Consider the following 70929-nt stretch of genomic DNA (forward strand, 5'->3'; position numbering starts at 1 on the left):
GCCTGATTTTAAGAGACAGGACCCAAGGGTGGGACAGGAGCATAGGGGCTTGCTGCTCCAGGGCTCTGGAGCAATGAGAGAAAAGAGCCCAAAGCTACGAGCATTTATCTAATGAATTGCAGTGGAAGGTGCGGGGGTGGGGGGGGTGGGGGGGGATGGGAGCTGGGCAAGAATGTTCAGATTTAGAGGATAGGAGGCTCTGGGGAAGGAAAGAAAGAAGAAGACAGGGGTTTTAGGAGTGGGCGGCTGGGTTTGAACCAGTTCCCTTTTGCAATGCTTTGAGATTCAAGGAAAGATCTGGAATTCCTTTCTCATTGCTTCCGGCTGCCAGACTGTTTCTTTTTCTTTCTTTTTTTTTTTTTTGGAGACTGTTTCTTTGAATGTAGTATCAAGGTAAGATAGGCCACAGGGGCAGAGGAATTCACTCAGATTGCTTAAGAAATGTTCCCCACCCCCCTTTCACATTTTGTTTCTGAAAATGGGCTTTGTGAGACTCTGACAGTCACATTGTTAGTAAATTAGTGATGGAATGGACAATTAAGAGTGTCAGAGAGAACATTCTAGTTAATGGCTTGGTGAAGGAGTAGAAATCCCTTTAAAATCAGGAGTCATGAAGGGAACTTGACTCAAGGGATGTTGCGTACTCCCTAGAGGAAATGTCCGGTCCTCAGGAAAGACCTGAATTAACAGCTAGAGATCCACCAGAGTCACTTCTGTAGGTCTTTCTTCCGCTGCCTGTCTTGGTATCTGTGTCCTGCTTCTCTCCTTTGCACACCGCCTTCTTTCGGGCCCTTCAGGTCTGGGGGTTAGGGGGAACAATGTCTAATGTCTCAGGGGGAGCTGGACACCTCCCTCAGCTCCTTTGGCTCTGGCAGGGTGATGTGCCCCCTCTTGATACATGAGGCTGATGGGGTGGAGGCTGCAGGATCAGGTTTCTGGAAGCTCATGAGGCTGGGGTGAGGGCAGCTGCAGCTTTGTGGCAGGCAGGTGGGGAAGAGCAATTCCCAGACATGGACGCCCGCACAGCAACCTGTGACGGCTCCTGGAGATGTTTCTCCTTTCCTGAGTGCTTAATTACTATGCCAATCCAAGAGTGACTATAAAACTCTGATTTTCCCTACATTTGAAGACAGAGCTAAGTCCTCTGGGTTGCATCTGTTTCTCCAAAGGGGACCCAGGAGGAAGACAGCACAGAGCCTCCTCTGCCCCAGCCCCAAGCCTCTCTCCTTTAGCTGGTGCCTGGCACAAGCCCTGCCGTCCTTCAGCCTAAGGGACTTAAACCCCAGCACACTTGGACCCTCCCCGAGCCCTCTTACCTTCATGCTTTGTTCTGGCAGACTTCTCTCTCTGACCCCCACTGGGCCCCACCGAGGAGCCTGCTGGCTTGGAGGACATCTGGGCAGGATGAGGCCCTGTCTCTCTGCACCCCCCTAGTGCCTGGGCACTCACCCCAGGGCACAGGGCCCAGCAGATGTGGCCCCCCTTCTCCCAGCTCCTCATACCCATGTCTCTGGCTGGTGCCAGGTGCTGGCTTCAGCAGGTCATGGTGGTGTTAATGCTGTCCAGGGAGGTGACAATAGTTCTCCCTGTAGTACTTGTCACAGATCGTTACTCCTGGCCGAATGGGCTGAGAGTACCGCCAAGGACAAAGCACTCACCTTCAACAAACTTGTCCAGAATGTCACCATCCGAATGCCTAGAAAGCAGATATTTTGATTTCGAAAAACATAATCATAATGACATTTATCAGATTTCCAGTCTTTGACAGGTTTTGTTCTAAGTACTTGCCGTATTAGTGTTATTTTTTATTTTTATTTTTGGTACCAGGGATTGAACTCTGGATCTTGCGCTTGCAAGGCAGGTGGTGGAACCACTGAGCTAAATCCCCAGCCCTGTTCTTTTGTGTTTTTGAGGCACGGTCTCCCTATGTAGTTCAGGCTGGCCTTGAACTCACTTCAACCCTCTTGCTTCTGCCTCTCAAGTGCTGGGATCACAGGTGTGGGCCACCATGACCAGCCTATGCTTAATTTATTATCCCCTTAACCCTCACCACCACCTGAAGCAGGGCTCTGATATTTTCACCTCCATTTGATTTTTTTTTGTTTTTTGTTTTTTTGGTATGTGGGATTGAACTCAGGACCTTGCACTTGCAAGGCAGGTACTGGAACCACTGAGCTAAATCCCTGGCCCCTCATCTCCATTTGAAAGATGAGGAAACCAAAGCACAGAGAGGTCCTGTGTCACGCCCACAGCAAGGATTTAAATCTAGGGAGCCTGAGCCCAGAGTCTACGACCCTACCTGCTACACTACCCACCACTATACGCTGCCTAAGTCCTGTGATGGGTATCATTTCAAAGTATTAAATCTTATTTTGAAATGTGTAGTGGGGGCATGTGTATCAGTCAGTGCTTACTAGGGAAACAGATTTAATGGAAGGTATACAAATATATAGGAAAGTTGACGCCATCAGTAAACTATCCCAGCACCTGACCTTGACCTTGCATGCTTTGAGCTGATTTATTAGTTTTGCTGGGAGGGGCCTATGGGTTGTACCTCTGGATCTCCCCATCCCCATCTGGAACTTTCCTATTCTGGCACAAGGGTGCAGCCAAGGCCCTGCTGCCTTCTGCCTGGGCCTGGCCTCTCCCAGGTCCTCCAGCCCTGTGGTGTCTTTCTGGCATGGTGCTGCCGGTTCAGACCCACAGAGACGGGTTCAGAGCCTGCCAAGGGATTGCAGGTGGCAGTGGACAGATGGGGCCTGATATAGCTGTGCCCTCCTCCCACCTCTGCCTTGCTGGAGAGACAGTAGCCTCTGGAATGGCAGGAGGACAGAGCCCTTTCACACCCTGTTTTCCTATTCCGTGCTGGCTCAGGCTCCCTCCCGACAGCCCCAGGCTGGTGGCAGATGGCTCAGCCTCTGATTGCAGAGCCTGCTCCTAGGAGGCCTGAACAAGCATCAAAAGCAGATTTGACTCTGGGCTTTCACAGGCTGAGGGGCAGGTGTGTGTAGGAGGGACGCATGTTTATTAAACACCTTGGAGCTAGCTGCTGGGGCGGGGCCTAGGTGGAAGGGAACCAAAAAGTCAGGAGAACTGGGTGGGTCTGACTGCCCCAGGGCCAGGGTCCATTTTGTGGCAGCCACCCTTGGCCCAACTCATCTGGGCAATGGGGGACAGCAGCCCCTGAGGAAGCAGGGTGGTGACAGCCATGCCCCATCATAACAATGGTGGTGATGAAGATGTTAATAACACCCAAGACTTACTGAATGCCTGCCTGCCACATTATTACATTAAGAGCTGTTTGTGTGTTGTCTATGTAGCCAGTACCAGCTGTGTCTGCACAATGTGAGGTGCTGTTTGAGGACTTGCGTAGTGCTACACTCAGAGTGCTTCCTAGATGCTGTACCACGTCAAGCACTTTATGTATACAGTGGCCTCCTCTGTGATCTCCACAGCTTCCGTTATACAAGGTCAAATACAGTCTGAAAATATTAAAGGGAAAATTTCGGAAAGAAAGAGTTTGTAAGGTTTAACTTGTGTGCAGTTCTCTCTGCTTCTTTTTTTTTGTACCGGGGATCGAACTCTGGTCCTTGTGCTTGCGCAGCAGGCAGCGAAACCACTGAGCTAAATTCCCGGCCCTCTCTGCTTCTTCTTGCATGGGATATGAATCATCCCTTTGTCCAGAGTTTCCATGCTGTATATGCTACCAGCCATTAGTCATTTAGCAATGGTCTCCACAATTGTGGTATCAAAGTGTTTGTGTTCAAGTAATTTTTATTTGTTTACTTGACAATGTCCCTGAAGAGCAAGAATAGTGATGCAAAGGAGGTGCCAAGGCACAAATATGGAAGGACACATTAACTCTAGTACTGCACGACAATGTTTCAGGGAATATAGGAAAAAATATAGTGCATATAGGGTTTGGTACTATTGTGGTTTCAGGCATTCACCAGGGATCTTGGAATATATCCCCGTCAGATAAGGACGGACTGGTATAATATGGTGTTTAATTCTTACAACAACTCTTAAGGTAGGTGCTATGATAATTCACATTTTACAGATGTTGAAAAGTGAGACCCAGAGAAGCTGAGTAATTTACCCAAGATCATATAGCTGGAATGGGGCAATATAAGGATTTGAACTCAGCACGTTTACCTCTATAGTTTTTGTTCTTAAACTTCTCACATTCAGATGTGAATAAAGCTGCCCTCAAAGATTTGATAGCTGTGTGGGAGGAGATATGTATTAAATAATTATATATATAGACAGATATAGATATATAGTATGCATATGTATACATACACTTGCATGCAAACACTCATATATATATCATATGTATATAATGTACAAAACACTTACATTTCCAGATTGCTGTAAATGCTAGAAAGGAAACAAATTAATATACTAGGATAGAGATTGACCTGGACAGAGATTGTTTCAGATAATGAGGTCACAACATTTGGTTTGCATAGCAGGGTGGTTTGCTAAACCATTTTCCAGAGGAGTATGCTGAGGCTTTGAGAGATTAACTAGGGAGCCAGAAGGGGCTGAGCAGGGACTCAGATTCAGAGGCCTCTTGTATCCATAGCTGTGGTCACTGCTGGGAGACTCCCTATACGGTGCTTTGGTCTGAGAAGATGGCTTTCTGCTAATTGCAGGGTTTGGAATGCATGGGGTCTCCCAGAGGCTTGCACCTGGCTTTTTGTTCTGAGGAAATTGCCTTTGTCTCTGTGCATGTGTGACATGTGTATTGTGTGGAGCATGTGCACGCATGTGGTGTGCACCGTGTGGGGAAGTGTGCATGTGCATTCCGGTGCTCATTCATGGGTGATTGTGTGTTTCTTCCCCCATCGGTTCACACAGAGCATCCTGATCTTTTATTAGGTCACTTCATAATTGATGGAAATGTCCCAGGTACCTTCTCTTAACTCTAGGATGATTATGACAATTATGATGATTATCAAGGGGGCAGAGAGAGAGAGAGAGAGAGAGAGAGAGAGAGAGAGAGAGGTGGGGTGGGGGGTGCTGGGAATTGCTGAGATGGAGGCAATGCTGTCATTAAGCGACATTGTGTGAGATTGTTCGCCTTCAAAAGGCAGCTGTGGAAAAGAGAGTGTCTTAAAAAAAAAAAAGGCCCATTATGCAGGCAGTGCAGGGCGCATGGTGCTGGCGGGAGGACCATGGGGTGTAATTAGGGCAGTGACAGCCAGAATTACAGTGTCTCGGCTATGGTGCCACCTCTCCTGTGGGGGGTGGGGTGGTGGAAGAGGGGACAGGTAATAGCTGGGAAGTTCTGGACCCTTGCCAGGAGCTGCAGGGTCCTTCGGAGAGCCAGGGTGACCTGGGAGTGAGCAGAAGGGGCAGGGAGTGCTGGGCTGCCAGAGCTATTTATCTCTACACTGGGGAGGTGGCTCTTATTTTTGGAAGCCTTTTATGATGGCTTGCCGTCCTTCCAGGCTTATCAAGCATTCCCACCCCAACCGAGAATTGGCAAAGGAAAGCCAATTGTGTGGAACAGAGGAGGCAGATAAATAATTTCCCAGCCTCCTTCACAAAGGGGGCCCTGGTTGGTGTACAGGAGTATCGGCCACAGCCTCCTGCTGGCCTGCCCAGTCCCTGTGGGGTGGGCCGGCGCTATCTGCAGGGCTGGCTCCAGTCTCACCAGTCCAAACTGCAGTGGGATTTAACAGTATTCTCAGAGGCAGGTGGCAATGCTGGATGCCCCAACCCTTCCTAGCCTCCAACAGAATGAGAAGGGGTCCATAAGTGACTCCGTTTTTCCTCTTTTCCAACACAAGGCTTTCCTCAGGAGCATGCTCAGCCTGTTTGCACAGTCTCCTGACCAGGGAACTTACACCTTCCTAGAGAGTCTTGGAGCCTGACTGCCTGGACTTAAATCCTGTCACCACTCTGAACTTGGTGCTGGCCTCTCTCTGCCTCAGTTTCCCACCTGTGACATAAGGATGGATAATAGTCCTGGTGAATCTGGGCAGCTGGGAGGATTAAAGAGAGACTAGGTGCAAAAGATTGAGCCCAATATCTGGTGCATGCAGTGAGGCACAGGTGAATTCTCTTTGAGGGCAGCCTGAGCTTGTTTTATCAGAAGAGTCCTTCATTGCAGGGAGCTAAAGTCAGGCAGTTCCTCCATAGATCCCAGCTCTGGTCCCAGGCCCAGGCAGTTGGCATTCGTTGATTTCTTCTTTCAGCTGATGGATATCAAGTGTTCACGGTGTGCCAGACCTTTCGCTGGGCATGACATGTCTGCAGAGCGCTGCAGATGGAATTCTTGGCCCTCGGAGCCCAGGCCTCTTTATTGCCTCATGCCTTCCTCTGCACAGATACTCGGGTCTGAGCATGCCTGACCCCTCCCAGGGAGGGGCTGCCTGGCCACAACCCCATGTTGGACCGGACCTAACAGCACATGGGGAAAAGAACGAGGGTTGGGTGTCTGGGTGGAAGAGGCAGTCAGGCCTGAGGCCTGGAGGCTCTGCTTTCTCTCCAAGAGCAGCCAGGAGAGGGAGTTATAGCACCCCACATCCCCAGGAACACTGGCCCCCAGAAGAGGCCAAATGTTCCTGCTCCTGGTGTCATCCTGGGACTTGGGACATTCCAGCTCAGAGCAAGCTTCAGCCAACGAACGGGCCAGGGGTCACTACTATCACTATCTACTACTATTCAGAGGGGACCTTTATGTTATTATTACTTTTGTTTTCTGACTCTAACAAGCAAAGTCAGAACCTCTGTTTCCTGGAACTCCTTGCACTGTTGTTTAGATAAGTTTAAATGAGCTGTGATTAAGCTAATTTTGAGGTAATTAACTTGGGGAAGGAATCCTTCACTTCTTAAAATTCTAAGTGACTGTTCATTATAAGAGGGAGCACTTGCAAAGCAGCCACACGGCTTTCAGGAGCCCTGCTTAATTAAAACATAAGGAACTCAGCCACAGAGCAAGAGTTTACCGTCATTAATGAAAAATGAATATTCTTTATCTAATTACATGGCATAATTAATTGGAGTCTCCAACCACAGAGATGGAGGGAGCAGGGGAAGCCACAGGCAGGCAGAGGCTCCTGTAGCTGTGAAGCTCAGGGAGGGTTCAAGCTTGCCTCTAGGATCCTTTGGGGTCCACCAGAGCTCAGGGTTCAGGGAGACCCCAGGCCAGGTGCAGAAGGGCCAGGCAGAGAGCAGGCTCTGTGTCTTTGACTTCTATAGCAGTGGGAGTGGCAACCTGCTAGTTCCCAGGTCTCTTTGGTGGCATTTTGAGCCTGTGTCAGGCATCCTGCATCCTTTCATTCATTTGTAGATTCTACAAATTCTACACTTTGAGAACCTACTATGTATTTGAATGAAACAAATCTAAGCCCTGCCTTCAGGAAGCACACACCTTTGAATCCTGGCTGTGTTGATTACTATGGTAGCTGCCACGCTGATTTTGGGTAAATTCCTTAATCTGTGCCTTGATTTTCTCATCTATAAAATGGATTAACAGTAGCTTTTGTCATAGGGCTGTAATGAGGTTAAATAAATGAATGAATATTCAGAAGGCACTTAGGACAGTGCCTAGCCTGGTAATCAGTGATTGCCACATAAATAAAACAAATCAGTATGATTTGAGTGCATCAAGAAAGAAATATACCCCCTTCTGTCTGTCTTAGACAGAAGCTATCTTTCTCTCAATAAATTTTTCCTAATCTTAACCTCAAAAAAAAAAAAAAAAAGGAGAAAGATAGAAGTATAGGATGTAACAAGATGGGGTTACTCAGGAGGACCTGTTTCGGACTTGGTGTTCAGAGCAGAGGCTGGAGAGGGGATGTGGCTTTCTGGTCCTTTGCTCTTCCACACTCCTCCAGTCTTGTCCTTGCCACCAGGTCCTCATTTGTGTTCTGGTGTCTCTGCCTTCCTCTCCACCTTCCTCCTGGGGACTTGCTAGGCTAGAACTTCCTTTGTTGGCCTTCTGAGAACCCTCAAAGCATTTTGCCCCGAGTAAGGAGCTTGGGCAAGATGCCAGATGTCTACAGGTGAGACCCAGTGTATGGCTGTATCTAAATGTCCCCTCAAAGCCTCATGCAGTCATAGGTGGGGCTTTTTGGAGGTGGCTGGATCTAGGGTATGTGATGCTGGGATCAAGGATGCAATGCTAGGATTAAGGATATGAGTGCTACTTGCCCTAAGGATGAGTAGCATGGATAAGGTATAAGGGACAGAAAGAGGGTCATTGCTTGTAACTTGCAGCTTGCTGCCTTCTGCCTGCCCTGCTTGGCCATAGACCATTTCTCTTCTGTGATGCCCCTCTGCCATGTCACCCTGCCTTGGATCCAGCCAACTATGAACTGAAATCTCTACAAACTGTGAGCTAAATAAAACTTTTCCCCTTTAACTTTGGGTGTTTGGTATTTTGTCTCAGCAACAAGAAAAGTAATTAAGACACCCAGGACAGTGTGCAAGTCTTAGGGTGTTTTGGCGATGTTCTTATCCCACTCATTTTACTGAGGAGGAGACTGAAGCCAGAAGAGATGGTAGGGTGGCTGGTGGGTGGCAGTGGAAGTTTGGGTACCTGACTTGCAGTCAAAGGCTCTGGCCTCCCTGGTCACCTAGCATCTTGCTTCTCAGTCTGGCTGGGCTGGCAATTCTTCCTGAGTCCAGATCGGCTTCAGGATCTCTCTGTGGTCCCCTGAGGAGTCCACATTGTCTCTGGATTTCATTTCTCATCTTTTTGGGGGCATTGGGTATTGAACCTAGGGCCTTGAGTGTCCTTGATTCAGGTTCTTGTCTGACTCAGGATTTCCTGAGAGGCCTTCTTCTCCTGACTTCCTCCTTCTCTTCACCTCTCCTTCTCATCTGCACAGAGTCAGGCATGAGGAAGCTACTGGGGCCCAAAGACAAAGGAGGACCCCCCCCAGCCCCTTTTCTGGGCAGGTGGAGCCAGTCTACTCACTCAGCCTTGTGCATGACCACCAGACCCCGCACCTGACTCCCCTTTGGCTAATCTAGCTTTGTGGGGAGAAAGGAAGCTGCATTTGCTTGTGTACTAGGCTACACTCACATCACAGGCCAATCAGGGGGTACTGTAACCAGGAAGTCACCTGTCATCTCCAGGCAAGATGACTTTCACATCTTCAAATCCCAAGTGATGCTGCTCCCTTGTGGGGAGGCCATCCCTGGGGCCTTGCCCCTTGTTCCCCCACCCTGTTGGGAAACCATTTTTGGTGTGGGAGCCATGATGGCAGGAGGAGGAGGAGGAGGCTTCTGGTTGAGCTGAGCCGATCATGCTCTAGATACAGTTTTCATTTACTCTCTAAAGTGCTTTGACACTGTCTTTGGGGAAGAGGGAGAAGTGGCCCTGGGGAGGGGTGAGGTGATGAGAGAATAGAGAGAATTTATATAGGCAGCTTCTTACTGGGATAAAGCAGATGACAGCTCTGGAAAAGAGGCCTGTGGGACTATGCTGCTGGCACTCTCCAGGAATCCACTGCTCCCAAAGGATAATTTGGAGTGCTCTTAGCATTTTGGAAAGCCTTTTGCTCCATCCTTTCTGGGGTGCCAGAGCCTCTCCAGGGGCCGATTCTCTGGGGCCAGGGGCTGGGAGTGCACCAGTGGCTACTGTGTAGAAACAGTGCTGCTTGGGAACATTTCCACAGGTTCTCCTGTTGTCCCTGCTGAAGCATCCTCCGGGGTCTGGGTCCCTTCCTTGTGCAGAGCCCGTTTCTTCTTCAGAGCCATGGCCACTTCATGCTTCAGTTGCTACAAGAAATGTAAGGATTTCTTTCTGCAAAATTAATCTGCAAAAACAGGCGTTAGATTGGCAGAAGAAACTTCCTATAAGGCAGAGGTGGGAGTCACTGTTCCTGGCCCTTGGAGACCCTGACTTCTGAATCTGCTGCAGCCAGAGGCTTAGGCTGAAACTGCCTGTTGGGTCCCCTGGCAGCCCCAGCTTCTCCTTAATTTGATGATTCTGGAGACAGTGGGAAGCTTTTCGATCCCTTCTAAGAAGGGCGGGTTTGAGGAAAACCAAATTGACTGCCAGCATCGTTTCAATCACCTGTGTGAAAGGCTTGATTTTAGTCTCTGGACAGTGCGATGGGCTTCAATCAATGTTCATCCCCAAAAGCACACTCTTCCTAAAAATTACTTTGCATGTTATTAGCGATAGCAACACTGCCCATCTCCCTGGGAGCCCTGGGTCACATTTTGAGAAGAGACACACACACATTGGGAAGTTGTGATTCACCTTGGCAATTTCAGATTCACTTAGCAGGTGGACAAGTGACATTTGACTTTCCCGAAGGCAGAAGGAGAAGCTACTGGTGGCAGGACTGGGGGAGGGTAGGATGCCTATCAACCCCAATGGTGTGAAGTACACCCTCTTCGCAAAAATATAACACTTTAATAAAACAAGTCCAATTAAAAAATAACCCCAAAAACCAAATTGCTCTGGACTGACCATGGGATATTGCCCTGGGGAGATGCAGCCCTGGCTTTGGAGTTGGTCACAGCTAGGTCTGAATTCGAGCTCTGCTGACTCTTGTCTGTGTAGCCTCAGCCAAGCCATTCTATCCACCGAGCTTCAGTTTGCCCAGTTGTCCAATGGGGGTGAATAACACCAACATAGTAGGATTGTTTTGAGGAGCAAATGGGACACTACATATAAGGAACTGGCTCACTGTAGCTGCTCAGCTAATCCAAGTTTCCTTTCTGGCATATTGCTGAAACATCTTTTTCATTTCTGTATATTGAATGCCTAGCACAGAGAGTCTTTATTAATTTGAATAAATAAAATGGTTATAAAAAAGAAATTTGTTTAGCTCTGAACTGGTACTTCCTTTAGCTCGAGATGTGAATTGTGAGCTTAAAACTGTGTGTTGTGACATGCATACTTTAGCTTAGGCCAGGGGCCAGCAAACAACAGCCCACAAACCAAATCTGTTTGTTTTTATAAGAACTGTTTGTATTGGAACCCAGACTTACCCATCCATTTGCATATTTACATATTGTCTGCAGATGCTTTCCCTTACAACTGCAGAACTGAGTGGTGGCAACAGGAGCTTGTCCTTTACAGAAAAGTTTTCTGATTTCTAGCTTAGGTCAGTGGCTTTCAAACTTTAGCCTGCATCAGAATCATCTAAGGAGTGTGATAGACAGAGAGGGCTGGACCTCATCCCCAGAGCCTCAAGAACAGGGTCTAAGATTGTGCATTTTTAACAAGTTCCCAGGTAATGCTAATGCTGTTGTTCCTTGGACCACACATTGAGAATCACTGGTGTGGATTGTTTCTTTTGATTTTTAGAACCCAAGACCTTTATGCTCTGCTACATTCCCAGCCTTTTAAAAATTAAAAAAAAAAAAATTGAAACAGGATCTTGCTAAGTTGCCCAGCCTGGGCTAGAACTTGTAATCCTCCTGCCTCAGTCACCTGGAATATAGGCTGTTTCTTATGCTTGAAAAGCTTTTTTTGTTTCTATCTGCCTTAGCTAAAAGGTGAATGGTGGTCCTCTTTTAAAAGTCAGCTCAAATGCAACCTTAATGAGATTATATGAGTTGAGCACCTACTACATTACATGCCAGATGTGAATGGCACTAGGAATACAATGTGGTGAACAAAACAGGCATTTTGTCTTTCCCTATGAGGCTCACAGTGGGGACATAAACAATGAACAGTTAAAAACCCAAATATGATGATCTACTGTGATGGGTTGAGGAAGGGCATCATGAAAAAGGTTACAGTGGATTGCGCTTTAGTTGGGGAGGTGGGTAGGCGAGGCCTCTCTAAGGAGTGACATTTAAGCTGAGAGCAGAAGGATGAGAGAAAGGCATCCTCAAAAGAATGCAGAAAAGATTCTTTTAGGCAGAGGCCCTGGCACGGGTCAGGGCTTGTTGGATTTGAGGGCATGAAGGAGGGTGCTGTGGTTGCAGCAAAGTAAGGGGATGGTGCAGTAGAGGTGAGCTGGAGGTGTAGGGTTGGATAGAGTAGAGATTGCATTGTTGCCCTGAATTCCTAGCCCCTCCCTGCATCCACATCCTTGCTAGGATGGGCAGAGTGTCTTCTTACCCCTTGTTTTTAGACGTGGTCATGTAATTTACTCTGGCCAATCATACGTGCTTAGAAATTTCAAGCCTAGGACTTAAGAAGATTCATATATTCTCACTTTCTGTTTTGCATCCTGCTGTCATCAAGATGAATGTGCTGAGGCTGACATGCTGGCCCAAAGACACAGGGAGCGGTCACCTTAGCCAAGTCAGCCTAAATCATCCAATTCAGCTGGCCTGATAGTGAATTATTGTTGTTGGCACACAGTGTTTTGGGAAGGTTTGTTATGCAGCATTAGCTGACTAAGACAGTCATATTGAAAAATCTGAGCTTTATTCCAAGTACAGCTGGGTGGCACTGAAAGTATTTGAAAGAAGAGTGACACAAGCAGTCTGATTTGTGATTGTCAATGATCTTTCCGGTTGCTGTAAGGAGGATGAGGAGGGTGGAGGAAGCAGGAGGCCCTCCTCAGCCATGTGCCTAGACTCTTAGCTGGCACAGTGCTTGGGAGAGAGGGGATGCCCAAGAACTGTGGCATAGCTTCCCACAGGCTGGAGTGAGTTTGCCCTTCCCATGCTCCCAAAATACTCTCTCTGGGCCCTTCTTCCCTGTGACTTGGCAGTAACCATGATCATCATACTCCTCCCACTAGCTGATGGGATTCCCAAGGCAGGGCAGAGCCTGGCCTGAACCTTCCTGCTAGCCATCCCCTGGACTCCTATACAACTATGTAGGCCCAGCTCTGTCAGAAGCCAATAACTACCCTGAAGTGGATTAACGTGGAAGTTTGTTCTATGACTACTAAGAGTTGGGTTTTCACTTCAGCAGTTTCCAACATATCCAGACATTTAAGTGACTTTTACCAGAGCACAAGGTGGCTTTCTTTACAGCTTCATCAGCAAACAAAGATCACTGAAGTGGTTCCCCCTTATCCCCAAGATGTGTGGAAGTAGATATTGTGGTGAGAGAGGGCTCAGAGGCAAGGAGCCCACATGAGAACCAGCTGGACGGGTTCAGTGGTAGAGAGCTTGCCTAGCATGTGCGGGGCCCCAGGTTCAGTTCCCAGCACTGCAAAAATAAAACAACAACAAAACGAAAGAAAAAAAACAAAACTAGCTGGAGTCTACTTAGAAAATTTTCAAACAAATTAAAAAATGAAAAACAAAAAACCATAAACTCATCCACTAGCATGAGGAACCCCAGTTCTGTGTGGATGTTTGCTAACACATTTTACCTTTAAGGTCTTGCGGGGGGGCGGGAAGAAGCCATCCATAAAATCCAATTTAAATAAGATAATCTGTTTATTTTGATTAATTTTGACCACCTTGCTTCTCAGAGTATTTACCCAAGAGGCTCAGAGTATATGACCAAAACATTTCATAACTAATAGTAGGATTGTATCCCAGAGGAGCAGGCCAAAAATGGGGATAGACTCCAGATTCTGTCCTCAAAATCTTACAGAAAGACAAAAGTGACATGATTCCCTAGATAGCCTCCTGTTACCAGCCTTTTTCTGAAAATGAACTCGAAACAATTCAATAGTTCAACTCGGTGCCTCAGAATTTGCTTAGCACCTTATATATACACACGGTTTCTGGTCTAGACAGCTAGTGTGTGTGGGAGGGCAAAGATTCCCAAATGCAGCACCTGCTTGAGAAGACTGATAAGATCACTTCTAGAGTGATTTTTTTTTTTGGTACTGGGGATCGAACTCAGGACCTTGCTCTTGGGAGGCAGCCAGCGGAACCACTGAGCTAAATCCCCAGCCCTTCTCGAGCGATGTTTTGATTCAAGTCAGTTTCTCTGACTAGATCAAGCAGGGCCTCATCTGTGTTTTCTACAGCACGGTATTACCAATGCCTGGCCATGGCTGGCAACACATAGTAGGTGCTCACTAACATTTACTTTATAATGAAGTGTGATCTACAAACAGTGAAGCACACAGACCTTACAGGTACATTCTGATGAGTTCGGACAAGTGTGTCCCTCTACATAACTAATACACTAATCAAGATCTACAGCTGTTTTGTTGGCTGCAAGAGGCAGGGGATCATGTCAGGACTGAGAGGTGGAGCAAAACTGCTCACATCACAAGTGAGGGAGCAAAGAGAGCCAGGTAGGGGCTGGCTCCCATTCCAGGGGCTGCCCTCCATCACTTAAAGACTTTGCATTAGACCTCCAGTTCTTAAAGATTCTACTACCTGCCAGGAACACCTCCCTGCAGAGCAAGCCTTTAATATATGTTCCAAACCTCAGCAATAATATATTTACTTAACCTCTTTTGTTCAAAATATTATCACTTCCATATGTAATCAATATAAAATGCATGAGTGAGATGTCTCACATTCTTTTGCTCATCTTGAGTCTTTGGAAACCAGGGTATATTTTATGCATGAAGTGCATTTCAATTCAGACTGGCCACCTTCCAAGTGCTGAGTAGTCAGTGTGGCTAGAGGCCACTGTGCTGGACAACAAGGAACCAGAACATTGTCATCATCCCTGATGATGACATCCCCTTTGGACTCAATCCTTTGTGCCCAGATACAATGGCTATTCTCATTTCTGTCCTCATAGATTAATTTTACCTGTTCTAGACCTTCATATAAAGGAAGCCAAATAGTACGTATTCTGGTGTTAGGTTTCCTTCACTCGACATGCTATTGATTTTTGAGTTTTTGGAGACAGGGTCTCAATACATACTGCAGGTTGGCCTCAAATTCACAGCAATCCTCCTGCCTCAACCTCCCAAGTGCCAGGATTATAGGAGTGCACCACCACACTCAGCTCAACATATTATTTTTGGAATTCAGGTTTGTGCATTTGGAATTTGTCCCTTTTTATCACTGAGTGGTATTCTATCATATGTCTATTTTTCTGTGATCAATGCATTTTTTTGTTTGTTTGTCTTTTCGTTTTTTGTTTTTTGGTACCGGGGATCAAACCTGGGACCTTGTGCTTGCAAGGCAGGTGGGAGAGCCACTGAGCTAAATCCCTGGCAATACATTTGTTTTTGAATGAATATCAGTGCAATATGGTAAGGTACACAAGGAGCCCCCTCTCCCAAGGACAAAGGGCAGCTAGATGACAAAGATTCAGGAGGATGGTATAGGATAGTGTCCTAAAAGAGGAGGCATTTGGGTTGGACAGAGTGGGATCCTTAGAGTACTGAGGGGAGCAGAGAGGCATTGCAAGTGGAGGAGGTGGTTGGAGCAAAGGCTAGGGGCTGGGGTTGGGGATGAAAGCCTAGGAAAGTTAGGGTATGCTGTGGCCAGACTTGAGGGGTCTTGAATGCCACTGTAAAGAACCTTCCCAAGAGGATGGTCAGTTGGTACTTTGGGAACAGGGGCACAGCCATAGTTCAGAGTGATCTTTCTGAGAGAGGACAGCCTGGGCCTGGGCCTGGAAGGCTGGTCTTTGCTACTGTCCCCAGCTCCCCTAAAATAGCCCCTTTGCCTTAGTTCAGCTGCTCTACTACCTTGGCCAGCTTTCGCCCTCCCGTGTCAAGCATCTTCCAGGAAGAAGATTCCCTGTCACTTGCCTGGCCCTCTAGCTTATGACATAGTTTCCTCTCAGTCAAGCACACAGTAATGCCTCTCCACCATGGCATGGTGTTAACTCGCAGCTGCTTTACCTTGACCACACGCCAGCCTGAGTCTGTCTCTGGGAGGTGTGCTGGTTGGCTGGGGCTGGTGGGGACGCTTCATCATGAACCTGCCCAGCTGCTGGAGTGCCCTGGGCTTGGGGAGCATTAGGCTAGAGATGACACCCCAGGGTCCCCTGCCCCTGGAGGGGAGGGAGCTACAGTCAGTAGGAGGGAGAGGCTGGAGGTCACACCATCAAACCTGGTTCAGGCACATCTTGCATCAGTCATGCTGATGCCGGATCTGGCTCTCTTTTACCTCCGTGTCAACCTGGTGGGGCCCAGAGCAGATGCTGCTTTCCAGGGATTAGGAAGGGGAACTCTAATGTGCTCAGGTGACTTATGCTGCAGGGAAGACAAAGCCAGGGCCTGAGTCCCAGGGCCCCTGATTCCAACCCCAGTGCTTGGCCCAACTAAGTGGCCTTGGAGAGTAGCCTCCCTGTTGGATGCTGTGTTCCTCTCCTTATACTGAAGTCCTTTAAATGCCCCCCTCCCTTTTCTTCCCCAGAAGGCTGCTTATTTCTTTAAGCTTGAGAAGAAGAAAAAGAAAAAGGGAAAAGGAGAATTAAATTTATTGCCATGTTAGAAACATTGGATTGAAGAATTGATCCCTATGGCTAAGTAAGTTCCCTCTTTTGTGCAAAATATAAATAAATCTGTATGGCTTATGCTGAGTGATGAGCCTGGGCCGCTGGGTGGGTTTCACGACATGAAAAGCCCTTCAGAGCCTCTGGCTTGACCCCATCAATGAGCTGATCTAAATAGTCCTGGTGTGCTCCCTGATGGGGGATTTTGGCAGCTCCCTTGTCCTGCCCGTGATGGCAAAGGGACACTCGCAGAGTCCTTCCTGATGGCAGCTGGACCCTGGCAGGTGTGCCCTGGATCTGCTGATTTTCAGAACCATAAATAGAGCAGCTTAATTATTATTGTTATTTTTTTTCTCTAGGCTGAAGGGGAGGGGGTGGAAGTGAGTGTGGGTATCCCAAGTGTGTGATTACGCAACACAGAGTGCTCCTCTCCCTAAAGGTTTCAGCTAATTTCTGGGAAGAAATGGCCAGCCTGGCGTGTCCTCAATTAATCGCAAGGGGAAGCTTTAGTCCTCCCGCTCTCATTGTGGTTTAATTTTAGCGCGTTTCTCTGGGGTAGCCCTCTTCCTGGTCTCTGCTTGGGGTGGTAAGGACCTGGGAAGAAAGGGAAGGAGAGAATGTTGTCTGACAGATGCTGCTTTCTCCCTGGCTCACACAGAGATGGGGACAGAGATGGAGATGGAGATGGAGATGGAGACAGATAGACTGGGTCGTGCTTCCCTACTGTCCAAGGAGCCTCTGTGCTTGCAGCTCAGGAAAGGATTTATAAGATGCAGGAATTTTCCAGAAGAAGAGATGACCTGGCCTTGCTGGTGGATTCCATCTCTGAAGTGACAAGAGTGTAGACAGACTCTGGGGTTAGAAACCCAGAGCCTGAGGAAGGGGATGAAGTCTCCTTCAGGGTGGAGCGGTGTGTTTGGTCTCCAGCAGTGCCAGTGTGGATCATGGGCAAAGAAGCTTGTGGGGCATGTCAGGTGTAGGCGGGGACCCGCGTCTGTCCTTCTTGCCTGTTTATGCTTTGAGACAAAGTTTCTGGAACTTTGTCTTCAGTCTTTGAAAGGCCTTGAGGGCAGGGAAGCAGCTCAACCTGTTACATAGATTCTGTCCTTGGGTTTGACCTTTTGCCTCCACTGAAAGTAAACATTGGGCTTAAACATGGGGGTTCCACCCAGTGGGACCTATACGTCCTTGCTCTTTGCTGATAGCAAGAGTATGTGAGGATGTTGGGTTGTACCCTATTACCACTGGGCTTGAGTTGGTTGCTTCTAAAGGCCCTGGAAACTGGGTTATGTGAAAGCACCTGCAGTGAGTGTATTCTCTCTCTCTCTCCCTCTCTCTCCTTGGTGCTAGGAACCCAGTCCTAATGCTAAACATGCAATCTACCACTGAGCTCCACCCCCACTGTACTTGTTGGTATTTTATCATCAAACCATCTCCCATGGCTAAGAGTTCTGCTAGCTTGAGACGTGGTGGGATCCGGTTGGCCTCAGCTGAGAATCTGAAGACACACTCCCACTTTCCTTACCATCAGGGCATAGGCATCGACTCTGGTTTTGCCAGTCAGATGCTCCCATCCTGCACTTTGAGTGGGGAGCAGAGAGGCAGGGACCCACAGAATGTGTTCCAGGGAGGGGGCAGCCACAGAGGCAAGCTGCATTTGATTTCTAGAGGCAGTGAGGTGGGGTGGCGTCCACGGCTTCAGGGGGATCTGAGAATCAGGCCCCGGGCTGGCGATCCATTCTGCTGCAGCAGAATTCCTAAGGTGGTAACTCTAGCAACGGTGCCCACCCTGTCCAGGAGGCCCACACCTGGCTGTGTGCCCTGGAGGAAGAGTGAAGTAGTGGGTTCCTGCTCTGACTTTAAGCAAAAGACAGCAGGGAAGATGTGAGCTCTAGACCCAGTTTTCTGCAGGATGAGGCAAAAAAAAAGTAGAACTCACACAATTCTGCTAAAGAAAGCCTTTTCTGCCAGCTGCTGGCTCCCAAGATCCCTAAAGTCCAGGTCCAAAAGTCAGTGCAGACGCCTCAGCCGCAGCTCCAGCCACACTCTCCAGTGGGGTTTGTTCCTGTGGTCAAGGCCCAGGGGAGCCTGCCTCCTGCTCCTTGTCTCCTTGGCAGCTCCTCTAGTGCAGGGTCCCTGCTGGGTACAGAAGAGCTGTCCCTTCAGAGTGTGTGTGTGTGTGTGTGTATCTGGGTGTGTGTATGGGGTCTGGGTCTTATCCCACTGTGAATCCCTGGCCAATAGGCACATGCAGGTTAGGGCTTTCCATTGCTCTTGGGATAACTCCAAACTCTCTATGAGCCACACAGTCTTGCAGGTTCGGGTACCACCCACTTCTCCAGCTTCAAGTCTGGCTAACTGCAGGTCTTTCTCCATTGTTAAGGCCAGCCTGTGCATGCAATATGGTTTGTCTTTCTGTACCTAGTTCTCTAGTTGTGGCTTAGCCAGTATTGACCAGAACAGGTCTAGCATCTCCTTTTGTGAAGATGTTATACCTGTAATAATACAGCCTTTGAATACTAAATTAAGTTTGGCAGCTGGTTCATGGGAGCGAGTCACCTATCCTCATAGCTTTCTAATGTCCCTGGACCTGTCTTTTCTTTCCAGGGCTGTGAGTTCAAGCCTGCTCATGTGCAGCTTATCTCTGGAAAGAGCTGGGTCTGGCTTTAGGCTGGTGGTTCTTTTCCCAGGTCATTTGGCTTCTCAAACACAAAGCTGCTGTTCTGCGCTCCTTGCAGCTCACTTTAGCTCTGCTTGTGAATATAATTGAAATTTCACAGTCATCAGTTTTTAAAATGATTTTCTGAGCTTTGGAAGATGACAAGAGTTACAAAATGTCTTCAGAATATTCTTTGCAAAGCTTCTTGCAGAAGTGACTATGCTCTCCAATGGGCTTTCCAGAGCATTTGCTAAGCTCCTACTGCATGCAGCCTGAGGCCTGGAGGAGGGATACACTGCAGTCTGTGTGTGTGTGTGTGTGTGTGTTTGTGCTTGCACGTAGGGATGGGGGCTTTTGTACACAGGCTTGCACCTAGACCCAAAAGTAGCTGGATAAATACTAGGCAGAGGTCAGAGTGCAGCCCAAGTACAGCATGGGAGGGCCATGGGGGAGAAGGGTGGGGTACTCACTGCTGCTAGATTCTTCCCCTGTTTGTTCTAAGCAATGCTTGGAATTTCTGGGCTGTGATGTGGAATGTGTTCAAGGCTCTGGGAGGGCTCCTGGGTTGTTCTGCCTGGTGGAAGGGAGGGGAGTGTGTGCAACCTATTTTTTTCTCTACTACTACTACTACTACTACTACTACTACTACTAATTACTTGGTATTGGGGTTAAATTTGAGGCCTTCACATTGAGCTACATCCCCAACCCTTTTTTCAAAATTTTCTTCAGAAAAGATCTTGCTAAGTTGCTAAGTTGCCCAGGATGAACTTGAACTTGCCATTTTCCTGCCTCAGCTTCCCAGACCTTTTTGAGATTGAGTCTGGCTACTTCCTTCTTACGTGGACCCCACCCCTGCATGCTTCTCCTGGTGCCGGTCTCTGCCTGGAACAGCCATCACTTGCTGACACCTCGACAGATCCCTCTAAATCCTGCTGTCTCTGGGAAACCTTCCTGATGGTTCCAGCTGCAGGGAGAACACACTTTCTCCACGGCATGGGCACCTGCTGGGATTTTGGATGCTTCAGCCCACCATGGACAACTGCAGAATCCTTTTGTTCTGGACTGTCATCTTGCTGAACACCCATCCAGCCAGGCAACAGCCCTAGTGATGTTGGTTGAGAGGCATTAGAGCATGCTAAGGCAAGTGAATGTAGAAAAATAATAATACAGCAATGGAGAAACCCAGGAGCACCACCTTAACCCAGCGATCAGTGCCAACATGTCACATGACTAGCATGTGGCCTCAAGATTTGGGAAGAAAGGCACTTCATCAGCATGCTTCCTCTGAGCCCGGCCTCAGGTTGCTCAGGAGAAAGCGTCAGATGAACCCGGCTGAGCAACACTCTGTGAAACACCCAGAGGTAGGTCTTCAAGGGGTCAGGATCATGGAAGAGCAAGACTTGGTGAAGGGTTGGTGGAGGTGGAGAGACTAAATGCAATGTGGATGCTGGGTTCAATCCGGAAACAGAAAAAGGGCAGCACAGGAAGACAGACAATCCACGTAACATCTGTAGTTTAGTTAACAATGTTCCACCAATGTTATTTTAAAAGCTTTGATAAATGTATCAAGGTGAAATGAAATATTACTGTGGGAAGAAGCAGGGTGAAGAGTCTTGGGGAAGTCTCTGTACCATGTTTGCAATTCTTCTGTAAATCTCAAATTATTCCAAGATAAAAAGCTAGAGAGAGTGAGAGAGAGAGAGGAGAGAGACTGGAAGAGGCACCAAGGTTCTAGAAACAGAACACATGGACTCATATCCAACCCCCTCACTTCTTAGCCGATTTCCCTTAGATGTGACACTCCACTCTCTGAGCCTGTTTCCACATTTTGGAAGACAAGGCTCAGTAGTTTTGAGGGAAAGCCTAAGGGAGCTAATTGCTAGGCACACAAGAAGCAATCAGCAAAGGTTAGCTATTACTTCTTTTTTTTTTTTGGTACTGGGGATCGAACTTAGGACCTTGCACTTGCGAGGCAGGCACCAGAACCATTGAGCTAAATCCCCAGCCCAAGGGTTAGCTATCACTGCTGCTACTGATGGAGGAGAAAGTCCAACATCCAAAAGCTGGGGGGACCGGAGAATATGCTGGGTGGCAGAATTCACTAAGGTCTGACTGGTTCACTCTGATTCAAATTAAAAACTCGTGCATGGATTTTGTCTGTGTACTGGGTCTTGTCCTGGGGGTTGGAGAAAAAGCAGAACTGGTCCTGGCCCTGGTGGGGTCAGGCGGGAGGATGGGGATGTGCACTTGGGTGGCAACGTGGGGGACCTGAAAGCAATCGGAGGTGTGGGTAAGTCACTATGAGGTCAGACCCAGGTGCTCTGTGGGAGTCCGAAGCTGGGTGAGGAGTCAGAAAGGGCTTCAGGGATGTCAGGTGTCCCTTGGATTGAGGTCAGACATATGAACAGGGGTTTTCTGGGTATGAGGGATTTGGCCAAGAGCCCTAGTGAACAGACTGTAGGCACCTTAGTGTTGCACCTGGGTTCTTCACTTGAATTACTGTGACTCCTTTTCACCCCTGCATGGTATCGATGCCATCACTTATAGTTGAGGCCACAGAAGCTCAGTGAGGGACTGGGTAGGAGGTTAGAGAAGGTTAGAGAGGCCTGGCTGTTGGAGCATGGACTCCAACCCAGGCTGCCTGACCCCAAAGCCTCCTGTCCACCAAAGCCTCCAGCCAAGGCGCACTGAAAGCACAGCCTACACTACCACAAGGAGAGGAAGTGCCGGGGTGTGGTCGCTGTCACCTGCAATGTCTGGAGGAGGGAGACCGCCTGCCGAGATGGTGGGGCACAGTGCAGGTGACCGCTGCTAGTCCTGGGTTTGGACAGTTTGGTGTAGGCGAGAGGGGCCATGGAGGGTCTACACAGGGGTGGAAGGCACCCCCTCCCGCTTCAGCATGGAGTATGAGGGAGGGAGGCAGGGTGGGGAAGAAGAAGGGAGGGGGAAGGTGGGGAGGAGGAGGTGATAAGAGGGCAGCATCTCCAAAGACCTGACCCGGGGAAGTGGAAGAATGTGAGGAAACATGGCAGTACAAAAGCACCCTGGAAAACTCGGGGCAACTAGCAGACTGTGAGTGCTGTGGGACCCAGCCAAATGACACAGCTACCACAGTGCAATTGGATCTCGGCTGGGAGGACAGAGAAGCAGGAGGTGCTGACCCCTACCTCCTATCCCAGGCTGCTTGGGGCTCTTGATTCAGGGTGCCCGGCTGAGTCCAGATGCCACACCCTAAAGGGGAGGATGATGATGCTCAGGGAGCAGGACATGCAGGGTCACGTCCGGTGAGGCAGATGAAGGATCTAGGCGTGTTCACACCAGAGAGACACAGTTCAGAAGACAGCTGATGTGCTCATGTGCCCAGAGGACCAACAAGGGACACAGTGAGTCAGAGCTCAGGGCTCCTTGAGCTCCCTGGTTCACTTCTGGTCCTTTCTGCTCCTGCTTCTTTCTCTGAAGCCAGAATTCCTTTGCTTCCCTGGTCCACAGGGTGGCTGCTGTCTCTATGGCTCCTGAGCTCTGGACTCTCGAGTGTGGGGGTTGTGATGCTAACTATCAAGAGTGGGCTTGAAATTGGAATTTTCTGGCTTTCTAGGTCCCTGGTCGCAGCATCCGATGCTCATTAAGCCCCAGGCAGCTGAGTTGGCTCTGTGGATGCTGACTGTGCAACCTGAGGGTGGTGGTGTCCAGCTGGATTCTGCTCCTTGAGGGGCTGACAGGCTGCTGGACAGAGGCACTGGCATCAGGCTCTGGTTCGATCTCACCCTGTGAGCCCATCTGCACCCCGATGTCTGTCTCTCTCCAGCATGCGCAGAATCCTGGGAACTGGCATCCCGGCTCTGGCCCCTCTCCAGCTCCCAACTAGCTGTATGACCCTGTGCAACACTGGTTGTCCGGCTTCCACTTCTATAGCATGCTGGGTCACACAGGAAGACTCTAGAGCCTTCAAAGGCTAGGGTTTCCTTCCAGGTAGAGAAGCCGAAGATTGGACAAGTCACTGAAGGGAGTGTGGACCGCACAGCCTGTGGGTGGAAATGCAGTCCCCGTATCACCAGTCCCTTCTGTAAGAGCCGCAGACTCCATCTGCTTTTTGGGGGTTCTACTCCCCCTGTCGTCTCTCCTGGTTATGTTGGGCTGCTCAGGGTAGCCAGCTCTTGGATCCCCTCCTGTTCCTTCAACTCCGCCCTTCCCAGAAGCCCCTGCTCACTGCCGTTCAAAGGCAGCAGCTAGCCACTGTCACTGCTGCTGGCCTCCACAAGCAGATTGCTTCCCTGGTGGCACCTGGGCCTGGGTCTGCTTTGCTCCTGGTTCTTGTCCTCTTCAGCCCACCTCAGGGCTGAGGTCAGGCCACAGAGCAAGATGCACAGGCTATCCCTGCTTCCTTCTCTCGGCGCCATGTTGGCCACATGGCACAAAGCAGCTCTGGCCAGGGCCCAAAGTCTCCCGCAGTCCTCCTGAAAACAGCTCCTTCTCCTGGTGAGCCTGAGCCCTCTCCAGCTGGGCTCAGTCTCACCCTATAGGGCAACAACCATCTCACCCTGTCCCTCAACTGTCCTTCTCTCAAACCTTCCAACTGAAGAAAGCACTGGAAGCTCCTAGCCTATCCATCCACGGTGGGAGAGGAGGCAGTCACCTGAAGTGCTCTACCCTACAGGTGCCAGAGATCCTGCCCCAGGCCTGCCAGGCACCACCAGCTCTTCATTTGAGTGTTTATGTCAATCAAAATTAACCAACATTTATTGAGTGCTTATTGTATAGCCAGAACGGGAGAAATTGCTCTTTTCTTAAAAAAGAAAGAAAGAAAGAAAGAAAGAAAGAAAGAAAGAAAACCACTTTTCTGCTGTCTGATTTTTTTCTTCCAGATTTCTCAGCCTTCTGGAAGGGATGCCTTGAATTATTCAGCCTGAGGTACAGATCTCTGGAGAACACAGCCTCGCGGCTACTTTAATCACTGGAAAGGTTTGGAGTCAGTTATAATCAAGCCAGAGTCAACGTGGAAATGCTCGTCTCTGTCTTGAAAACAAGATGAAAAGGAAGCCCAAGGAGATAATATCAGAGTGGAGAGAGGGAGGTCAGTTTCCAGGGCCTCTTAGGTCCTTCTCACATTTCCACAGGGGGTCTCAGACCTCGAGCCCCAGCCCCTGGGTCTCTCTGCTTTCAGCAAGGCTCATATCTGTGTCTCTGTCTAACCTTTTCTAATGTCAGGTGGAGACAGTCACTGCTCTCTGCCCATGTAGGGCAAAATGGACCAGGAAGGGACCTCTCTCTGATGGAAGTTTGGGGGAAGCTCTTATCTTTTAAAGAATGTGTGGGTAGACAGGGATGGGGATGGAGATGAAGTGGGGCAGGTGGGTCTTTGTATCTTGAACTAGCCTGGGACTAGACATGTCAGGGAGTGGCTGGGTTTAAGGCAGGGAGGGCATGGAGGGCAGGTCGGAGGGTGCCAGGATAGGAGAGCAATCCAAGGGAGGGGAGTGCTGATTCACCTACTTGGCCCTAGGCGGAGGCGACTCTGTGTTCCCTGTGTTCCTGAATCCTGGGAATGTGGTGGGTGGAGGTCTGCTAGTCTCGTAAGGAGGGACATTTGGTGAAACCTCTGCAGCACAGGGTGGCCCGGATTGTGTTATCTGTGTCACAAAACTGTGGGGGCCACTGTGCGCAGCTTATCCCAGGGTCTTCAGTGAATGCAGAGTGGTGTTGCTGTGCTGAGGATCCAGGCTGTCTGTTCTATAGATGGTGCAACGGAGACAGGCCCCTTCTGCAGCAGCGTCCCTGAGATAGCTGAGGTGGGTGGGTCCAGCAGGTGTCGCCCTCTCCCCCCAGTGCCTTCCATGTTCCTCCCAGGATCATCAGCACAGAGAGCAGGAAATGGGCCACATCACAAAGGAGGCAAGATACTGTGGGGCCCAGCAGCTGGTTTGGAGTGAGCTCCCTTTCCATGCCACCCGTGGGAGACGGGATAGAGCACTGGTCAGGGCTGTTCTGCTTGGCTCCCAGCTAGCAGCTCTGGGAAGGTGCTGTGTAGCTGCCTAGCTGGGTAACTCCTGGACTCAGTTTCTGTGCCCATGAGGCAGAGAGGAGACTGTAGTCTGGAGGGGGTGAGCTAAAGCCTGCAGAGCCCTTGGAGGGGTGCTGGAGTGGGGCGGACACACTGTGCACTGCTCTGACTGCACTTGGGGGCTGTCTAAAGAAATACTGGTTAATTGGAAAAAAATGTTTTTTCAGAATAGTGAGGCCACAGCAAGAAGATGGGACTCACCCTTTGCATCCTCCGTTTCAGTAGAATCAGCAGAGAGCTGATTGCTTTCTGTTATAAACACGTGCGGCACAAAGGAGACACGAACCACACACCCAGGGGAGCATGGGTGTCTCTGTCCTGGGAGCCTTGGCAGTTAGTTGAATGCGTTTCCTTCCAGGCCTACTGCTATATGCATGCAAACCAACCTCCCTTCCTCCCTCCCTGCCCCCTCCCTCCCTCCCTTCTTTCCTTCCTTCCTCCTCCCTCTCTCCTTTCCTCCTTTCTCCCTTTTCTCCCCGTCTACTTTCAGAGGGGTCTTGTATTACATACGTATCAGTGATACTGTTTAGTAGTCTGCTTTCTCCCTCTCATCATTGTATCAGACACATCTGTCCTCATCAGTACATATTTTTCTACTGAAGTCTCCCCTTCTCCACTATATATTGCAGTTGCCAGAATTTGAAAAAAAAAAGGGGGAGGGGATTTTATTAGAGCCCCAAAGGAGACCCTAAGAAAGGAGACCTTTCTATAAAAGACTTAAAAATATTTTTATGTTTACAGTTCTGTGAAATTTATGTTTTTCTACCTAACATTATTTCAGAGACATTTTATCTCACCACCATATAGCATATGACCTAAGTATATGGTATTCAAGAATATAAGGCTCAATTTTCCCAAGATTCAATATAAGTTTTTTTTTTTAATGTGGTATCGGAGATTGAACTCAGGACCTTGCGTTTGCCAGGCAGGAAATGTGCCACTGAGCTAAATCCCTGGCCCTCCTCAATAAAAGTTTTGAGGTCACCTTGAATATATGAATATTAGGGAGTAGGGGTGAAATCATTGAATGTTTATTTTTAACGCTTAATTTATAAACTTAATTCCACAGGGATAGTTAATCCATATGTGATATAAAACACATGCCTTAGCAAGATCCCTTTTTCTACTCACTTTTCCTTGTTCTATGTTTCATGCTGACTCTTGCATCTTTGACATCTATGCCTCCATTTTCCCTGGAGGTGCTTTGTGAATGACCCAACTGTACTGATTAGCCTTCAGGTCACTGGGACAAAATACTCGACATCCACAACTTGGGAAGAGAAGTTTATTTTGTCTCATGGTTTCCGAGGATTCAGTCCCTGGTTGACTGCCTCCAGGGTGAAAATGGAATGACAAAACGGCTTGGGGGAGGAAAGCTGCTCAGCTTATGGTAGCCAGGAAGCAGAGAGTCAGAGGGAAGAACTAGAGTGAGAGCTACACCTTCCAAATGCACAGCCCCAGTGATCCACCTCCTTCAACTGGCCTCACATCCTAATAGCACATTCAGCTATGAACTCATCAATGGGTTGATCCACTGATGAGTTCGGTGTCCCCATGATTCAATCACCTTTCAAAGCCTCACCTCTGGACACATGAGCCTTTTGGGGGACGTTGTAAATCTAAACTTTAACACTGCCCTAGCTGGTGGGAGAGCATCCTTTCATTTTTGTCTATCTTATTTGAGATTGCAATGCAACACCTTTAAAATCATGTTCAATGTTGTTTCTGGAAATTGTATTCTGAGCCACAAGTATCTATTTGCATAACATCAGGACAGTCCTTTTATTTGTTCCATAAGTGTGTATTAGTGATCTCTACAACATAACCGCTCGCTGGATTGCTTTTAAAAGTGATCTTTAAAGGCTTGTTTACAATGACAACCAACACTTACAATTGTTAGGTTGTAACCCTAAGAACAGTTACTAAGTCCCTGTAAATTTCTTTGGCTCCTTTTTGCCAGTTCTGGGAGCTGACCTCTATAAATATCCCAAACTAGCAATGATTGAGGTCAGGGAGGGCTAATGTGATTTCCCCAAACACCACTTTGTTGTTTAAAATAAAGTAACTAAGAGAGAGAGTGCTTAATAGGAGAGTCTTTGTAACAACTTGAATTTAAAGAGATTTTTCTCTTTTCTAAAGGATAATTGTGGAGAAATTCTTCATGTTATGTTTGGTAATATGTGATTTTTTTTCCTTAAAAGATAAGATTAATGGAAGTGTGGTTTTCTATCTGTGGGCTGCACCCTAATTTATTTAATCACTCTTCTATTGTTGGACAGTTCAATTATTTCCACTTTTTCCTATTATAAATAACAAAGCACTCTTTTTGTACTTATATCTCTGGCACATTCCAGATTATTTCCTGGGGACAAATTCCCACAGGGTCAAGTGGTGTGCATATTTTTAAGGATCTTGATAGTTCATGCAAAACTGTCTTTCAGAAAGGTCATGTCTATTTATGATCCTTCAGCAGTGAACAGAGGTGGGCCCTTGATCGTAAACATGGCTCACTTCTAAAAGGAATAGGGGAAATGCTTCCCCATAAACTTGCTGAACTTTGTGTATAGACATACCTTTCTAGAGCTGTGGGAGTTCTTAGTATTCTTTGGTTCACTGATTTCCCAGTGGCCTTGCATACTCTCTTATGATAGCAGTTCCCTACTCCAAAAGGAGTCCCTGCTAGGACTGAGACCTCCTTTAGTTTATCTAAAATATGCTTCCCTATAGCTTTCACAATTAACCAGGTGTTTACTGTGCTCCTCCAATGTGCACCTAGCCTAGCTCTGTGTTGGGCACACTCATTCACTGGAGTTGAGGGAAAGGGACATTGAGTATAAGGAGTACCAACTCTGGTGCCAGGCATTGCACAACTCAAGGAAGCTGAGGTTATTATCCTGTATTTTAAGGCAGAGCAACTGAAGTTCAGAGAGGTTAAGCAATTTGTCCAAACTGGAATAAAACCTGGGTCCATCTGACTGAGGCTACACACTGCCTTCTTCAGGTCTTCCTTTTCAGAGCTACTCAACATGCTTGTCCTACAAGGTGGACTCTGCCATCCACTGTGTCTGGAGAGTGTGCACCCTGCCACTATCAGGACAGCCCTGACCTCAGTTGTCTGTCCTACTGTCCCACACGTGTTCCTGTTGGTGGCTGCACTGGGTTGATTTGGTTCATCTGAGGGTCCCCTTTCCTGGTACACTCAGGGTAGAGTCTGCATAAGGTTGGAAGGTGGGAGGGAGGCAGCAGCCGTAGCCTTCTGGAGGGCGTAGTTGTTAGACCTAGGGACAGATGTGGAGGTGCCTGCTGGGCCTTGTCTCTTCCCTCCAGCTCTTCCTCCTGGTCCCTGCCCTGTTGATCACAGTCACTTTGCCCCATCACCAGGCCCCTGGCTGCAGAGCAGGAGCTGGGAGCCATGCAGAAACACTGGCTCCGCACAAGCCTGTCCTCTAGCTCCCCTTTCATGGTCCCTGTTTGGTACCGATGAGCATGGGTTCTTCAAGTGACTGGTTAGTGGCTGCTTCTCTGGGCCTCCAGCTGCCTTTCCCAGACCTTTGCCTCCTCAGGTCTTCCTTACAAGGAGTGTCTGATTCCAGTAATAAAGTCCTGATCCCAAAGAACCTAGGATTCCGCTTCCCTAGCTGAACCTGGTGGAAATGGTGTTTCACCACAACTAGCCTAAGTGGCCCTCTGACTCCTGTGTCTTGGCGTGCTGAGGTGTCACACTGTGAAGGAGCCTGGCTGAAGCGATCAGAGGCCAAGAAGCTACGCAGAGGCATATCACCGAGCCTCGGTCAATGCCCAGAATTGTGAAAAATAGTAAGGGTTTTTTCTTCTGCTGAGAAAATACTATTTTTAAATTTTTCTATGACTTTATTGATCTGCAGTTATATTGCATTGCACATTTAAAATATGTTAAGTAGGGGCGGGGGGTTTAGCGCAGTGGTGCTGTGCCTGCCTCGAAAGTGAAAGAGCACAGTTTCCTAATCTCTGTGTCTCTTTTGCACCCACACGAATGAATCATGCTGGAGTCTGCGTTAGTCATTCCCCGCTCTTTGAGCTGTCAGATGCCCTTGGCCTTGGGGAATCAGCTGGATCTCACCTGTGTGTCTTAATGTGGCATCTGCAGAAAGACGTGACCCAGACCCTGTGATGGAGCCACACAGGCCAGGGCAGTTCATAAACAGATGGCCTGAAGTCCATAGATGTGTTTTATTCAGCACATACCAGGGACTGGTACAATGTTTCAGTCTCTAGAAATTCATATATAATTCTGGATTTCTGGTTTCTCTTAAAAATAAGGAGAACTGACCATGCTGGGGCCACATTCCTACAAGACAGAGCTCTTGGCTGGGCTAGTCATTGGGTCCCCAGCTGGGAAGAGTTGTGTTCTGTTACCGATCGCCCGTAGCCCAGATTTGCTCAATTGCACTTGCTCCCCACCCCATATACCAGCCCCTTTGTCACTGTAGTTTGCTCTACGTGCTGCTTGGCATCTGAACATTTGAGTTCCAGCCTCTGCTCTAGAGGGATTATCACCGCCCAGGAGGGGCCTGTGCTCCTGCTCGTACAGCCCCAGTATTCTAGCTGTTTGATCACTACTCTGTGCTCAGAGTCTCCTGATTCCCTGGGTTTTCTTGGGAACCTCTCCCATGACATCTTGGGCATGATGTTTAAAGGAAGACATAGGGGCTTTGGTAGTTTTTCTACGTTTTCTTGGAACTGAAGGGAAAAGGGAAACTGCAGCTGGCAGTGCTTGGCTGGACACTTTCGATGGAGGCAGAGCTTTCATTTCAGGACCAAATGATGGTTCAGATCCTGGCATGCTGCCTCCTCCCATGGCATTTCCAGGCTTCCATGTAGGCTCTGATCCTGGTGTGTTGTGAGTCACCATCACCATGTTCTGGCCTCCCCCATAGTTGTTGGACTGGGTAGTTTGTGACTTGTCTTTGATTCCCTGGAGCCTGGCATGCAGTAAAGTCTTAATAGCTATTTGCTGAATCAAATGTGTAAATGGAGAAAAGGTGAAAAATAAGACGAATGCTGGCGGACAGGGAGAAAGCACCCAGGGAGAAGGGACTGAGACCCTGGGAAAGGTATCTGCAAAAGAACACACATGTGACACAGGATGCAAAATGGAACTCACTAAGCCATTCATTCATTCAAGATATTTGAAGGGTATCTGCTGGCACTGATTGGAATCCCTGGGACTCAGTGAAGGAACAGGAATTGCTGATTTTACCTAAATAAAAGGTCTGAAGGGGCAGGAAGTAGAATTTCCTGTAAATGTGCAATATGTCCCTTGAGAGCTTATGGTACAAGGACACCCAGCCCAGTGCTAGTGGTTCTCTCTTTAAATAGGCAGGAGTTAGAACAGCAATTTGACTTGGCAAATTTATGAGCCTAGTTTCCTCACCTGTAAAACTTGGAAAGTACCCATCTTTACAATAATTGTGAGGATAGGTCCTATATGAAAGACAAGCACAGAGCCGGGCTTGTCTCAGCCTTTCAGTGAACAATGGCTTGATAATCAGGACAGTGGCAGGGTGTAGGTCTCAACCTCCTAGGAAAGATGAAGATGTTCTAGGTGAAAACCATCACCTAGGCACAAGGACTATGAGGAGATGGAACCAGGAAAGCCTGGACACCTGCTGGATGAAGAGGCCCTGAGCAGAGCTTGCCCGTGTTTGGTTTCTCCATGGGGTGAATGGATCCAGGGAATCTGCTGCTCTGTGTCTGCTTCTAGCTCAGCTGGGCAAGAGTAGTGAGAACAAAAGGACCAGACCAGGAAAAACATGAACAAGTCACAGCAGCTCCTGAAAGGGAGATCAGACTCCTTGGCCACAGGAGAGAGGCTGTCGGGAAGGTCACAGACAAGTTGCCTGTGAGTAGCCCAAGGCTGAAGTACCACAGGGGACAAGGATGCGAGAGAAGAGGTGCCCAGCAGTGGGATTCTGATGGTGCAGCAGACGATCTGGATTGGGGGCTGGTGGTTCCTGCAGGACTGGTCTAGGCACCTTGCCATGGATGCACCTCTCAAGTGTTACTAACTAACTGCTCGTGGGCACTGCTCTGTGGACTGCGTGCAAGGCAGCCCTCACCATGAGGGCCTCTCTTGTCCTGTCCAGAGCACATTCTCACTAATGCTTGAGATCCCACAGCTGGAGTGGGATCCAGGGATAATCCTGCTGATCGGCAACCATGTAATCTGCTCCTGCTGGTCACTAATCTCTAACAATGCTACCTCCTAAGTGCTTTCCAAGTAGAAGCTTTGCCTGGGCAGCTTCAGGACCCATTATGATAAAGAAAACACATGCCTCAAGCTCTGATGGCCCCGCTAAACTCCCAGTGACTCCTTGGATGACACAGCTGGCATTAGGGCTGGCCGGATGCAGGCAATCCCACTGCCTGGATGAGGCATGTGAACAAGGACCAGGGCTAGGCTTGTCCTCTTGTCGTCCCACTGTAACCTATAGAATGTGACATGTATGGTTTGGAAAATGAGAGAAATATCAAAGTCTAGCCTGTGAACTCTGCAGTGACCTCACCTTTTCAGTGGATCCTGCCAGCTGTTGTCAGTGGGACCACCTCCTCCCTTGTTCCTGCCCCAGAGGGAAGGTGAGCAGGTGTCTGCACCTGAATTCACTGTTTACAAGCATCTTTCTCCTTTCCCTGCAGAGGATGGCTTCCTTTATCTTTGTCCCAACATTCTCAGGGACCAGCCAAACTTGGGGTGAGAGTAACCAGTCTGCCCACTGGACAGATTTCTTCTTCACTGTCTTTCAGGACCTCTCCCTATTGTCCCCATATCGACTGTGGCATTTGGGAACTGAGGTCTGCCTTTCCTCTGTTTTGGACCCTGTGGCTTAGCTCTGAGGCTTGGCTATTTCCTGCCCATCCTGGAATCCTTGAACGCTGTGGTAGTTTTTCCATGGTAAACACCTCTTTTCTCTCGACCATTCTCTAACTTCACCAACCATCCTGCCAGTCTTCTTGGGAAACACAGTAAGGATGCTGAAGGAGCTCTCTTGCCTTTTAAAATATTCTCAGAGATGTAACTTCCAAGCCTCTGCTACTATCTGCAAGAAACAACTCCCCTCCTAGTACTCCACAGCAGCCACCACAGGTTGGGTGACATAGCCCTGAGCCCCTGGGAGCTCTGCTGTGGGTCTTGAGAAACATTTCCGATTCTCAGGCCTTGCTCCCTGTACCTCTGGGTACCTGGTGGGGACTTCATTTCTGAAAACCAGCCTCTTTCATGAATAGCCTTAGCTTTCACCACTCTGTAGATGTCATGGGGGTCTTATGATCTTTCTTTCTGGAGTCTCTTCCTAGACTCTTTCTGGAATCTTCCCACTGTCCTAGGGAGAGTAACCATAACTGTATTGTCTTCCATTCATGTGCTCCTAGTTTTTCTGCAGCTTTCTGAGGTCCCATGATTCTCTAAAGATGCTCTATCACCCCTTACCTGTCCCCCTGTCCTCAGAGTCTTTGGGCTCTAGTCCCATCCCTATATGCCTCTTTAATCTCTGACTCTGACCAGCCCATAGACACCTGGCCAACCAGTGGATGGGCACCCTTAGGTCAGGTGTTCTCTCTTTGACCAATCAGCTGTGGCCAGCTGGTAATGGGGACATAGCTACAGAATATGGCTGGTCCCACTCAGTAGGGGGCTGGGTGGCAATAATAACGGACCTCTTATCTTCAGTAAAAGAGCAAGAGCCAAGTATGATCCCACCAGCACACATGCTTAGATCCTGTCCCCTTTCTGCTCAGAGAGATAGGGCCTTGGCACTTCTGTGCCCCCAAGATGGGGCTGGTAGAGCTGAGCAGAGGGGACCCCCTCTGGGGGCCCATAGAGTGTGATTTTGGAAGACCCTGAGCCTACATCAGCTCTGCAAGGGACTTTCTGCTTGACTGTGCCTGAGATCTCCAGTGGAGCAGAAAGCACTAAAGCCTGGTTGAGTTCCCCAGACCATAGGTGCCCACGAGGAGGCCGGAGCAGGGAGGGGCTGGCTTCTGAAATGAGGTTCAAGAAGGTGGCAATGGTCTTATTTGTGGAGAAGGGCTGGGCTGCTGAGCCGATGTCCAGCCGGGGTTCTCCCCTGGGAATGGAGGCATCTGGCATGGCAGAGACGACCCCTAGCGCACTTCCCATCGTCTGTGCACCCTCTCTTCCTCCAGTGGTTGAGACAGCACCCAGCCCTTAGGGCAACTGAGTAGCAACCCCAGGTTTCTGAAATCAGACATCTCATGCTTCCCTTGTTCCAGACCTGTTTTTCTTTTTAATTCACATGGCCATTAGAAAATTTTTTACCTTTCTGAGATATTCTTGGAACATGACCAGAGTGTACAGTAGAGAAACCTTCAGTCTGAGAAATAGGATTGTGTTCTAGTTCCAGATTTTTCTGACTTACTGTGTGATTTTGGGCAATCTCTTTCCCTCTCTGAGCCTCAATTTTTCCAACTGCATAGTGAGGGAATGGGGTGAGATTATCTATAAAAACCTTTCTACCTCTCCAGGAGCAATTATCATGAACCCACTAGTGTTTATTGAACATTTTCATGTGGTTTGTAATGTATTCTGCATTATCTCATCCAACCTTATAATTACTTGCTGTTTTCATAGAGGAAATGAAGGCTCAGGCATGTTAGGTGACCTGCCCAGGATCACACAGCCAGGAAATGGTGGGGCCTGATTCCAGAGGAAAGGGATTGAGGGAGGGGGCCTTTTGTCCTTTCCCGGTGCTTGCTGGGCCCTGCTGCCAACAGAGGAATGCAATCAGCACAAGTAATATAACGCAGAGGAGTTTGAATGGTCTCATCCTACTGTCAGTTCACGGAGCATCCATGGCCCTGACAGCCGGACATCATGCTGCCCTGCATCCTGTTTTGGCCTTTTAGATGCTGAAGCTGGATCAGATCCCATTGCTCTTACAGGAGGCCCTGCACCTGCAGTCTGATGAGCCCCTTCTCAGGCAGCACTTTCTCTGTGACACCCTCAACATACGAAATGGCCCCTTTACCATGTGCAGGTGCTGGGGATTTTTTCTTAAATTAAGAATTTGATCCATTCCTTCAGTCCCCCTTCAGAGAGCAGAGAAAGTGATGCCTTGTGCTAATGTGCAGTTGTGTCAATGCATTTTGAAGGAGATCTTGACAATCTCTGGGAAAAAAAATGTCCCCAAACAACCCTCAGTTCTTAGTGAGAAATATTAACTTGTGTAAGTGCTGAAGGGCCCATTGCCCCTGGAAATCCAAAGCTTGTCTGTTTGAGGGACAGATGATGAGGTGCAAAGGCATGCGTAGGCATGTGCATGTGTGCACGTGCTGCACACTCGTGTGTGCTTGTGTTCAGGGTGTGGAGGCTCTGGGAATGATCCATTTGAGTGACTGCTCTGCAGGGAGGGAGCACTGCACAGGGAGTCTGGATGTCTGGTTTGTTGTGTGACTTTCACCTTGGAAGGAGTCACCTTCACATGGCAGTTGTGAAATTTCATCACCACGGCTTCCTTGGAAATGTGCCCCTCTCAGGATAACAGCTGGCTCTTCCAGGCGAACAGATCTGTCACTCCACCCTGAGGAGGGAAAACCCAGGAGGTGGAGAGAACAGGTCTCCGAGAGAGGCTGGCAGGAAATCAAACAAATGGCACTTTTGTTCTAGCTTTGGTAAGTTCCTTAGCCTCCTTTGCCTCAGTTTTCTCACCTGCAAAATAGGATAACACTAGTCAAAGCTGTTGAGAAGCTTAAATAAGTGCTTCTCAAAGTGCCTGGCACATGGCCAAACACTATTAAACTTTTTTGACTCATGAGTTTTATGGAAGTGGCACCTTTATGTTTTATTTAAATGAATGGACCTTTTTTTTTTGGTACTGGGGACCGAACTCAGGACCTTGTGCTTGCAAGGTAGGTTCCAGAACCACTGAGCTAAATCCCCAGCCCCTGAATGGACTATTTTAAAGAGTAGTGTTAGGTTTACAGAAAAATCAATCAGAAAGTGAGGAGAGTTTCTATATACCCCCATCCTGTCTAGTTTTCCCTATTAGTTACATCTGTGTTAGTGTGGTAAATGATGGATGCACATTGACACAGTTACTAAGCAAAGTCCTTAGCCTCTGTCTTGGTGCTGCACACTCTATAGGTTCTGACAAATGCACAATGACATTAAGGGGTCATACGGAGTAGTTTCACTGCTGTGAAAATCCTGTGTTCCACCTGCTCATCGTCTCTCCCTTCTTACCCCTGGCAACCACTGACCTATGATCTTCATAGTTTCGTCTTTCACAGAATGTCAGGGTTGGAACCATGCAGTATGAAGACTTTCAGACTGGCTTCCTTCACTGAGCAGTATGGGCTTAAGATTCCTCCATGTCTTTTCCTTTGGGCTGACTACTATTCTATTGTATGGACGTGCCAGAGTGGACTTGTGTTTATTCTTTTTTTTTTTTTTTGTGGCACTGGGGATCGAACTGAGGACCTTGTGCTTTCGAGGCAGGCACAGTGCCACTGAGCTAAATCCCTGGCCCACTTGTGTTTGTTCTTTCACAATGGAGGACACCTTGGTTGCTTCAAGCTTTGCCATTATTAATTATTAGTTTTCTAATATCTGGGAGTTGAGTAACCTGGTTTGAGAACAAGGACTAGAGGACAGGAAATGGGTCCTCATTCTGCCTGAGCCACTAACTGTGCTGTGCCCCCCCCCCCCCCAATCTGGGGCCTTTTGAATGATCTTGCTAGGTGGGTTTCACACCTTGTTCAGCTGACTCCTCCAGGGCTCCCTCAAACCCCTGATGAGGAAGGGTTGGAAAATCAGTGGTGACCACTTGACTGGGTTTCAGCCCCAGAGGTGTCCTACTTGGCCTATTTCACATGCAGGGCTCTATATAGGATTTCAACTGAAAGGGAGAGTCTGCCGTTTAAGAAAATTTAAAACTGTCAACCTGGGGTGATTTCTTGAAGCTACACATGGGGTTTCCCACTCCCAGGAGCCCATGTGGGCTCCACCTTGCCTCTTAGATGAGTGGTTCAGGGCTAGCTCCAGCTTCATCAGAGCCACCAAGGAGCCACTGAAGTGAAGAGGACAGAACAGCTCTCGGAGGCTGTGGCCTGAAGTCTGCCTTGAGCCCATCTCTGGTCACCACCTACCACTGCCCAGGGGGATGAGGACTCCCTGGTCTGACTATCCTGGACCAGGCCCAGGCCGGCAGGCCTAGACCCCTGAGCAGCAGGCTGCATTTGTCTCGGGTAGGTCACTCACAGGGCTTAGGAGTACGGGCTGGGTCAGCAAGGCCCTGGTTCAGATGCTGGCCCATCCTGCTCGAGTGTGTGATCCCAGGCCTTCAGCCTCTCATCCGGGACCTGGGATAATAAGACTTTGCTCCAGGGGTTAGTGTGAGGGTTCAGCAAAGTCATCTGTGTAAAGCCCTGAGTAACTTCTCGAAGGCTGATGATTTGTGGGCCTGGTTGAGAGAAGTTTTACAACACTGAAAAGTGTATTTTAATAGTAACATAGACATGCTGTCAAAAAACCCTGATGGATATAAATAAGTCTCATCCTTGTCCTGTCTCCCTGTATCCACTCATTTCCAGAGATTCCACTTTTTTTCTTTTTTTCTGGCAATACTGGAGGTCAAACTCAGGGCCACTCTACCACTGAGATTCATCCCAGCTCTTTTTAGTTTTTGTTTTGAGGCAGGTCTGGCTAAGTGACCTAGGCTGGGCTTGAACTTGTGATCCTCCTGTCTCAGTCTCCTGGCAGCTGGGATTACAGGCATGGGTCACCTTGCCCAGCCAGAGGTTATATTTCTGAAGTCATCTCGTAGGAGCTGCAAACCCCTAGGTTGCAGTAAAGGAAAGTTGTCACATTTTGCCTTATAAATTCTCTCACTGGCTGGCCCTGGCTTAAACTAAATGAAGTTAATGGCTATGGATCCTGTGTCTGGGAGGAATAGAGGTGCCCTTCTGTGGATGGAAAGAGGAAGGACACACATGCTTGCCTTCTCCCTTACTGTGGGCCTCTGGAAGCCTCAGAGGACAGCCCTTGTCCTCCTTGTTGCTCTTGCCTTTAGAATGGGGCTTGTGATTGCGGCTCCCGAATTTGGAAGCAGTGTGAATAGGTGCTGCCTTTTTGCCAGAACCTTCTGCCTGAAACCCCACCAGAGAACAGCCTGCAGCCCCTGACTTGGGGCTGGAGAAAGCCAGGCAGACAGGAGCCAGGTGGGTCTGGGTGTCCCACTGAACGCCTGTGCTCTGCCCACCTGTGTCCTGTCAACTGCTGTCTGGCCCTGGGATAGTTATCATGTGGCTGTGTTCTTCCCTTTCGTGCTATTCCTGTCACTTCTGCACCTCTCATCCAGGCTCGAGTTTTCAGACCTATAAGTGCTTCCTCCCATAAAGCCTTCTCTGAGCCTCCACCTCATGCCCCTGCTGGGGTGGCTTTCCCCTTCCATCCATTCCCGGGACTTCAGACTTTCATAACCTTATACCTATGCATTTAATTATTATGTTATGAAAGATATGCCTATTTATTTATTTATTTATTTGGTATTAGGGATTGAACTCAGGACCTTGTGCTTGCCAGGCAGGTGTGGCGCCACCGAGCTACATTCCTGGCCCTGCCCACTTATTTTAAAAGTTAAGCACAATAGGGATTTTGACAAAAATTGTGCTCTTTCCCCTTCTTCCACCTCTTTCATGCTTCTCACCCTGCCCCCAGCACGCCTTTGAAGCAGTAGGAGTGCTCCATGAACATGTACACGCGCGCACACACACACACACACACACACATTGTGGCAGATGGCTTCCCACAGGGCTCCCAAAGACCCCTCTCCCCTTGAATGTAGCCTGCACATGGTGACTCAATTTTTTCCCTGTACTGGGGATAGAACTCAGGATCTTGTACTTGCCAGGCAGGTGCGGCAACACTGAGCTACATCCCTGGCCCTGGTGACTCAATTCTAATGAGAGGGAGATGGCAAAGTTGATAGGGTGCCGCTTCTTGAGGAGGTCACAAGATGAGGTCATCTTGGTTTCTCCTTGGCCCTTCCCAAGGACTTACTCTGATAAACTGGGCTGCTTGGTGAAGAACTGAGGGCGTCTGCCAGTCACACTGGCGAGGAGCTGAGGACTCACATCCAGAAGCCCCGAGGAGCAACTCCTGCTAATAATCTGAGCCTCCTGATCGGGCCTTCAGATGGTTACAGCCTGTGAGAGCCGCTGGGCCGGGGACCTGCTGAGCTATGCTGGATTCCTCACCTGCAGAGATGATGGGATAGAAAATATGTGCTGTTTCCAAGCTCTGGGTAATTTGTTACGGAGCAGTAGATGACCAACACATCTTAAATGCTGCTGCTTCTTGTTGTAGGATGAATTCACAGTAGTAGGACTGAATAAGCAGCAGAGGTAAAAGATGGGGCTGCATTGTTCTCCAAACATTTAGTGATTCCTGTTCCTACCATTCCAGGCCGCCTCATCTTCATCAGAACTCAATATCATTTTTTTTTTTTGGATGAAAGGTTTTGCTAATCCGAAGGGTGAAAACAGCACCTCAGCTTTGTTAGTTTGCATCATTTCCCTAACTACAGGGGAAGTCGAGCATTTTCTACACAGGTGGACACTAGTTTTTTTCTCATGTTTATTTGTTTATTGTTTGTTTATGTAAGGTGTACCAGTATAGATACATAATTAAAATATTCATATGCTATGGGCCTTGCCCTCAGAGAGCTCACAGCTTAACACACAAAGATCTACAAACTAGCACAGGTGCTGAAATATATATTTGCACTCCAGGTTCTGGGAAAAAAAGACCAGGATTTCCTGTGGTTATGTGAGAAGATACACAGAAGAGGAGGGACTTGAAAAGGGCAATGAAGGTAGTAGAGGAGTTTTTTAGGAATATAGCATGGGCAAAGACCCAGAGGCATGAGCAGGTCAGTGTTCAAGCATAGCTGGAATTGAGAAGGCAGATCAATTGGGCTGGAGCAGAGATGGAGCAGGTCAGTTGTGGCTGATTGTGAGGGGGCCTGGGGGCCATGCTCAGGCAGCAGGGGCCCTCTGGAGAGCTCCAGCTGAAGGTGACGTGTACCACGTCTCTCTGACCCTCCAGGACTCTGCATCAGCTTCATCGCTCCGGCCACATCCGGACATTCGGGCATTCATGTAGACTCGTGGGCTGTCCGCAGAAGGAGACTGGCCAACCTGGGCCAAGGCCATGGGTGTGGCAGAGTTGAGAGCCACACGTTGGGACCCCAGGGATTCTGGAAGCCGGGGGGGGGGGTCCTTCCTGCTCACACAGGATCCTTGGGACAGAACCCTGCTGGACTGTCCTTGCCACTTCCCTTGGGTACAGACCTGGTCCTCTCCTCAGAGAGCCTTTGGACTGGGGGCTCCAGCCGCACCACAGATCAACAGCTTCCCCCACCCTCTCCTCCGCCGCCTGCAGGGCCATGGTGGAGGGGAGCCCTCTCCTTGGTGTAATGTTAACGAGGCCCCATGTTCTTAGGGATTTTTCATGGGCCAAGGTCCAACCCTGACAAATATGGCTTTCCCCTGGATGTGGACCCAATCGATTTTCCCTCCGTCACAATCCCTCAGGGATCGCCAGCCTCCTGATCAATGGGCCCCCGGGCTCCTGTGGTGAGAGAACTGCTCATGCCCATGGTCGTGCCAATGACTTACCTGCCATAGATGCTGGACGATTGTGCCAACAGCAGTTCCAGCTGTCATCACTTGAGAGCCTACTGAGTGTCAGGCACCATGCTAAGTACTCCCTTTTATGACCTGGTTCATTTGGCACAACAGTCCTGGGGCATTTGTAGGGTCATCATCAGCTCCCCTGTCTTACAGGTGGGGAAAGAGAGGGACAAGGAGGTTGATAAGGAGGCCAAGGCCATACTGCTGCTGGGAGGTGGACTGGAACTAGTATTAGGAACATTAAATTGTCCCTTCCTCTGCAGGTAGCCAGAGGCCCCCAGTGTCACTCCAAAAGCTTAGCTGACTCACATGCACCATAGTGGACTCCCATCTGGGCCTGGAAGGATCCGTTTTCAGATAACACCAAATTGGCCACTGTTACAATGTCTCTCACGAGGCTCCCCTCTCAGGGACCAGGAGCCAGGCTGCCTACCCTGTGTTCCATCTGGAGAGGAGCTCGGACTGGTCTGAGACGTAGCCTTGCTGAGCTAACCCTTAGCCATGGGAAGGGTGGGGTTGTGACGCCAGGTGGGGATGGCATCAGACCCCAGGGGGAGGCAAGATCCTGGGGGAGTGGACAGAGGCAGGAGGTCAGGGGCAGTCTGGAGTGAGGATCAGGTCAAAGACTCCGGGTCAGGAGGAGATGCAGTGTGTGTTTTGGGGCTGACATCTTTGTCTTCATCTGTTTCTGGTTTAGCTTTTTCTTCTTCCTCTTTCTCCTCTTCTTTCAATATGGAAATAGCATTATTTTTCTGAACATAAAAACTCATGCTCTTTGAAAAAAAAATCAGATGCATAAAAGTTTAAAGACAAACATAAAAGTAGTCCATGACCCCCACCATCTGGAAATAGACCCTGGGCCATGTTGGTGAATAGCTACTAAGACTTTTTCTGTGTTTTTAGAATGGAGTCGGATTTGAGAAACTGAATTTTATCCTAACTTCTTCACAGATAACTGCACATCTCAGCAGCCCCTGTAACTCTGTCTGATCATTCCATGTGTAGTATGTGCTTCCACTTTTCCATTTTTTTTTTGGTTCTTTGAGACAAGTTCTCAATAAGTTGTCCAGGCTGGCCTCAAACTCATGAGCCTCCTGTCTCAGTCTTCCAAGTAGCTGGGATTACAGGCTTGAGCCATTATGTCCGGCTACTCTGGGCTTGCATTTTTGGATGCCTTGTTGTTTACTTAAATCTTCTTGGTCGTACTTTTTTCCCCCGAAAATACAGATGAAGGTGTTTCAAGGAACTGGCCAGGCCTGTTTCCCTGTTGTCCAGCCATGTGCTTTCATCCTGTCCCTCTGAGCTGTCCTGCCCTAGAACAGAGGGCCCCATGGTTCAAGAAGGATAAAGGACAGGAAAGAGAGGGAGAGGCGTCTTCACAGAGCAGGGGAGGAGGGCAAGGAGAGAGGGTGTATTCTAGGCACTGGCCCCAGGACCAGGACGGCTTGTGTAGGTAGAGGTGCTCAGGGTGATGGACAGAATTTGTTTGGGTAACTTGACATTGCAGATGAAAACAAGTCCCTGGTCCATGAGAGAACGAGATGCCAGCCTTCCATCCATCCATCAGCTATGCATCTACATCCATCCCAAGCGTCAGGCTCAATGCCACGCTCTGGAGATATGTGACTGAATGAATCATGGTCCACACTGATTGGGGACAGAGAGATGGGGAGACTGTGACCTTCTGAGGTGTTTGGAGGAGGACATATGATCAAGGACAGCGTGCAGAGTGGAGAAGGGAGGGGGTGGACATTCTGGACTGGAAGAATAGGCAATGGCAATAGTATGGTGGAAAAGTGGAGCACATGACTCACATATGAGTATGGAGTGGGGGAGAAGGTGGATGGAAATTAATCCCTGGTTAGAACCAGATCTTGAAGGGCTCTGAATACCACATAAAGGGATTTATTCTATGGGCGTTTGGGAGCCTTGGAAAGATTGGATCCAACAATGATAGGAAAGATGGTCAGAGAGGAGAATCTGAGGCTAGGAGGATAGGCAGAAGGTTCCATGTGTTCTTGGGAGAGAGAAGGAAGGATCAGAGCCAAGCACTGGGACTGAGGGTGGAGACCATGGGGACCAGTGTGTGAGGAGCTACTGAGACAGGGGGACTGGCTTTGGGCACTGTGATCTTCAGGTGTCGAGGAAAGGAAGTGTCTGAACTGAGACAGAGCTGGGGTGAACTAGGACGCAGACATGGCAGTGAGGTTTGCTGTGCCCTCCTGCCATGCTGAGGGCAAGGGGAGTCAGCAGTGATCCTATATCTTGCTTTTTGATTCTCATAGCCTCAGAGGGGCCTTGGTGATCATTCTGCCAACTCCTTAATTTTATGGATAAAGAAACAGCCAGAGAGGGGAGTGATGGGCCCAAGATCACACTGCAATTGTCTGGATAAGCTGGGGCCATAGCCCAGGTGCTATGATTGCTGGGGCAGGCTGGGCCCAGCCTGCCAGGTGCCGTGACCCTGTGCAACCATGGGTTGCATCTGGAGCTGGACACGCCTGGCTTGCAATCTGGGCTCTGCTACTTCCTAGTTGGCCACTGTGGGCACGTGCCTTCGCCCCTCTGAGCTCCCTTTCCTTCTCCATCTGTGGGATGGTGACTAACACTTGTCAGCTGACCGGGACAGGGTGGGAAGGTGCTGTGCTCCTTGTTGGGCATAGGGGAAATGCTCCCTACACAGTGCCTCTCTCCCTCCCCCCGCCTAAGCTTGAGCTCACACCCCAACCTCTCATCTTCTTACTCGGAGCCAAGATCTTTCCACTTTCCCCAAACTCTGCCGCATTGAGCAAATTCCTTAACTTCTTTGGGACTCAAGGTTCTTATCCTGAAATGGGAAACAATTCCTGGGTGCCCCAGGACCGTGGGGGCAATGAAAGGAGACAGCCCAGGTGAGGCATGCAGCATGACATCCAGCCGCAGCACTCACTTCTGCCTGGCAGGCAGCTCTGCAGTGCTCATTTGACCTCCCAGGATCTGGAGTACCCTGGTTGGGGCCACCTGCATCAGAAATAGGAGCAAACTGAGCTTGGCATTTTGAGGGACCCTCTAGGATGCCCTGGAGCGGTTTGAAAAGCTGATTTAGAAAGAATGTTCTCCCATTTGCTGTGTCTCTCTTTAACTCATTTTGCTTTGATTTCTCCATTTGCTAGTAACCAAGTAAGAGTTACCTGCTCTGTGATCTGTACATTAAATACAACCATTCCATGCAAGGGGGAGGCTATATTTGTTCATGCTTTTTTCTTTCTAATTATAAAAACAAAGCATTTAATATCCTTTGGACTACTGTGCCAACTATCATTCTTTCTGAATAAATAGAATTGAGAAGGACTTTAGGGTGGTTTTGGACCCTCTGGATTCTTGGGTTATCATGTATGAAGTTAAAGATCAACAGCTTGATTGACAGCTGTTGTTTTCTGTGCTCCAAAGAGCAATCTACCATCTCATGCTGAGAATAGAAGTGAAAATCCTTAGCTTGGTTCATTCTCAGGGCCTTTGCATGTGCTCTTCCCTCTGCTAAGAATGCTGCTCACTTTGATAATCCTATAGCGTCCTTCTTTACTTCTTAGCAAATGTTATTTATGATGTTCTAAATCATCAATTTTACTTATAAATAGTAAATATTTCTTTACCAGAGAGGCCTTTCTTCACCACCATATCTAAAACCTCTCCCCGTTTCCCTGGTTTATCATTCCTTGTTGTGGTTATCACTACTGTCATTCGGTTATGTGCTGATTCATTGTCTGTCTTCTAGACACCGAGATCTCTGAGTGCAGAGACTGCGTCTGTTTTGCTCCCGTGATGTTCTCTACCCCTGGCTGATGCCTGGTATACAGATGATGGTCAGGAAGTGGTTGTTGCATGAATGCTCAGCTGCGGGACTTCGGGGCTGGGCAGCTGGGGAGTGATAGGAAAGGCCTTGGGGAATTGATGTTTAGGAAGCCTTGGGCTCTGGTGATTTCTCATGGAAGCTTTTCCCACAGATTCCTGGGCCCTAGAAGGATGGGCAGGTGGTAGGTGACTCCCACTTTGGCCTTGCTGTGGACAAACTGCAGGCAGCTGTTTAAGTGTGACATGGCAGGAGGCAGCAGGAGAGATGCACCTTCCCATCCCCTGGCCCAGTTGATGCTGCCGAAAGCACAACTGTGGGTTTGGGGGAGTCGCCTCTGCCCTTCCTCCCCTCATTTTTCATATGATGATGCCTCCCTCCCTGGACTGCTGGCTCCGTGCCAGTCTCGTGTCTCAGTGCTGTCACTGGTAGTCACTGGCTTCATCCTCATGACAATCCTTTGAGCAGGGCACAGATGGCATCTCCACTCACAGATGAGCCTATGAAGTCACACAGCTAGTAATGGAAGAACTGGGATTTGAACTCAGGTACCTCTGGCTCTAGGAGCCCTGGGCTCAACCACTATGCTAGAGCCTGAGGTAGGAGGGCACTGGCCCACATCCATCCTGCAGCTCCTTCTGGAGCAACTGGGCAGAACTCAGCCTCTGGGTTATGGGTTTCAGGTAGGGTGGGAAGTGGAGAGTGGAAAGTTTTGAATCATCCTGGTCTGGATTCAGATCCCATCTCCAGCTGACCTTTCAGCAGCCAACTCCAGAATTCCTTGGGTCCAAAGGCCTGGGAGTGGAGAACTGGCCCTGACAGCAGTGGGTGCTGAGGATGAGGCCATGGCCACCCATAGTCCCTGTGACCACCTTTGGTTCCTTGAGTCTTGCCAGAAGGTACAGTGGGTACAACCTTAGCCCTCTCTGTCCTAAGCCTCTGAGGCAGGGCTGGAGGTGGCAGGTTGACAGTGGCTTATCTGGGAGACATTAGAATGGCAGTAACCTGACTCTAAGCCCTGACTTGTGTTTTGAAGCCACCAGTTGCAAGGTGTGGGATTTAAGGGATCTCAATCGCTCCTCTCACCTGTCTTCAGGGCCTTCTTGCCTCTGGTGGCTCAGGGCACCTGGCAGTACCTTGCTGTGGGGGGAAGACTGTACTTAGAGCTAGAACGCTGGGCAGATATTTAGGCTGTAGCACCCACTTGCTGCGTGACTCTGGGCAAGTCACTCAGCCACTCTGAGTCCCTATTTCTCTATTTCAAAAACTGTCTTGCTTTTTAAAGGGTTGTTGCGAGGATTTTTTTTGTGTGACAAAGTCAGTCAAAGCTTTTCAAACTTTTCCACCAAAGCAAAACTGAACTGTAAAAGAGTAAACAGGTACCCCCAGGGGGTTGAGGGTGTAGCTTAAAGCAACCTGCCACAAGCTCAGAATTTATTTGAAGTCTTATAGCAGCTTAAAAATTCATGTGAATTTTGCATGCAGCTCCATAATGTATTTGTGTTCTTTCTTTGAACACAGGGACAGTGTTTTAAGTTGCTTAGCACTGGGCGATTTCCACACCCGCAGGATGGGCCATATTTGGCATGTGGCTCACAGTGTCCCTGGCACATGGCTGGAAGTCCCCAGGGGCTGTGTGCATCCAGTTTAAGAAGCATTCATGTAAGTAGAAGTGCTGGAGAAAGAGCAAAAAATGCTACCTAAAGGTCAGAGGGTTTTAATGTGAATGCAGGCAGTAATGAGAACACATCCATCGTGAGCGAGGTGGATGGAGGGACACGAGAAGGATGGGAAAGGCAAGTGGAGATAGAGGAATAGCAATGGGGTGGAGGTGGAGGGTGGCCAGGCAGTGAGTGCAAATCCCAAATGGGCCAGGCTCCAACCACACTTAGGGGCCATGCAGAAACTAGGAGGTGGGATGGGGTCCAGGAGACGAGTCAGCAGGCCCCGTAGCTTGACTCTGCTCTGGTGCTGCTGAGGCCTCTTGTGCTCTTCTGTTGGGAACAAGGACCCTTGATATCACTGAGCCACTGATGCCACAGTGACTCACATATTCACTGACTCCTTTCGCTCAGGGTGGCTTTTCTTAAATCACCCCCTCACCCCCCTGCTATCTCCCCAGTGTGTGTGGGCTCCTATATTTCTTTCATGGCTATGGGGCCTCACATGTGTGATCCTTCCAGCGACCTCCCCAAGTCCTCCCTCTGAGACCCCTCATGTCTGTCAGTGCTCACTGGATGGCTATGGCAACGTCCCAGAATTCCTGGGGTGGGGCAGGGTGCAGATTGGGCCCCATGGTGACCTGAGCTATAGGTGCAAACCTTCCTAGTCTCCCTTCGACTCCTCTTAGCATCTTTTTAAAATTGCAAACCTCCCATGCAGAAATGCGAATACTTCACAATATTACAGTGTCTGAAAGCAAATATTTCCCAGGAACTGTGGGCGTGCAAGCAAACACCTTTCTTTCTTCCTCTGTTATTTCTGGGCGAAAGCAGATAATGAGTTACCCTTTTCACAGTGAGTGTTCCGTGGATTTTTGGCTATATTATTCGGAGCAAATATAAACAGGGTACTTTAAAGGCATGGATTATTGCAAAATAAAATTGGGATACATGAAGCTTAAAAGTCTTAATTTTAAACTACTCCTCACAATAGGCTAGAAACTTGATCCTCCATAATTCTTTGCAAACAGCGTTTGCATTTTATTATTGAAAGTGTCTTCTATCGGCCTGCGATGAGATTTGGCTCATGTTTTTGCATAAATATAATAAAAGGAGGCTTCCCAGTGAACATAGATTTAGGAAATAGTGTTTACTTATTTCTCTCAATTCAAAAGAGTGTGAACTAGAATTTTTTTGTTTCAGTAATTTTTTTTTAAACACAAAGACTGTGTATTGTTTCTTTCCACAGAGAACACAAAACCAGTCTGGGGACAATTATGGGTTTGATTTCTCCCTGGGAGAGCACAGGCCTGTACTGTGAATGTACCAGTCAGTAAACAAGGCTCCATGCTGCCAAGATGGGCCGTGGGATGTGGAGGTGACTGCAGGCTGGGTTTCAGGCCCAGGAAAACAGTGAGTATCCCTGGGGCAGAGGATCCCTGAAGAGCCCCTGGAGGGGAGGACACTGGGGAACTGAGGCTGAGGAGGAGGGCCTGGAAGGACGGGAGAGCCACCTTGTTTGTTTTTTTTGTACCAGGGATCGAACTCGAGACCTTTTGCTTTCGAGGCAGGTGGCAGAACCACTGAGCTAAATCCCCCACCCTTGGGAGAGCCGCCTTGTGAGTGACAGGCTGGGCAGCTGCCGACCTGGGGCTGCCTGTGGAACCTCAGAGGCCCCTTTGGGTCTGGAACAAGTAGCAGGCTGTGAAGAGATAGCAAGGCCTGGAGTCGGCCAGAGCTGGGCCAGATCTGAAGCCTTTCTCTGCCACTCCCGGCAGCTCTTGGACTATGGACACAGACTTCTCTCTGGGCCTACTCTTACTGCCTGCAGGATGGGATAATGATAAGACTTACTCTGAAAAATTTTCATTTCTTTCTCTTTTTTTAGTACCGGGGATCGAACTCAGGACCTTGCACTTTCAAGGCAGGTGCTGGAACCACTGAGCTGAATGAATCCTGGCCCACTCTGAAAGATTACTGTGGACATTTACTATAAAGAAAATGGTATCAAGCACTTGGGTTGGTCCCCGGTCCATATTTGCCCCCATGAAGTTGTTGGTTAAGCTGAGTGGAAGCCTCCGTACTTTGAAGGATCTGGTAGTTCTGGACTTGGACCTCAGTCTGCTCTGCACCGGAGTGAATTCTGAACGTCTGTTTTGATTATAGCTAAAGCTCCAGGAGGGTTGGAGCAGTTTCAGCCAGCTCAGGTATGTCAGATGCTCAGCATGTGTGTTTTGAGGTTTGCTGAATTTAATTCTTCCTATGAACTGGTGATCTCTGCTGTCTGAGGTGGTTTCCCTTTGTCAGATTGTTTCAACCAGGGGCAAAGCCCATTCTCCACCATCCTCCCACGGGCAGGGTTTTTGCACTAGGACACTCTTCCTGCAATATAAACCTATTACCACCAGGTGGCAGTAATGCCACAGGCCTCTTCTGGGAGTTACGACAGAGCAGAGGATTCTATCCTTGGGAGACGTTTGAAAATGGATTTCTATTTATTAAACCAGTTCAATAAGATTAACCTACTTACACCCCAACTTTTTTTTTTTTTAGCCAGTCAAATGCTTTTAGTCCCTGCAGCAAATCAGAAAGATGCCAACCAAGCCTACACCAGCTGGTGACCCTGCCATGGATGCAGGAGAAATACTCAATACTAAGGGAATAGGTGATAACAAAACTTTGAGCCACAGCTGCCGTGGGACGATCCCGAGGGGAGAGGGTGAGTACCAGATTTTGCTGTTTGTGCCGCATGAGCTAGAAAAACCCAACCTCTACCCCTGGGGAGGCAAACCTACATTCCACCCACTTCCTTACCTTACCATATAGCACATTCCTCTTCTGGAGGACTGAGATCCTGGCTAGATGCTCCACTCCAGGATAAGGCTGGACTGTCCTGGTTCTCTAGACTGCCTCTTTGTGAAGATTGCATTAGGGCAGGTGGATATGGTGAGAATTATAAAGATTTTTAAAAAATAAAATGAAACCCAGAGAAAATGTCAAAGCTGCCACCACGTAGCACCAGCAACCAGTTCTTACACTTCTCTTTCCTGCTCAGTAATCCCCCTCCAGAAGGTCACGTAATTGGAACAGCCTTCCTCCCTGCAAAGTCTGCTGGCTCCAGGTTGTAACCTGGATAGTGGGGAGTGTCCAGCTTCAGCCACTGTCCAACAGGGCCACCTTAGGTCTCCTTGAGGACATTTTTCTTGGAGCAGATCTTAAGGGCGGGGCCCAGTTTGATGTTCATGGCACTCATAAGAAGTTCTTCTTTAAGTAATAAAAGGGCCTGTCCATCAATCTCCTGGGAACGGAACTCCTCTGCGATCTCTTGGCAGCCTTGGAGAGAAGCAATGAACTCGTACACCTCCTCTACACTCCAACGGCTTGGGTTACTGGATGGGAACACAGAGTTTATGCCGTGTAATTCAGGTGTCGAGGGTGCGGTAATGGTGTTCTCCAGGTCACGGTCTCCATGCCCAGCTCTTCCTGACAATGGCCCAGGAGACGTAGGGGATAGTGCTTCATCGTAGCTGGAATTATCTGAACCCTGGCTGGAGTCCTCTTGGGCCCGGTGCCGCTTGCCCTGGATCTTGGCTCGGGCGATGTCAGAGGAGCTGCGGCGGGGTCCACGCCTACGAACTCGAGCATAGTTGGCTTCTTGGAACTCTTTCATTTTTTTCCTCTTGAGACGGAACTGGTGGCTGCAGCTCACATTGTACCTCTTAGCACAAGTCATGGAGCAGAACCTCTTAGAGCCTCGGAACTGCTCTGCGGGGGCGAACTTCCCACAGTACTCGCACTTCAGGAGGTTTGCCTTCTTATCCAAATCGTCAGAAGGACTGTCCCCTCCCAGGGGGCTACTTGACTGACTTTCACTCAGCCCCGCTGGGAGGCCAGTCTGTAGTGGCTTCTCAGACTCCTTTAGTAACTGAGAGCAACCCACCGGGAAAGGTTCCGCTCCTTCATGGGTGACAAAGCCCTCGATGATGTGCGTGAGAATCTGAGGCTTCACAATGGCCTGTGGGGGTTTCGAGTCTCCCACCTGTCTGGACACCATGGCCAGTGATGGAGGTGGAGCTCCTGGGGCCGGGGCCAGGGCTATGAGCTCACTGCTGGGGGTGTTGGTATTCACACTGGTCCCTGGGTCAGCTTTCTCCGCAAAACTTCTCTTCTCCTCCACGACCTTTGGGCTCTCTGCGGCTGGAGACGCCTTGGCAGGAAGCACTGAAGCCAAGGTGGAGACCTCGTCTCTCTCCTCCTCGGACTCAGCTTTGCATTTCACAGCCAGCGTCTGGGCCTTACCCGGCAGGTGTACAGACTGCATGTAGAAGGCAGCAGGGACCTGGGCAACCACAGGTGAAGATGTGGTGGCCGCACCCTTTACCACATGTGCTGTCCCCGGCACAGGAGCAAGGGTCACCCCCGGGGGCCAACCCAGGAGGACATTCCTGCAGTGTGCCGGGACCCTGAGACGAAGGCGAGGAGGAGCCCAGGTGGGCCTGGCCCGGCTGCACTGGACTTGGCATCCCCCGGGAAGCAGGGGCAGCGGCTGCCAGCTGTGCCAAGCCCAGAGCCTGTGCCCGGGCCGTACCTGGCTGCCGGGTACCCACCACTTGCACAGGGATATGGGGCGGCGGCTGCTGGGTAGCGGACATCTTCGTAGCCCCTGACTGAGAAGGTTTGATAGGTGCTACGGGCGGCTTGGACTGGATGGGGATGGGCGGCTTGGGGATTGGGTCCAGTGGAAGAGACAGCGGTGAAGACTGAAGCATGGGTTGAACCACAAGGGTTTGGGCTTGCTGCTGGGACTGGGAAGGTGGGACCTGCTGAGTAGGGGGGACCTGTGGTGGCTGAGGGGCAGTGAGGGTTGTGGCTTGCTGCTGCTGCTGCTGCTGCTGCCGCCGCCGCTGGGCCAACTGGAGGTGTGTGGCTGTGTGCAGCAGCTGGGACTGACGGTGCTGGAACTGCTGCTGGAGGTGGATCTGCTGCTGCTGCTGGATCAGCGAGTGGGGCTGGATCTGTGTGTATGTGGCTGAGCTGATGAGCGTCTGGCTGGGGGCAGGGGAAAGCTAACTCTTACACCCCAACTTTAAGCATGGAAAGCATCACAGCAGCTAATGAGACAAAATACAAAGTGTTTGGTACACTCAATTATCATTTCTTAACTAATCCCTAAAGAGGGTCTAATCCCTTGCTTCCGCTCCTCAGGGAAGGAAGGTTTCTCTTAACACTCAGGTTTGTTCTTTGTGTCCCTGCACTCCCTGCAGTTCCCTTCTGCTTTGGCTCCTAGTCACTCATTCAGCCCCTGCTACAGGACTTAGGCTCTGTGGTGGCCCCAGGCTAGGGACCCTCACAGCCTGGGGAAGGAAAGCGTGAGGACCTGGAAACAAAGCAGGAGGTCACAAACCCAAATACCTACTGTCCAGGCATGTAACAGGATGCAGAGAGTGGGTCTGGGTAGAAGAATAGGGACTAAGCGGTGCTCAGGAGTCTGGACTCTAGGGCTCCATGTGAGACTTGGGGGCAGCAACCACTCAGTGCCACCTGATTTTTACCAGGTAAGAATGTGACCCGGCCTTGCCAGGTCTTCCTATTCCTTACAATGAGTCAAATATATAGATTTTTAAAATATAAAATTTATGACTTTAAAATTCTGGGCCAGATTTGGCCATTGGCCAAGCTAGAGACCGTGAAAGAGAGGCAGGCAGAGGGCCAGTATGAGAGCAAGAAGGAGGCTGTGTTGGGGGCCGTGGGAGCCCAGAGGAGGGAGCCCCAACCCCGCCCCAGGCATGAGGGGCTCATTCAACACACATTCAACAAATATGCATTGTATTCCTATCGTGTGCAGAGGTCTGCACTGAACGCTGGGGCTTCAGAGGTGATCAAGAGAAGCACAGTCCACGGCAGCATGGAGCTCGGGGTCACCTCATGCAGGGGACACATGTAGACACTGAACGGTATCGAGGTTGGCATGTGACTTGTGTAGCATTTTCTGAGGGGCAGGTGTACATTGATAGTCCAGGGCTGAGCCAGGGACAGCTTCCCTGAGGAGCAATTCTTGCTCTGAGATCTGAAGGATAAATAGGGGTTCAGCTTGTTCATTGTCAAATCATCCTCTTCTTCCTCCAGAGGTAAATAAATGGTCACTGGGGAGGCATTTAGTTCTTCTTCAGCCAAGGTTAAGTTCCAGAGAAGGAGCCATTGGTCAGGAAGGAGGCCCTGATGGCCAAGGTCTGAGTCTTTCCTTCCCACAGAGTGTGCAGGATGGAGCAGACAGCCACTGGGGTGCGGTGAGGGAGGGAGGCTTCTCCTCCGACCCGGGCCATATGCAGCTCAGGCTGGCAGGGGAGTCCCTGGGAGGGGCCAGGAGAGCAAATGGCTCCTCTAAAGAGCAGAGGGAGAGTGCCAGCCAATGATTTGGGAAGGAGGATCCAGGTAGAGTGTGGAGGTGCAGGACCCTGGCGCAAGGGCCAAGGAGATCCCAGGTTCCATTTTCGATGCCTCAGGCTGAAAGTCAAGGCCCCCAGGGTGAGGAGGGAGCTCAGGGCCCTCAGTTCTGGCAAGAGGGCTTGGAAGCCAGGCACACAACTGCCCAAAGTCTGACCCATAGGGGAAGCTCCCCAAGATCTGGTCCCTAGTCTACTTCCCCACTGGAGCGATCTGTGACCCTGAGCAAAACTGCTCCACTGGCTGAGGCTGGGTATCCTCCTGGGAAGATGGGCATGCTGGGTCCTGCCTGATGGGGTAGGTGATTTAACAGCACCTTGAGAATAAGGACCTGGCATGGTGCCCAGTCCCTAAATCTGAGTTCCTCTCTTCTGTCCCCTTCTCCCCTGCTCAGTAGAACATCTGCCATCAGGAAGTTCCTGCCTCTGCTGTCCTCACACCTCCACCCCCAGAGGGCGTTCCTGTCCTCAAGGCCATAGGTCCCTGCTCCTGCTCCTGACTGCTTTTCTCTACTCTGTCTCCTTTGGGCTGCACTCTGGCCATGCCCCTTTGCACATCTCTCTCTCTCTCTCTCTCTCTCTTTTTTTTTGGTACTGGGGAATCAAACTCAGATCCTTGTGCTTGCAAGGCAGGCGGCGGAACCACTGAGCTAAATCCCCAGCCCTGCACATCTCTTTAAGAACATTTGACAAAAATTCTGTCTCAAAATAAAACATAAAAAAATATGGCCTGGGGATGCAGCTCAGTGTGAAGATGCTGGGTTCAATCCCCAGTAACTCACACACACACCTCCCCACACACTGTCACAGTCTGCCAGGCACAGGCTGTCCGGGACAGTGGGTGGTGCCGGGAGATTGAAGCTGGACCCTGGATCCAGCTCTCCCACTGTGTGACCTTGGACATGACCATACAGATGAGAGGCAACACTTCTCAGATGCCACTATTTTTATTTTGTGGAATGTTTTGTGATCTGAACACAAAGATCAGGACGATTGCTCAGTACTTCACTACTCTTTCTTTTTTAAGGGGAGGACTTGGCAGTTGCCACTGAACCGAACATTTAATGAATTTAGTGTTGTTTCCATCAGTCAGTGGACAAGTACGCTTGAGTTGCCTTCGGCTCAGCTGCTTTGAAGCTCTTGACTGGGAGGCAGGCGCAGGAGGTATTCTGGCTTGAAATTCCTTCAAGGTGCCTCCTTGAAGGTGGGCCATAGCTCCAGTGGGGTCCCCTGCCTGTTGGTTGAGGGACCTGGGGCACCTGGCTGCCCACCCCTGACCCTTACTTCCCTCAGGGAGCATTTGATAATATTATATGTGTAAAAGTCTCATTTAGGGGCTCAATAACCTGTTGGATATGACTGTAACTATTTATAAATGAGATTATGTATGTGAAGCACATAACATCCCTTACTAGGTGGAAGGGATCAGTTCACGGTGGCCACCCATAATAAGCACAGTTATAATCATAATAAAAATGCACACAATGGCTTGACAGCCACCGAGTAGGGTCTTAGTAAAGAGGTTTGCAAATCCAGGGAGATTCTGATTGTAAATCGCTTGTCAAAGTACCTGGTTCCTGCAAAATATTGAACCTAATGTCAGTATTGCTACACTGACAAGCACAGAAAAAGATGGTGTGTAGAGTATTTGGCATAGAGCTGGGTACTCAGTGCATGGTTCTTCCTATTTCCCTCTAGCACCAGGGACACAGCCTCAGATCAGAGAACCAATGGACCCCAGGCTGTGGTGTCCCTTTTAGTAGCTTCTGGGCATGAGGTGGCATCCCTTCTCAATCCCTGGGATGCCCCCAAACTCCTCTGAGCACTGTTGTCTGAGTTCTGCTGGATGGCCATGACACTCTGGGTGGCCCCAGAGTGGCCCCTCTCCTCCCATGTCAAGGCCATTCTCATATGGATGTGGCTCTTGCAGTCCCTGTCCTTAGCCTGGAACTGCTTGCCCTTTCTCATGTGTCCCCATCTTGAGACCCTCTGGGATCCTGAATCTGCACCTAGAATCTAGACTTGGGCAGGGCATCTCTGGCCACTGATGCCCTCTTCCCCCATTTCCAACCCCTGGCTCAGGATGAATCCTCAGTCTCTCTCCCAGGTATTAGGACAACCTCAGTAACCTATGGGATGTGCTGAGGCCTCCATCCTTCTTTTAGGAGGCCTCAGGGGCTGCATGGATACAGTCATACTGGGGAAGACTCTGATCTGTTCCTCTTCGGGCATACACACTGTTATGGCTGTATCTAGATGTCTCCCAAAGCCTCATGCAGTCATAAGTGGGGCTTTTTCAGAGGTGGCTGGATCTAGGGTGCGTGATGCTGGGATTAAGGGTGTGTGATTACTAAATAAGTTCAGTGATGTGTTCGGCACCTGCCCTAAGCCTGGTATCCTAGATAGAATATGAAAGGGGGAGAAAGAAGCTGCTAAGGTTGCTTGGGCTTGCTTCTTCACTACTTTGTTGCTTTGCTGTCTTCTGCCTGCCATGAACTGTTTCTCCTCTGTGATGCCCCTCTGCCTCATCACCCTGCCTTGGAGCCGGCTGATTATGAACTGAAACCTCTACAAACTGTGAGCTTAATAAACCTTTTTCACTTAACTTTGGGTGCTGGGTATTTTGTCTCAGCAACGAGAAAAGTAATGAAAACACACACGAATGCTGACGTATATGTGTGTATATACACACACTTACACACACTCCATCATAGCACACAAGAATTCAAGCATGCCACACACCCAGACACCCCCCCCCACTCAAACCCAGGCCCTCACCCACCCTTGCTGGCATTTATCATTCCTCACACATTGCACACATCCACACCCCCACCCTTGCTCAGAGACAGGGCCGAAAACCTGTGGATACGCAGGAGAACAAGCACAGGTGTGTGCCTATGTATGAACCCCATACTCACCCCAAACCCACACATCATGGTGCATCTCCTCCTCCTGACGGCCCCCCCATAAATGGGCAGACTCCATCCACATGGCTGCCCCTCGTGGGGCCCTGGAAGAGCATGCTTATAAACACACTCTCGCCTGTGATGGAGTGCTTCCTTTGGGCCTCTTCAGCTTGTAACAGATTAAAGGCGGACAGGCATTTGTCACTGGGAAGTGTACCCAGTTGTGCTGGAAAATGGACTTTTCGATGAGTGCGAGAGCTTGAACCTGTCACAGAGGGGAGAGGCTGTGTTATTGCAGCCTGCCGGGCTGCGGTGGCCATCGCTGGCTTATCGGGCCGTGGCAGGCATCACCTCCGACTGAAAGGATCCCATTACAGTAAGTAATGGCTTAATCACAGCCAGTTTGTAATGGAGATGACCTCTCCGAGTCCGAGAGTCCCGCAGGCCTCCTCCGATGGATGGCACCTCTCCACACCGTGACTAACAGCATCCTCTCTCCTGCTCCCCCGAGAAGGGCTGCGGGCCCAGGGGTGGGGGAGGCTGCAGCGAGGGGAGGAGGCCAGGGGCAGAAGGACAGCGCCAGCATCCCAGCAGATGGGAAAATGGAGACTGGAGAGTGCAGGGAGCCACACTGCCCGGTGTCGAATTTTGCATTTTAAAATGGAATACTAATGACAGTGAGAGCTTCCTTTTGATGGGTGCTGAGAAGTGCTTGCATATTCTACCTAGGCTTCCTCTTGCTGCAGCCCTGGAAGGTAAGGTCTTGGGTCCGCACTTTACAGTTGAGGAAACTGAGACTCAGAAAGAGTAAGTTACTAGCTCAAGGTCATGCAGCAGGTAAAGGACAGACTGGGATTTGACCTTCAGGCTGGGTGCCTCTGAAGCCAGCATTCTTGGTCTTTATGTTGGGAGATTCCCATTACCTTTTGGGTTGACTGACACTTTGGAGGGTCCTCTCCGCCACCGTGAAGCAGTCTTCTTCACAAGGGTAACCATGTGTTAGGAAACTTCCATTTTCTGCCCAGAAGCTATGTGTGCCACACATTTGAGCGTCCATCTGCAGCCGGCCACTGTGGGGGCTGAAGGTCACTCCAGCCTCAGCTCAAGGTCTCTGCTGCTCCCCTGAACATGTGCCCTTGCAATTGTCTGGGAGGTGGTGAGTTCTAGGCTCCGAGCTGATGGTACCATGCCTTTCCCGGCCACTAGGCAATTGCCCAGCATAGGACATCTGGGGACATTAGGAGGGAATTAAAAGACCTTTTTCCCCCCTCTGCTTTGACTCCTTTCTTTAGCATCATATTAGGTCCTGGAGAAGAGGTTGGAGCTTAGAAAGCTGTGCTTCTCCCATTGGCCAGCAGCATGACCTTGGAAAATCACCTCACTGCCTGAGACTCAGTTTCCCCCATACCCAACTCAACCTGGACCTTTGTTGATGTGTGCAGTCCAAATGATCTCGTGCAGAGATGTGCAAGAGAACCTGCTATCTGATTGGTGCTAGGGGTGAGAGATCCTCAGCAGAGCTTCCAGGAGAGGGGCCGGCAGCAAGAGAGTTGGGTCCTAAGAGTGGGACTCTGTATGTTCTTGATAATCCTAAATGGAGGATGGTGATCATGATGGAAGGTGACAGTTTTCACCTGACTATTTGATAGCCATTAGTGCTACTGGGGAGGCTTATTTAATTCTCTCTGAACTCTCAGCTCTAAGGAACGTTGCTGTTATTATGCTCATTTTACAGATTGGAGAGATGAGGTCAAGGATTTCAGCAGTGACATCTAGCAAGAAGATGGACTCCTGGACACTGACCAGGCTGACTGGCTGGGAGTCTGCACGTTAACCGCCTGCTCGCCTGTGTTTGGGATTACTGGGAAAATCCCAGCCTTTTTTCTGTGGAACACCATGCAAGCACCTGTCCTGTTGTCTTGGAGAAATCCATGTGCTCAAATTCCAGTTCAGAGCAGAGGCAGGGACTAGCCAGAGGGACAAGCGGAAACCCCAGGAGTGTTCAAGAGGGCACTGGGTCACGGAGAAGAGGGAACTCTGGAGGGAGGCTCTGACTCTGTGAAGGCAGATGACAGAGAGAGCTGGGTGGGAAATTCCAGAAGAGGATTCTGTGCAGGGAGGCTGCAGGGAGGCTGGGTTTGGCAGACTGGCTTGTGTCTCTCCGCTTATCTGCAAGTCTTTCTGTGATGAGGCAGGTGGAAGGGAAGGGAAGTAGCCATCTCTAGTCTAGGAATATTTATTAAGCAGCTATTATGCACCAGACACTGGGCCAACAGCCACTGAATTTCACTCCCTTGGCAGCATTTATCCAACACATATTTATTAAGTGCCCACTATATATTAGGCTGGGCACTAGGGATTCAGTGGTCAGCAAGGCAACTATGACTCCTTCCTACCGAGTAGCTAGCCAAGGGGATGCAAAGAAATCCCAGCTCAGTGTCCTTGGCAATGTTCCCTGAGGATATATTCTGTAGCAGGACTGGTCCGTCAGTCATCTGCAGGACAAATCCATGAAGAAGTACCACCGTGATGCCCATGTTTTTCCATCCAGAAAGCTGAGGTTCAGAGAGTTTAAGTGACTTGCCTGGGGTTGCACAGCTGGTGAGTGATGGAGCTGAGCCTGAGCCCAGATCTGCAGAACTCCTGTGCTTTAACCAGTGTGGCTCTGCTGGCACATCTACTGGCAGCGTCCCTGCAGATTTGGAGCTGCTCAGGATGTGGAGGTGGGGAGGGGGTTTGGCCCTGCCCGCTTCACGTGGAGCGCTGCCTCCTCACCTCTCCCCTCCCCCACCCTCTGGGCTTCCCCAGCCCCCAGGGTCTAGGCCTTGCCTTCCTGGCAGCTGGGGAGAGCCTATTCTCATGCTAATTGCAAAACTAATTGTTCTTATTGCAAAATCCATTATATAGTATATTTATATTGCAGATAATGAGCTGTTTGGATTAAATAGCTCACTAAAAGTCAATAAAAAGAAATTTGCTTCACTGTTCCTCCCCTCGTTTTTCACCGGCACCGTTAACACAGCCGTCTTTCTCCCTGAAGGCTGGGACTCATTAAAGCGCCTGGAGCTGGAAGAGGGTGTCGCCGTTTGGGTTTCCCCTTTTCAAAGAGATGCGGGGGAGAGGGTGGGGGAAAGGGCTGGAAGACAAGAAGTGGGTTCTTTCCCCTGGTTTTAGTGACGCTAGGGTGACTAACCAAGGTGAAGGGCCTTAATTTCTAGCAGAATCTAGCAGAACCTTGCATCTTAATTTCTAGCAGAATTGAAGAGTGTGGTTCTGAGGACAAAATCCAAGGCTCAGTGGGGTGGGTGGGGACTGGGGAATGGGATGACAGCCACTTCCACCTTCAAGGTGTGTGGGGGAAGCTAAAGACCTCGGGTTGGTGCTCTGTGTCCCCTTGGGGTTGGTTGGCATGAAGTCAGCCTGCAGTCTGGGGCTGGGGGGCAGGAATGAGGCAGGGAGAAGCCAGCTCCCAGTTGTGCTCTGGACAGTGGGTATCAGGGCGGGTGTTAAGGCCCTGTGTTTCCAGGTTCTGGCCTCTTGGAGCACAACACATCTCTTGGGGGCTTTCTGAAGTTTCCTGGTCTAGCCATTTCTCCAGCCTGAAGGTGGCTTGTTGAAACTGAGCCCTACCAGGAGGAGGGCTGTGAAGTTCTCCTGAGGGACTTGTGGGAGCACTGTTGTTGCATTTCAAGAGGTCTGGATGTCTCAGAAAGACCTGGAGGATGAACGTGAACTCTGTTCATGCACTTGCTAGTGAGTGCTCTGAGTGGTCACAGTGGGACTGGCAGGAGGGACCTGTGTCTTATTTCCTTTCCTAGGATCCAACCTTGCTTTTAGTCTGATAAAATGGTATGATCTGAGGGTTGAGATGAGCTGAATGGGTACTGCAGCTCTCTCAAACCTATGTCAGTCAGCCTCACTCATTCATTCATTCGTTCCTTCAATATATATTAAATGGTCAAGACCTTGTGTGAGGCCCTGGAGATGATGCTAAACAAAAATATGCAAAGTCTTTCTCTCCATCTAATGGGTGTGTAGGGGCAGATGTTAGTCAAATAGTCATACAGACAAGTAATTAATTAAAACCAAGGCTGGCGCTTTGCAGGGCAGGAGAACAATCCTGAAAAGCTATCCCAGGAGGCTCTAACCTGGGTGGGGGGCTGGAGAGTGTGCTAGGTGAGCTGAGCCCTGCAGGGTGAATCCACTGGACAAGGAGTGGTATGGTTTGAGTGTCCCTGAGGCATCATGTGTTGAAACTTAACTCCCATTGTGAGATATTAAGGGTGGGAATTTAATTTGACTACAGTGTTTAGGGGTGGAGTCTTTGAGAGGCAATTAGGATTAGACAAGGTCTCCAGGGTGGAGCCCCTGTGAGTGAATCCTGGTGGATTTATGAGAAGAGGGTTGACATGGACCTTGGACATCCAAAATAAGCTTCTTTTAAAGTTACCTAGCCTCAGGTATTTTGGTGCAGTAACAAAAAATGGACTAATACAATGAAGGAGGAAGGGAAATATGAGCAAAAGCCCTTCCATTGGAGGGAGCAAGGGGCAGTGGTGGGGCAGCAAAAAGGTCAGTGGGATAAGGCTGGCTCTTATGGGCCTTGTAGGTCATGAAGGGAGTGTAAGCTGGGCATGGTGGTGCATGCCTGTAATCCAGCACTCTGAGAGGCTGAGGCAGGAGGATTGAAAATTTGAGTTTCACCTACGGAATTTAGTGAGACACTGTTTCAAAATTTAAAAAATCAAAAAAGGACTGGGGATATAGTGCAGTGTGAAGGCCTTGAGTATAATCCTCAGTATTAGGAGAAAAAAAAGTGTAATCTTCACTGCAGAAGCAATGAGGAGCCACTGAAGGGTTTACAGTCGAGGAGTGACATGGATTTGTGCTTTGAAAAGTTCACGTGTCAGAGGTAGTGCCAGAAGGTTTAAACTGCAGGAAAGGGTATGGAGCCTGCAGAGAAAGCAGGGATGAGCAGATGGAAGACAGAGGCTTGGTGGGGAGGGAGCAGAGGCAATTTGCATTAGGAAAGGAAGAGAGATGCTTTCCAGCTCCCCATCCAGTGTCATACTGAGTAGCTCCTCCTGTTGGGGCTGATTTTAAACTCTCAGATGACAAGGGGATGTCCCGAGTGCAGCAAACTGGCTCTAGAACCACGGAGAGTTCCTCAGATTGGTCTTGGGAATGGGAGGAGGGCTTCATTGTATTCCCAGGGATGCTCAGCTCAGCTCTGGGCTTGAAGGGCCAGTAAAGCCACTGCAAGCTGTCTCTTGAAAGCCAGGCAAACAGAGATGCCATGTTACTCCTGCCAGATGCCCAGGACTTCCAGGAGGGAGAAACCCCAGCACTGGCCAGCCTGGAGCAGAGCCTGCAGAGATGTCAGGTTGGAGCCCATAGGCTGGCAGGAAAGGGAAGGTAGCCTGAGAAAGCCCCATTCCAGGCAGTTGAAATGGCTATAATCTATAGCCATCTTTATTTAGAGACTTCAAAAGGAGATGGGGAGAGAGAGAGAGAGGCAGGGGATGCAGGAGAGGCTTGAGTGTGGCTGAGATCAAAGGCAAGGGAGTGTGGTTCCGTGCTCTGCCTCTCCCCCAAGCTTCAGCATCTCCGAGATGCTGGCATGGAAGGGCTGTCTGAGGAGGAGAGCAAGGCTCCAGGAAACTGAGTCCAGCAGAACAAAAGAAGCCTGCCACAGCCTGGCCTTGCTGGGGGGGGGGTGGTATCAGGATATTAGGGTCCCTTTCTTCTGGTTGCCAGAAAACTCCTCTGGCAGATGAGCTAGGACTTGTAGGAGGAAACAATGATGTCTGTCAGCCTCAGTGGTGCTCCCTCTGAGGGTTTGTGTGTCCACAGGCTCACTTCCTGCCCTTCAGGAAGTTACAGAGTTGACCTGGCAGTTGGTATGGAAATGGGGAGCCAAATAGGAGGTCCTCTTTCTTTTTGCTGCATTTCTGGGGTTGCTTAAGAGCTGGAGCTCCCCTCTACCTTAGTTTGAGAATCCATTGCTCTGCAGAGGGATCTATTGCTTGGCCTTCTTCAAGTTCTTCTTCATAAATCTTGATCGGGCCCCTGGATCTGGGTGGGGAGGGTGTCATTGGTTGTTGACCTTCACCAAGTAGAAACTTGTTCTTATTCTGAGCCATTGGATTTGCCCTGGGAGCAGGGTCACTGGAAGAGGCACTGTCTAATTCTTAGGGCATAGCTCAGAGAGGCCCATAGTAAGAGTTTGAGTGAATAAGTGGGTGGATAAAGACTGACATTCTGATTGGACCATGACAAGTGCAGTTCAGCAGTAGCTCCCTGGTGGGATTAAGCAGGGACCCGGGAGCCCAGGTCCCTGGGCTTTGGGGAGGGTGGGACATTTAGGGGTTTAGTTTCCCAGAACCTGAAGCCAGGATGGAGGCTTGGAAGAGGGCCAAGGACCTTGCTCAGTGTTTCTGCAGATGGCTGAGGTTGGGGACGGGGGTGAGAACTGTGGGTTAGGAGGGTGTGTGGGAGAAAGCAGGGTCCAGGCTAGCAGCCTTCAGGTGCTACTGAGTCAGAAGGTGGCAGCCCCACGATGGCCCTGGGGATTCAGGGAACATAGGGCACTTGCATGGCTTGTGGGTATGTAGGCCGGAGGACTGTATGTGTAGTTGCATGTGTGTGCAGGTATGTGTGTCTTATCACAGCTCTATGCTTTGCAGAAATGCATGAAGACTCAGCCTGGGATTCCAGCAAGCATTGGTAGGGTCTTCGGGGGAGCGCTGCCAGAACTTGGAGAGGGAGGGGTGGAGCTTCCGTGGGAGCCTGGGGGCAGCACAGAAAGTAGGACCCCTAGGAGGCAGAGAGGTGTTTCCTTGAGCCTTATATTCCATCACTAGCTGGAGTGACTGGCAGGGAGGGCCTGGGATGGAATGGAGGGTGCCGCTTGTCCATTTCCTCCTCTGCAGCTCCGTACAGCCCTGGAAGCAGCTCTCGGGTCACAGGTGCCATCATGTGCGCCCACCTGGGAGACTACCCTGAGCTGCCCCGGGCTTTCCCTCTGCCCTTCACCTGTGATGTGTGAGATCAGCACAAGGAAGAGATGGACAGGCATGTGCCTCAGGGGACAGAGGGCTGGACTCGTTGGGTTGGGAAAAGGCTCCTGAAGGGGGAGAGTCCCAGGGCTGGGGGCGCTGAGCCTCATGGAGAGGTGGCTTCCTCCCTTACAGAGCAAGGCTGGGTGCTCTCAGTGCCCTCCCTCAGTCATGGAGGGGCTCATGTCTCACAAGGGAGACAGATGGGTATTTGGGATTAAGGGAAGGATAAAGGCAAGAAGAGGAGAATGCGAATATGTGTCTGTATAAGCATGCATCTAGGTGTGTTTGAGAGTAAGTGTGCAACTCTGCGTATAACAGCAGGTGTGCCCTTCTCTGTGCGTAAGTATGCACTCATATTCTGTGTATGAATGTGCATTTCTCTGTATGTGTGCCTGTGTGTGTAAGAGTGACATGCAAACTTGCGCAAAGTGTCTCTTGGAGTGTATTTGTGATGCTGTGCGTGTGGGTTGTTAGTGCATGTGCCCCTGTTGCACTGGCCAAGGGCAGTGCAAGTAGAGCTTCTTGCGAAGGAGGGCGGGAGGGAGTGTGTGTGCGAAAGCGTGCCGAGTGGCAGGCATGACAAATGATTAATCTATAGAAATCTATATTCTATTCTTCCATGCGTCCACTCGGCCCTTCTCACGCTCCCATGCATCACCTCCGGAAATCCATCACTGACTTCTAGCCAAGGACGGGTGCAAGGAGCGAGCCTGCCTTATTGATGGACTTGCCGGGTGCTTTTTATACATTTGGATATGTGGAGGAGGGAAGCGTGCTCTGGTCTCATCGTTCAAGCTCTCACTTTGTTATTCATTCATTCCATCACCTGTCCAGCAAACAAATGGCTCTTGAGTGCCTACTGTGTGCTTGGGGTGGGATGACACGGAAGGCAGATGCCATCTCCGTGTTCCCTGGGTCAGAGCCAGCAGGGGTTCCAGACAATGTGTTGGCCACTTCAGAGGAATGAGAGACAGGAAATGCAGGTGGCTCTGGAAGAAGACGGAGGTGGGAAATTAACCTGGGCTGGGATCTCAACAGGCTCCTGAAGGAGGTGACACCCAAGGGATACCTGCAAGGTGATAGGGCCAAATGGAAGGGAGGAGTGAGGAGAAGTTGGCCCTGAGGAAAGAGAAGTGGTTCAGAGCGGCTGGGGCTGGAGACTGAAGAAGGAAGTGCAAGAGACAAAGCTACAGAAGGGGTGGGCTGGGGACGTGGTGGGTCTTTGGTGCCCTGTTAAGGAAGCTGGATTTCATGCTGAGGGCAATGGGGAGCCGCTGAAGGGCTTAGGTGAGGGTGACGCCATGCTGTGATTAGGAGGTGATCTCTGGCTGGTGGTGGGGAGCATGGACTGGAGACAGGGAGAGCAGTTTGGAAGCTGTTGTAGCAATTCCAGGGAGGGTTGGTGGTGGCTTGGATTAGGGTGGTGGCAGTAGATGGAGATCTGTGGCAGAGTCCAAATATTCTGGAGATGGGATTAAGGGCTTGGTGACAGATGGGATGTTGGGATGAGAGAGTAGACAATATGGCCCTGGGTTTCTGGGCAAGTTGCTCCGCCTTGCTGAGCCTCTTGTTTCCGCATCTCTAAAATAGGCTGGCCACTCTAAAGTGGTAGAGTGTTTGCCTAGCAAGCACAAGGCCCTCAGTTTAACCCACAGCCCTAACAAAAGGGCTGGGGGTGGACAGCAATTCCTGCTCTGAGGGATGGTGTGAGGCCATTTGCTACAGGAGTCCACCTGGGAAAGGGTGTATCTGCCTGTCCCTCCTACTGGATGAGGCATCTCCAGATCTGCTCTTTTCTAGGAGATTTTGGGCTGGTTTTGCCTTGGTGGCTGATCCTTAGTCCACAGCCTAGGGACCCCCTGGACTGTGGGGCCCATTCCAGAAGACTGCTGGCCAGCTACCCTTTCCACAGATGGTCAAACAGGCACCTAGAGAGGGCAAGGACCTTATCAAGGTCACCCAGCACATCACTGTGCAAGGCTGCAGATGATGGTCTTGCTGAGCAGGCTGACTCCATCATCATCGATCCTGCTTCCTGCCTTACACTTACGGAGTCTCAGGCTGGTGGGCTGCTCACCTGTTCCTGGACACCAGCAGGGAGAGCAGCTTCCTTGGTGAAGGTATGTGGTTCTGGGCTCTCCTTGGGGGAAAAGGCACAGTTCCCAAGGAGATTGTGAGGGCTGCTAATTCTTTACCTGGCCCTTCCACAACCAGTGAAGGTGTTTACTCGGCTCTCCAGGAGCAGCCAAACAACTTCAGATCTTGGAGACCTCATTCAGTCTCTTGCCTCTGCACATTTAGATAACACTGCTTTGCAAAATGAGAAGTCCTTTTTAGATGCAGGCAGAGCTGACACTTATCACAGCAGAAGCATTACTTTTCCCCTTTCCTTCTTCTCCCTTTGGAGCCTGCATCTCCACAATACCGTGAAGTTGGTGGAACCAAAGGGCCTTCTGGGGCGTGGCAGAGAGGGGTGCTGCTGCCTGGGGTGGGTTTGGGCTGCCCGATTCCTCCTGAGCCTCCTTTTGCACCGTTGCTGTGCTGTGGAAACACCAGTCCCCATCATGGGCCAGACTGCTCAGGAAGAGCTAGGAAGTGCCAAGGAGAGAACTCTGCACACTTAGGGTATTTTCACATTAAGTGACAGTGGGCACAACACGAGGGGGGCAGACGGCTTGTGTTTCTTTGGTGCATTCAGTCACAATTCATCATTATCCAATTCTTTTCCCCCCTTGGGTTTTCTCTCACACACATTTTTTTATCCCGATCTGACAGCTAAATGAGGAATCACACTGCCTACGTTATCTGTTTTGTTCAGGAATTAATCCTTCGTTAAATGCTGACTGCCAAGTGGTTAGTGTGAGTAGGAACTGGCTGCACCAGCCCCCAGACAGCCTGGGTGTCAAATGGGGTCCTTCTGGCTGGCCAGTCCCTGGTGGGCCCAGGAGATGAGGCTTCCTTACAGGAACTGAAATAAGCATCAGGCTCTGCAAGCCCCAGAACTCTCTGGACTGCTTCAGCTTATCCTTTGTTAAGGCCATTAGGTCTGAGGTCATGCTGTCCCTCTGTCTGCCGCAGCAGCTTTGAGAAGAGAGGTCTGCAACCTCTGGGAAGCAGTTACATCCTCCAAGTACTTAACTCTTTCCTCCTGCAGCAGGTCTCCTTGCTTTACCAGCTCAGTGAGCATCTGAGAACAAAGGCATACTGTGGCTCAGAGTGGGAGGGACATGCAGGGTTCGTGGAGTGCTGTCATTTTGAAGTGGCCCAAGTTCCTTCCCTTTCTCCCTCCTCCCTTATTTTCTGTGTCTTCCCTTGTTTTCCCTTTCTCCCTTAGCTCACCTTTCCTCCCTTCCCTCCCTTCTCTCCTCCTGTCCCGTCCCCCTCTTTCTTTCGTCCCTTTTCCCCTGGTCCTTCCTTCTCCCCGAATGTTGGTTTTTGTGCTCCAGTGAGGAATAAGACCCAGTGGTGAATAAGTTAAGCCTGCTCTCTGCAGTCAAATTGTAGCAAATGGGGTGAGTTCTGGGAAGGGGAATAACCGAGCAGGTCCTGGCTGCATGGTGGTGGCAGAAGGACACTAGCTGATGGACAGGCTGAGGCTCAGGGCAGAAACAGAGCCCTGGGCAGGATTGCACTCTCCCGGGACTCTGGCTCTGCTTGCAGGCACAATTTCCCGTGTGATGATGGAATTGTATCTGAGACAGACCACACCTGGTGTGTTCATCCACATCGCCCTGCTCTGAGTGAGGACCTGGCGAAGGTCTTGCCTTCCAGTAGTAGACACATTAAGTGTGAAGCAGTGAAGAGGTAGAGGAGAAAGGCAGTGGCCATGAGCTGAGCACTGACCACACTCAAAACCCCCAGGTTCTGCGGCTGCTGGCAGTTTCCTGCTGAGCAACGCGAGCAGCCAGTGGACATTTTCCCATGAGTTACCACCCTTACCCACATCCTTCTGTGACCCGTAATGATGAAGCCAATTAGATCTGTTTAGTGTACAAAGCATTCCAGATGAAGGGGTGTTCAGCCTCTTGAATAAGAAAAACCTTGCACAAACACGAGAAGACCAGTGACCATGGACTCAAACACCAGATCCCCTGAACAGCAGGCTCTTAACTTCCTCATTCCATGTAACACCTTATAAACCCTTACTCTGTAAGACAGAGCTGTTTTTGGCACTTTGGAGCCAGCGGTCCCTCTCAGGTCTTTATTGTAAACAAAATCTGTCCTTGCTGCAAGTGTTTCTTTTCTCCTTTTATTTCTTACACTGATGGTGGGTGTTCCCCAAATATTGCTGTTCGTAGATGTCACCTTCTGTGGCCCCAAGTTTGTGCTGGGGTGGGGATGACTACACATGGAAGGATGTTGCAGCACAGCCAAACAGCTAAGCACAGTGTGGTCCCTCCTCGCTCATGGGCCAAGACCAGCTGCCGTTACTTTCTGTCTGTAAGACCTTGGGCAAGACCCCTGCTCTTACTGAGCCTCAGTTTCCTGTGGTGCAAAATGTGGGTGAGAAGACCAGGAGGTGTCTTTTAGAGATGAATGAGGATGGAAGAGGACAGCATGCCCTGAGGCCTCATGCACCCCGACCCTCCGGTGGGCTTATGCAGGAGGGCTGAGATGTGTGCCTAGGCTTCTTTGCTCTTGCTGCCAGTCCCAATGTGTGCTTGCCCTTGTCTGTCTGTGGCCAGCACAGTGTCCTCCATGTCCCTGTGTCCTCTGCTTCCTTCCAGCTTGCCTAGGTGGGGATTCTGGTGAAGAAGCAGATGGCAGGTGGGGCTGTGTGTGACAGTGATTACGCTGCGAAAGGGTGATAATTTATTCTGCTCAGCCTTGACTGGGAGTTGGAAGGAGATGTTGCTTCTGGAGGGAGGCTGGGGGTCTCCCCTTTCTGACCTTTAACAGGCAGCTGGCCCTTGTTTCTGGCTCCTGGAGAACAGCTCTGGGAGGGCCCGCTACCTTTCCTGGGCAGAAACTGAGGGCAGGAGCTGGGGTGAGAGACAAGCTGCCAGTTCAGACCTGGAGGGCAGAAGCCTGGAGACAGCAGGACCCCAGGGCCATGTGGAAGGCACGAGGCGCAGACTGGGGCCCTCAGTGTCCCTGACTTGGCTGGGGGACCAGGTCTCCTTCATCTCCTTATCTTCCTCCTGAGTGGTGGATGTCTTCTAACGGGTGGGGAGAAAGATGTAAAACTAATCCTCACTCTAATAAAAACAGCCTCCCGATTAAATATGTATGAACACATATTGATTTGGGGATTAAACAGAAAAGAAAATTGAGACTGTAAGCGAGTGAGGGAGCATGTACAGGGTGTGACTTGGGATGCATTTCTCCAAACACACCTGCTGGGAAGGGCGAGGGGGCTGTGGCTGCAGGGCCTGCAGCGCTGATTGGGCTCCTCAGGATGGGGGACCATTCTGCCACTGCCTGTCTGGAGGAGCCTCTGCCCTCTTCCTAACTTTAGGAATCCCCGGCGAGGGCTGACTGAGTCCCCGGGTGCTCACCCCAAGCCCTTTTTGGGAGAACAGCTGCAGAAGGCACATCTCTTCCTTTTTTAGGGACAATGGTTAGGCCCTCACCTGCTGTGTGCGAGTCCTGAAAACACGGAAAAGGTTCAGCTGGGGTTCAGCTCACAGTCTTCTTCCTCCAAGTCCAAGGTTGTACTTACCACTGCCAGGCTTGGGCTATCCAATTATGCCAGAGCCCACAGAGCTATAGGTTTGTGCATCCTCCAAACTGAAAGGGACTTGGACTTGAGCCCAACTCCTTGCCTGAAATTTATCACTTTCTTTCACTAATATAAAGTCATCTAACTTGTCCTGGGATGACTCCAGGGCTGGGAAGCTCATTACCTCTCAAAGGAAGCTGAGTTTTAACTAGGAAGGAACCTACCTACCACACCTGGTCATAGGTTCCATATCTGCTCATTCGGTTGGAAAGTAGAAGGCAGGGGAGAAATAGAGAAACCAGCATAACTTTCTGTTATCTTTTTGTACCTAACACACCTGAAATATTCCTAGTTAGGTGGTTGTATGGTTGTTCCTTGGCTTTTTCCTCTCCTGGACTGTGGGCCCCACAAGGGCAGGGACCTTGTCAGTCTGGTTCCTATGGTGTTCTCTGTTTCAGCACATGCTGGCCCACAGCAGGTCCTCATACTCTGCAGAATGGAAGGATGAAGAATGACAGCATGCACTTGTCTCTAGCTCAGGCCCAGTGGCTCTGCTGCACAGTACTCCCTGCACCATCTTGGTCCTCCCTTGGGTTCAGACTGGCAAGGAGTGGGGTGGGCACCCAGGGCTGAGTAGTTGTGTGTGGGTTCTGCCAAACTGGAGCCTCATGTTGGTCCCAGAGCTGGGCAAGGATTTGTCCTGGTGTGTGGAAGCCAGAAGCTCCAATTTTTGCCATGCCTGGGCTCTGAGCTGCTGACTTAATTTCTGCAGGAGAGTTGGAGAGTGGACAGTCTGTCCTTTGGGGAGCCAAACTTTGGGTCCAGTAGTGGAAGAAGAGAACTTTCTGTGTTCTTTTCAGCCACAAAGCCAGAGAAGAAGGGAGTGTGTGTGTGTGTGTGTGTGTGTGTGTGTGTGTGTGTGAAGGGGGGTGGGGCTGACTCCATCGTTTGGGTCAGATGACCCGTCTCTGTTGTATCCGGGCTTCTTCATGACCTGAACAGGCCCAGGGAAGTGCTAGGTACTTTGGGATCTTATCATTTTGTACATCTGGGTACAATTCACTCACTGTTCATTCTTTCATTTACTTAGCAAAAAGTCACCAAGCACCTATCCCAACCCTGGGAAGCTGAGGCAAAAGGATGGGTATGTGTTCGAGGCCAGCCTGGGCTACCATGAACTGAGCCTTGGAGGGAACCATGAACCAGGCACACACCTGCCCTATCTGCACATTGTGCACATTGGCAAGGTGCCCAACTGTGGTATTGTGTGCATCCCTAGCCTTTTGGACACAGCAAGACACTCAGTGAGGACTGAACAGCGGTCCTTCCCACACACAGTGGACCCTACCCCGGGCCTTTCCCCACATTACCACATCACAGCAGTTTCTCCTGGAAACCTAACTCCAGCAGCACTGATGGTGCCCAGGGAATCCCAATGCATGTTCCTTGTGTTACTGGGTGACCTTCCCAGGCACAGCACCCTGTGTGTTCCACCCTCGCGTGCACATCCCTCTGGGTCTTGGATCATGCACACTCTCCACCCCCTCAGGCCGATGGAGCTAAGGAATTTACTCCATTCACTTCAGCCTGGGTCTTGTAAACCTGTGGGGAGATGTGGTGAGTGGGTGCCGAAGGCAGTGGACAGAGACAGTGTAAAGGGCAAGGGCTGGAGCAGACACGGAAGCCAGAGCCAGATGCTCTTGGAGCAGGAAGAGTTGTTGCAAAATGGCTGCAGTTCCTTGCAAATGATGTATGAAATGAGAAGCATATGCTGGGCGCGATCAGTGTACGGGAGCTTGGCCGGGCTCCTGGCAGTGCAGCCTGCACCAGCCCTGTGCTCTCAGCCTGCACCATTTTGGAAGTCCTCTGAGGATGGGCTCCAGTCCCTCCTTCCTCTTGTCTCTTCCCAGGATGAGCGCTGCACACAGTAGGTGGTTAACCTGTATGTCAGGCTCTTCTGCCCATCCTGGTTCTCTGCAGACAGAGCTGGAGGGATGAGGACAGCAGTGAGTCTGAGAATCATCAAGCCCAGACTTGGGGTGAGCTCTGCCAGGGTCACACAGGGAGCTAGGGTCTTCTGGCTCCAGCCCACAGCTTCATAACGATTCCTATGGCAAAAGGTTTCATTTCTCCCACGTGGCTCCCAGATCTTATGTTTAATCCTGTGGCTTTGGGCAAGCCCCATAACCTCTCTGAGCCTCATTTTCCTCATCTGTATGGGGGCAGCAAGGCTAACCTGACAGAGCTTTTCAAGGAGGAGAAAATCTGCACCCAGGGATCGCAGCCTGGACTCAGCCCTTGCTCAGGCTGAGTTACCTCCAGCCTGGAGTCCTCTCCAAAGCTCAGCTACATGTCCCTGGTGCCTGAGATTCATGAGGTGAAGAGGAAACTCGTGTACTCTTTTGAGCCTATGCTTCCCACGAAGAAGGCTGTGTCCATCAGTGTGGGTTTGGGGTCCCATGTCCTGCGTCCTCTCTGAGGCCCCCCTCCCGCTGAGGGGAATAGCACCTGCCTTTGCCTCTCTCATCTGTCCCTCCTCTCGCTCCCCACCTGTTACTAGTGGCTTGTCTGTTAGTCTCTGAATTCTTCAAGAAAAAAATTTCAAGCAGATTTAAGCATAAAAGGCAATTTATTGGTTCACGGAAACTCTCTCCTTCTAGTTGCTCAAGCCCAAATCTTTGCCATTCGTCCCTGACTCCTTTCTTACTTCCAGATTCAGTCCATTAGGAAATCCTGCAGGCTCCATCTTCAGAACATACCCAGAATCCAGTCTTCTCCCCACCCCTGCTGCTGCTCTTCAGGTCCAAGCCACCCTCTCGTTGACCAGGACTGTGACAATCGCCTGATAGCGGTGTCCCTGCTTGACACAGAAGTCAAGGGGTTGAATCAGAGGCTGATCTCCTGCAGAACCCGGAGCTGTCCTTCCAGAACTCAAGCTGGATCAGATGGGCCTGCTCACGGCCTCCGAGGCTTGCCCATGCCACACAGCAGCCTCCAAAGCTCTTCCTGACCCCAGCCCCTCCACTGCCTGCTCACGGGTGTGATTGGGAGCAGCCACACCCATGCCAGCCTCGGGACATTTGCAGGCATTGACCATGTGCACAGAATGCTGTTCCTGTGAGCACCTGGGAAGCTCCTTCCCTCACTTCCTTCCAGACTTTGCCTGAACACCACCTTCTCAACTAGGATTCCCTACCCTGAGATCGAAACTCAGCACACCCTGCTTCACTTACCTTTTTCCACTCATTGCCTGCCGGAGATTCATTGGCTTGTTGAGTAAGATGAAGCCTCCATGGGAGTAAGGATGCTGCTAGAGCCTGGCACATAAAGTAGGTGCTCAATAAACATTTTAAATATGTGGACAAATGAGTGCAGGCACTGTGCTAGCAGGCAGAGTGATCCCAGAGCTTTCTAGTGTGTTATTCCATGGAGATGATGATTTCATTTCCATTGAGAAATGTGCTACAGGAGGAATAGCACAAGCGAATATGGGAGGGATTTAACTGAGGGTCCTGAAGCAGAGGAGGAGAGGGGTCAGAAGGAACAGTGCTTGGGAGGGCTTCCTGGAGGAGGTGGTATTTCAGGTGTGACTTGAAGCAAGGGGAGTTATCTCGAATGAACAGCGAGGGGGAAAGCACAGCTCGGGGAGGGGCCAGAAAGTCCAGTCTCTGGTTGGGAAAAGCATTCAGTGCTTTTATGGAGCAAGAGAA

At 49.9% G+C, this 70929-nt stretch overlaps 1 long non-coding RNA gene and 1 pseudogene across 1 annotated transcript; one reads left to right on the plus strand and one right to left on the minus strand.

Annotated features, from left to right (window-relative positions):
• Positions 1–19449: 19449 nt before the first annotated feature.
• LOC147827197 (uncharacterized) lies at positions 19450–57477 on the plus strand. The gene is made up of 7 exons (XR_015452737.1): positions 19450–20272; positions 23774–23982; positions 45008–45148; positions 46397–46560; positions 47036–47354; positions 47701–47866; positions 56232–57477. It is a non-coding gene; the product is annotated as an uncharacterized LOC147827197 (long non-coding RNA).
• LOC101712616 (polyhomeotic-like protein 1 pseudogene) lies at positions 48326–54526 on the minus strand (annotated as a pseudogene).
• Positions 57478–70929: the final 13452 nt, after the last annotated feature.

Source organism: Heterocephalus glaber, unplaced genomic scaffold, assembly GCF_053883595.1.
Source record: "Heterocephalus glaber isolate CG9 unplaced genomic scaffold, H.glaber_assembly_v1.0 deba00001452, whole genome shotgun sequence".
In the NCBI taxonomy this organism is placed as follows: Eukaryota; Metazoa; Chordata; class Mammalia; order Rodentia; family Bathyergidae; genus Heterocephalus; species Heterocephalus glaber.